Genomic DNA, 72,089 nt, shown 5'->3' on the forward strand with positions numbered 1-72,089 from the left:
ACGTATCAACTCCCCCATGCTTAAACCTTTGCTTGTCCTCAAGCAATTCAGTTGATAAACTGAAAGTGATAAAGAAAAACTTTTACAAACTTTGTGTGCTCTTGTTGTTGCAAATATGTAAAGCCAGCATTCAAGTTTTCAGCAAAGATTATGAACTAACCATATTCACAATAACATTTAGATCTCATGTTTACTCATGTCAATGGCATAATCAACTAGCGAGCAATAATAATAAATCTCGGATGACAACACTTTCTCAAAACAATCATGATATGATATAACAAAGTGGTATCTCGCCAGCCCTTTCTGAGACCGCAAAACATAAATGCAGAGCACCTTTAAAGATCAGGGACTGACTAGACATTGTAATTCATGGTAAAAGAGATTCAGTCAAGTCATACTCAATGTAAACTGATCATTAATGAATGCAAATGACAGAGGTGCTCTCTCCAGCTAGTGCTTTTTAATAAGAGGAGGATGACTCAACATAAAAGTAAATAGATAGGCCCTTCGCAGAGGGAAGTAGGGATTTGTAGAGGTGCCAGAGCTCGGTTTTGAAATAGAGATAAATAATATTTTAAGCGGTATACTTTCATTGTCAACATAACAACCAAGAGATGGCGATATCTTCCATACTACACACATTATAGGCAGTTCCCAAATAGAATGGTAAAGTTTATATTCCCCCTCCACCAACAAGCATCAATCCATGCCTTGCTCAAAACAACGAGTGCCTCCAACTAACAACAGTCCCAGGGGAGTTTTGTTTGCAATTAATTTGATTTTATTTGCATAAAGCATGGGACTGGGCATCCCGGTGACCAGCCATTTTCTCATGAGTGAGGAGCGGAGTCCACTCCTCTTGAGAATAACCCGCCTAGCATGGAAGATACAGACAGCCCTGGTTGATACATGAGCTATTCGAGCATACAAAATAGAATGTTTATTTGAAGGTTTAGAGTTTGGCACATACAAATTTACTTGGAACGACAGGTAGATACCGTGTATAGGTAGGTATGGTGGAGTCATATGGAATAACTTTGGGGTTTATGGAATTGGATGCACAAGCAGTATTCCCGGTTAGTATAGGTGAAGGCTAGAAAAAGACTGGGAAGCGACCAGCTAGAGAGCGACAATAGTCGTGAACATGCATTAAAATCAATGAACATTGAGTGCAAGCATCAGTAGGATATAATCCACCATGAACATAAATATCGTGAAGGCTATGTTGATTTTGTTTCAACTACATGTGTGAACATGTGCCAAGTCAAGTCACTCGAATCATTCAAAAGAGGATACCACCCTATCATACCACATCATAACCATTTTAATAGCATGTTGGCACCCAAGGTAAACCATTATAAGCTCCTACCTAATTAAGCATGGCATAAGCAACTATAATCTCTAATTGTCATCGCAAACATGTTTATTCATAATAGGCTAAATCAGGAACGATGAACTAATCATATTTACAAAAACAAAAGAGGTCGAGTTCATACCAGATTTTCTCATCTCAATAAGTTCATCATACATCGTCATTCTTGGCTTTCACTTGCACGACCGAATAGTGTGATAATAATAATAATAGTGCACGTGCATTGGACTAAGCTGGAATCTGCAAGCATTCAATTCAAGAGAGAAGACAAGGTAATATGGGCTCCTTGTTAGATCATCAATAATGCATATTAGAGCCACTTTAACATATTAATTATGGTCTTCTCCTCTCGACCCCCAAGGAACAGAAAAGAAATAAAACTATTTACACGGGCAAGCTCCCAACAAACAAAAGAAGAACGAGAAATCTTTTTGGGTTTTCTTTTTAATTATTACTACTACAACATGAAAAGTAAACTAACTAAAAGCTACAACTAATTTTTTTGGTTTTTCTTAAGGTTTATCAAACACACAAGAAGAAAGCATAAAAAAGAAATAAACTAGCATGGATATTACAATGACAAAGTATGAGCACCGATAACTAGCAATGAGTGTGTGAACATGAATGTAATGTCGGTGAGAAATACGTATTCCCCCAAGCTTAGGCTTTTGGCCTAAGTTGGTCTATGGCCACGGCTGGCCTGGCGGATATCCAAAGTTATAGCTGGGGTCGTACTGTGATGCAGCAACTATTGCCTCATGATCTGTCGCTTGGAGACGGGTCGTCTCCGTCCTCCTCTTATACTCGTCCGCCTCCTTCCTGGTTATAAAATATCTCCCTTTTGCCTGGGAGTCAAAGAAAGCAGTAGCAGGGAGAGCGACGTGATAGGTGCGTCATCTATCAAAGATTAGTCGGTACTGGAGGAACTGACCGTTCCTCTCAACAAACTGATGATGAACCATAGCCTCATAATCTAAATAAACAGGAGGCAACTCAATATCATACCTATGTATGGGTATATCAAGAAAATTAGCTAGACGGGTTGCATAAATTCCACCAAAGAAATCTCCATTAAATCTATTATTATGCAACCTACATGCAACAATGGCTCCCAAATTATAATGTTTATCTCCTAAGACAGCACTCCTGAGAACACTGAGGTCAGGGACACACATGTGGCATGCTTCATCCTTACCATTTATGCACCTACCTATGAAGAGAGGAAAATAATGTATAGCAGGAAAATGAATGCTCCCTATGGTACTTGTGTTATATCTCTAGATTCCCCCACAGTTATACTAGCAAGAAAATCTCTAAATTCAGATTTGCAAGGTTCACTAGGACTACCCCATTGTGGAAGTTTGCAAGCAGTGCTAAAATCCTCTAAGTCCATAGTATAAGAATTTTCGTAAAGATCAAACAGGACAGTCTGAGAATTACGTGATAATGAAAATTCAAACCTTCTCACAAAAGAATCAGTGAGATAGTGGTATTGGCGTCACTTATTGCTACCTCTTGAGCACTGCATTGGATTTCCCCAAAGAGGAAAGGATGATGCAGCAAAGTAGCGTAAGTATTTCCCTCAGTTTTTGAGAACCAAGGTATCAATCCAGTAGGAGGCTACGCGCGAGTTCCTCGTACCTGCACAAAGCAAATAACTCCTCACAACCAACATGATAAGGGGTTGCCAATCCCTTCATAGTCACTTACGAGAGTGAGATCTGATAGATATGATAAGATAATATTTTTGGTATTTTTATGACAAAGATGCAAAGTAAAATAAAAGCAAAGTAAATAACTAAGTATTGGAAGATTAATATGATGAAGATGGACCTAGGGGCCATAGGTTTCACTAGTGGCTTCTCTCAAGAGCATAAGTATTTTATGGTGGGTGAACGAATTACTGTTGAGCAATTGACAGAATTGGGCATAGTTATGAGAATATCTAGGTATGATCATGTATATAGGAATCACGTCCAAGACAAGTAGACCGACTCCTGCCTGCATCTACTACTATTACTCCACTCATCGACTACTATCGAGCATGCATCTGGAGTATTAAGTTCATGAAAACAGAGTAACGCCTTAAGCAAGATGACATGATGTAGAGGGATAAACTCATGCAATATGATGAAAACCCCATCTTGTTATCCTCGATGGCAACAATACAATACGTGCCTTGCTGCCCCTACTGTCACTGGGAAAGGACACTGCAAGATTGAACCCAAAGCTAAGCACTTCTCCCATTGCAAGAAAGATCAATCTAGTAGGCCAAACCAAATTGATAATTCAAAGGGACTTGCAAAGATAACCAATCATACATAAAAGAATTCAGAGAAGATTCAAATATTGTTCATAGATAGACTTGATCATAAACCCACAATTCATCGGTCTCAATAGACACACCGCAAAAAGAAGATTACATCGAATAGATCTCCACAAGAGAGGGGGAGAACATTGTATTGAGATCCAAAAAGAGAGAAGAAGCCATCTAGCTAATAACTATGGACCCGTAGGTCTGAGGTGAACTACTCACACTTCATCGGAGGGGCTATGGTGTTGATGTAGAAGCCCTCCGTGATGGATACCCCCTCTGGCGAAGCTCCAGAACAGGCCCCAAGATGGGATCTCGTGGATACAAAAAGTTGCGGCGGTGGAATTAGGGTTTTGGCTCTGTATCTGATGGTTTGGGGGTACGTAGGTATATATAGGAGGAAGGAGTACGTCGGTGGAGCAACAGGGGGCCCACGAGGGTGGAGGGTGCGCCTAGGGGGTAGGCGCGCCCCCCTACCTCGCGTCATCCTCCTTTGTTTCTTGACATTGGGTCCAAGTCTCCTGGATCATGTTCGGTGAGAAAATCACGTTCCCGAAGGTTTCATTCCGTTTGGACTCCGTTTGATATTCATTTTCTTCGAAACCCTAAAATAGGCAAAAAAACAGCAATTCTGGGTTGGGCCTCCGGTTAATAGGTTAGTCCCAAAAATAATATAAAAGTGGATAATAAAGCCCAATAATGTCCAAAACAGTAGATAATATAGCATGGAGCAATCAAAAATTATAGATACGTTGGAGACGTATCAAGCATCGCCATGCTTAATTCCTGCTCGTCCTCGAGTAGGTAAATGATAAAAACAGAATTTTTGATGTGGAGTGTTACTTGGCATAATTTTAATGTAATTCTTCTTAATGGTGGTATGAATATTCAGATCTGAAAGATTCAAGATAAAAGTTCATATTGACATAAAAATAATAATACTTCAAGCATACTAACTAAGCAATTATGTCTTCTCAAAATAACATGGCCAAAGAAAGTTCATCCCTACAAAATCATATAGTTTAGTCATGCTCCATTTTCGTCACACAAGAATGCTCTCATCATGCACAACCCCGATGACAAGCCAAGCAATTGTTTCATACTTTAGTAATCTCAAACCTATAAACTTTCACGCAATATATGAGCGCGAGCCATGGATATAGCACTATGGGTGGAATAGAATATAATGAGGGGGTTATGTGGATAAGACAAAAAAGAATAAAGTCTCACATCAATGAGGCTAGTCAATGGGTTACGGAGACGCCCACCGACTAATGTTAATGCAAGGAGTAGGGGTTGCCATGCAACTGATGCACTAGAGCTATAAATGTATGAAAGCTCAACAAAAGAAACTAAGTGGGTGTGCATACAACTTGCTTGCTCATGAAGACCTAGGGCACTTGAGGAGGCCCATTGTTGGAATATACAAGCCAAGTTCTATAATGAAAATTCCCACTAGTATATGAAAGTGACAAAACAAAAGACTCTCTATCATGAAGATTATGGTGCTACTTTGAAGCACACGTGTGGCAAAGGATAGTAGCATTGTCCATTTTTTCTTTTTTTAGGACAATGCTCTATGAATGATGGTCATCACACTTCTATTTACTTACAACTCAAGAATTACAACTCGATACTTAGAACAAGATATGACTCTATATGAATGCCTCCGGCGGTGTGCCGGGATATGCAATGAACCAAGAGTGACATGTATGAAAGAATTATGAATGGTGGCTTTGCCACAAATACTATGTCAACTACATGATCATGCTAAGCAATATGACAATGATGAATGTGTCATGATAAACGGAATGGTGGAAAGTGTCATGGCAATATATCTCGGGATGGCTATGGAAATGACATAATAGGTAGGTGTGGTGGCTGTTTTGAGGAAGATATAAGGAGGTTTATGTGTGAAAGAGCGTATCATATCATGGGGTTTGGATGCACCGGCGAAGTTTGCACCAACTCTCAATGTGAGAAAGGGCAATGCACGGTACCGAAGAGGCTAGCAATGATGGAAGGATGAGAGTGCGTATAATCCATGGACTCAGCATTAGTCATAAAGAACTCACATACTTATTGCAAAAATCTACAAGTCATCAAAAACCAAGCACTACACGCATGCTCCTAGGGGGATAGATTGGTAGGAAAAGACCATCGCTCGTCCCCGACCACCACTCATAAGGAGGACAATCAAATAACACCTCATGTTTCAAATTTGTTACATAAAATTTACCATACGTGCATGCTACAGGACTTGTAACTTCAACACAAGCATTTCTCAAATTCACAACTACTCAACTAGCACGACTTTGATATTATTACCTCCATATCTCAAAACAATCATCAAGCATCAAACTTCTCTTAGTACTCAAAACACTCATAAGAATTTTTTTACTAATCTTGAATACCTAGCATATTAGGATTATTTAATCAAATTACCATGTTATTTAAGTCTCTCAAAATAATCTAAGTGAAGCATGAGAGATCAATAGTTTCTATAAAACAAATCCACCATCGTGCTCTAAAAGATATAAGTGAAGTACTAGAGCAAAACTATATTACTCAAAAAGATATTAGTGAAGTACATAGAATATTCTAACAAATTCCAAATCATGTATGGCTCTATAAAAAGGTGTGTACAGCAAGGATGATTGTGGTAAACTAAAAAGCAAAGAATCAAATCATACAGGACGCTCCAAGAAAAACACATATCATGTGGTGAATAAAAATATAGCTCCAAGTAAAGTTACCGATAGAAGTAGACGAAAAGAGGGGATGCCTTCCGGGGCATCCCCAAGCTTTGGATTTTAGGTGTCCTTAAATTATCTTGGGGGTGCCATGGGAATCCCCAAGCTTAGGCTCTTGCCACTCCTTATTCCATAATCCATCAAATCTTTATCCAAAACTTGAAAACTTCACAACACAAAACTTAAAGTAGAAAATCTCGTGAGCTCCGTTAGCGAAAGAAAACAAAAGACCACTTCAAGGTACTGTAATGAACTCATTCTTTATTTATATTGGTGTTAAAACTACTGTATTCCAACTACTCTATGGTTTATAAACTATTGTACTAGCCATAGATTCATCAAAATAAGCAAACAACACACGAAAAACAGAATCTGTCAAAAACAGAACAGTCTGTAGTAATCTGTAGCTAGCGCAATATATGGAACCCCCAAAACTCTAAAATAAATTGCTGGACGTGACTAATTTATCTATTAATCATATGAAAAAATAATTAACTAAATATCACTTTCCAAATAAAAATGGCAGCAGTTCTCGTGAGTGCTAAAGTTTCTGTTTTTACAGCAAGATATCAAGACTTTCCCCAAGTCTTCCCAACGGTTCTACTTGGCGCAAACACTAATTAAACACAAAAACACAACCTAAACAGAGGCTAGATAAATTATTTATTACTGAACAGGAGCAAAAAGCAAGTAATAAAAATAAAATTGGGTTGCCTCCCAACAAGCGATATCGTTTAACGCCCCTAGCTAGGCATAAAAAGCAAGGATAGATCTAGGCATTGCCATCTTTGGTAGGAAATCCATAAGTGGCTATCATAATAGATTCATAAGGTAATTTAGTTTTCTTTCTAGGAAAGTGTCCCGTGCCTTTCCTTAACGGAAATTGGAATCTAATATTTTCTTCCTTCATATCAATAATTGCACCAATCGTTCTAAGGAAAGGTCTACTAAGAATAATAGGACATGAAGGATTGCAATCTATGTCAAGAACAATAAAATCTACGGGCACATAATTCCTATTTGCAACAATAAGAACATCATTCATTCTTCCCATAGGTTTCTTAATAGTGGAATCCGCAAGGTGCAAGTTTACAGAGCAATCATCAAAATCACGGAAACCTAACAAATCACACAAAGTCTTTGGAATCGTGGAAACACTAGCACCCAAATCACATAAAGCATAGAACTCATGATATTTAATCTTAATTTTAATAGTTGGTTCCCACTCATCATAAAGTTTTCTAGGGATAGAAACTTCTAACTCAAGTTTTTCTTCATAAGATTGCATCAAGGCATCAACGATATGTTTAGTAAACGCTTTATTTTGACTAGAAGCGTGAGGAGAATTTAGCACTGATTGCAGCAAGGAAATACAATCAATCAAAGAGCAATTTTCGTAATTAAATTCCTAGAAATCCAAAATAGTGGGTTTATCAACATCTAGGGTTTTAATTTCTTCAATCCCACTTTTATCAAATTTAGCATCGAGATCTAAAAACTCTGAATCCTTGGAACGCCTTCTAGGTAAAGGTGAATCATATTCAGTCCCATCATTATTAAGATTCATATTGCAAAACAAAGATTTAATAGGGGACACATCAATAACTTTTAGATCTTCATCTTTATTTTCATATGAACTAGAATAACATGCCCTTATAAAGGCATCTTTCTTAGCACGCATCCTAGCGGTTCTTTCTTTGCACTCATCAATGGAAATTCTCATGGATATGAGAGACTCATTGATATCATGCTTAGGTGGAATAGATCTAAGTTTCAAAGAATCAACATCAAGAGAAATTCTATCAACGTTCCTAGCCAACTCATCAATCTTAAGAAATTTTTCTTCAATCAAAGCATTGAAATTCTTTTGTGAAGTAATAAATTCTTTAATATTAGATTCAAAATCAGAGGGCATCTTATTATAATTTCCATAAGAATTGTTGTAGGAATTACCATAATTATTAGAGGGGTTACTAGGATAAGGCCTAGGATTGAAATTTCCTCTATACGCGTTGTTACCAAAATTGTTCCTACCAACAAAATTCACATCCATAGATTCATTATTATTCTCAATCAAAGTAGACAAGGGCATATCATTAGGATCAGAAGAAACACTTTTACTTGCAAATGAAATTCATAAGTTTGTCCATCTTTCCACTCAAAACATTAATTTCTTCTATCGCATGCACCTTTTTATTAGTAGATCTTTCAGTATGCCATTGAGAATAATTAACCATAATATTATCTAGGAGTTTAGTAGCTTCTTCTAAAGTGATTTCCATAAAAGTGCCTCCCGAGGCTGAATCTAAAAGATTTCTAGAAGAAAAATTCAATTCGGCATAAATTTTTTGTATAATCATCCACAAATTCAAACCATGAGTAGGGCAATTACGTATCATTAATTTCATCCTCTCCCAAGCTTGTGCAACATGTTCATGATCAAGTTGCTTAAAATTCATAATATCGTTTCTAAGGGAGATGATCTTAGCGGGAGGAAAATACTTATAGATAAAAGCATCCTTGCACTTATTCCAAGAATCAATACTATTTTTAGGCAAAGACGAAAACCAAGCTTTACCATGATCTCTAAGCGAAAAAGGAAATAGCTTTAATTTAACAATATCGTTATCCACATCTTTCTTCTTTTGCATATCACACAAATCAACGAAGCTATTTAGATGGGTAGCGGCATCTTCACTAGGAAGGCTGGAAAACGGATCTTTCATGACAAGATTCAGCAAAGCGGCATTAATTTCACAAGATTCAGCATCGGTAAGAGGAGCAATCGAAGTGCTAATAAAATAATTGTTGTTGGTATTGGTAAAGTCACACAATTTAGTGTTATCTTGAGCCATCGTGACAAGCAAGCAATCCAACACACAAGCAAACAAAAAAACAAGCGGGCAAAAAGAGGCAAATAGAGAAAGAGAGGGAGGATAGAGAGAGAGGGCGAATAAAACGGCAAGAGTGAAGTGGGGGAGAGGAAAACAAGAGGAAAATGGGAAATAATGTAATGCGGGAGATAAGGATTGTGATGGGTACTTGGTATATTGACTTTTGCGTAGACTCCCCAGCAACGGCGCCAGAAATTCTTCTTGCTACCTCTTGAGCACTGCGTTGGATTTCCCCGAAGAGGAAAGGATGATGCAGCAAAGTAGGTAAGTATTTCCCTCAGTTTTTGAGAACCAAGGTATAAATCCAGTAGGAGGCTACGCGCGAGTCTCTCGTACCTGCACAAAGCAAATAACTCCTCGCAACCAACGCGATAAGGGGTTGTCAATCCCTTCACGGTCACTTACGAGAGTGAGATCTGATAGATATGATAAGATAAGATTTTTGGTATTTTTATGACAAAGATGCAAAGTAAAATAAAAGCAAAGTAAATAACTAAGTATTGGAAGATTAATATGATGAAGATGGACCTAGGGGCCATAGGTTTCACTAGTGGCTTCTCTCAAGAGCATAAGCATTTTATGGTGGGTGAATGAATTACTGTTGAGCAATTGACAGAATTGAGCATAGTTATGAGAATATCTAGGTATGATCATGTATATAGGCATCACGTCCAAGAAAAGTAGACCGACTCCTGCCTGCATCTACTACTATTACTCCACTCATCGACCGCTATCGAGCATGCATCTAGAGTATTAAGTTCATGAAAACAGAGTAACGCCTTAAGCAAGATGACATGATGTAGAGGGATAAACTCATGCAATATGATGAAAACCCCATCTTGTTATCCTCGATGACAACAATACAATACGTGCCTTGCTGCCCCTACTGTCACTGGGAAAGGACACCGCAAGATTGAACCCAAAGCTAAGCACTTCTCCCATTGCAAGAAAGATCAATCTAGTAGGCCAAACCAAATTGATAATTCGAAGGGACTTGCAAAGATAACCAATCATACATAAAAGAATTCAGAGAAGATTCAAATATTGTTCATAGATAGACTTGATCATAAACCCACAATTCATTGGTCTCAACAAACACACCGCAAAAAGAAGATTACATTGAATAGATCTCCACAAGAGAGGGGGGGAACATTGTATTGAGATCCAAAAAGAGAGAAGAAGCCATCTAGCTAATAACTATGGACCCGTAGGTCTGAGGTGAACTACTCACACTTCATCGAAGGGGCTATGGTGTTGAGGTAGAAGCCCTCCGTGATGGATACCCCCTCTGGCGGAGCTCCAGAACAGGCCCCAAGATGGGATCTCGTGGATACAGAAAGTTGCGGCGGTGGAATCAGGGTTTTGGCTCTGTATCTGATGGTTTGGGGGTACGTAGGTATATATAGGAGGAAGGAGTACGTCGGTAGAGCAACAGGGGGCCCACGAGGGTGGAGGGCGCGCCTAGGGGGTAGGCGCGCCCCCCTACCTCGTGTCATCCTCCTTTGTTTCTTGACATTGGGTCCAAGTCTCCTGGATCATGTTCGGTGAGAAAATCACGTTCCCGAAGGTTTCATTCCGCTTGGACTCCGTTTGATATTCATTTTCTTCGAAACCCTAAAATAGGCAAAAAAAACAGCAATTCTGGGTTGGGCCTCCGGTTAATAGGTTAGTCCCAAAAATAATATAAAAGTGGATAATAAAGCCCAATAATGTCCAAAGCAGTAGATAATATAGCATGGAGCAATCAAAAATTATAGATACGTTGGAGACGTATCACTTATCTGCCTTGAAGCTCTCAAGATCGGCATTACGCACATACGCGTTAAATTCTTCCTTGATTCCTGCTCGATCCATAAAGTCCTCTGAAGGCCATTCACAAGCCTGCACTTGAGTGTCCCTTGGTGGTTCATCGTCGGCATCAGGCATTGCGAGCCTGGGTCCTTGCTTCCTTGAAGGACCACCTTGGTACATTTTCCTAAACATAATTCTTCCTTTGAAAAATTTCTGAAAATTTTAGTAACTTCAAATAAAAGTGAACCAAACTCAAAAAAATTGATAGCAACTACTCCTACAAATGCCTAGAGGATATATCATGCATTAGAACTACTTTTGACCATATAAATTTGACATGCAAGCTCAAGAACAGGGTCACCTAAGCAGCAAAAATGTGCAATGAGTAAAGCACTAGAACAAAAACTAATTGGACCATTGGAGGAGTCACATACCAAGGAACAATCCCCCAAAGCAGTTTTGTGAGAGGTGCTTTGAGCAAGGAGATCGAAAATCGCAGCAAAATGAGCTAGAACTCGTGCTTGAGCTGGCTGGTGATTTTTTGGGAGGAAGAAGGAGTGTGTGGTGGGGAGCCACCGTGGGCCCACTAGGCAGGGGGCGCCCAGGGGGGTGGGTGCACCCTCCACCCTCATGGCCAGGTGCTTGCCCCCTGCTGTGTTCTCAGTGCCAGATATTCTCAAATATTCCAGAAAAAATCATATTAAATTTTCAGGGCATTTGGAGAACTTTTATTTTTGGGGTATTTTTTGTTGCATGGATAATTCAGAAAATAGACAGAATATACTATTTTTGCTTTATTAATATAAATAAAAGAAAGTAAAAAGAGGGTACAGAGAGTTGTGCTTTCTAACTTCATCCATCTTATGCTCATCAAAAAGGAATCCACTAACAAGGTTGATCAAGTCTTGTTAACAAACTTATTCCGAATAACATGGAACCGGAGAAATTTCGAATAACACTACGTTACCTCAATGGGGATATGCACGTCCCCAATAATAAGTATATCATATTTCTTCTTGACAGTAGGAAGAGGAAATTCAAAACCTCCAAAAATAATTGATGGAATTTTTCCAATTGAGTTTATACTATGAACTTGAGGTTGTTTCCTCAGAAAGTGTACCATATGCTCATTGCCATTAACATGAAAAGTGACATTGCCTTTGTTGCAATCAATAACAACCCCTGCAGTATTCAAAAAGGGTCTTCCAAGAATAATAGACATACTATCGTCCTCGGGAATATCAAGAATAACAAAGTCTGTTAAAATAGTAACATTTGCAACCACAACAGGCACATCCTCACAAATACCGATAGGTATAGCAGTTGATTTATCAGCCATTTGCAAGGATATTTCAGTAGGTGTCAACTTATTCAAATCAAGTCTACGATATAAAGAGAGAGGCATAACATTAACACCGGCTCCAAGATCACATAAAGCAGTTTTAACATAGTTTCTTTTAATGGAGCATGGTATAGTTGGTACTCCTAGATCTCCAAGTTTCTTTGGTATTCCACCCTTAAAAGTATAATTAGCAAGCATGGTAGAAATTTCAGCTTTAGGTATCTTTCTTTTATTAGTAACAATATCTTTCATATACTTAGCATAAGGATTCATTTTAAGCATATTAGTGAAACACATACGCAAAAAGATAGGTCTAATCATTTCAGCAAAGCGCTCAAAATCCTCATCATCCTTTTTCTTGGATGGTTTAGGAGGAAAGGGCATGGGTTTTTGAACCCATGGCTCTCTTTCTTTACCGTGCTTCCTAGCAACAAAATCTCTCTTATCATAACCTTGATTCTTTGATTATGGGTTAGCAAGATCAACAGCAGGTTCAATCTCTACATCACTGTCATTACTAGGTTGAGCATCAACATGAACATCATTATTAACATTATAACTAGGTTCATGTTCATTACCATATTGTGTTTCAGCATCAGTAATAGAAATGTCATTGGAATTCTCAGGTGTGTCAATAACAGGTTCACTAGAAGCATGCAAAGTCCTATCATTTTTCTTTTTCTTCCTCTTAGAAGGACTAGGTGCATCAATATTAGTTCTCTGAGAATCTTGCTCAATTCTCTTAGGATGGCCCTTAGGATACAAAGGTTCCTGAGTCATTTTACCACCTCCAGTCACAACTCTAACAACATTATCATTCTTATTATTTAATTCATTGAGCAAATCATTTTGAGCATTAAGTACTTGTTCTACTTGAGTTGTAACCATAGAAGCATGTTTACTAATAAGTTTAAGTTCACCTTTAACATTAGCCATATAATCACTCCAGTGTTCAGTCATATAAGCATTGTGTTTTAATTCTCTACCAAAATAAGTATTGAAGTTTTCTTGCTTAACAATAAAGTTATCAAACTCATCTAAGCATTGGCTAGCAAACTTAGTAGGAGGGATTTCAGCTTTATCATATCTATAGAGAGAGTTTACCTTTACTACCTGTGTCGGGTTATCAAGACCTTGTGTTTCTTCAACATGCGGTAAATTAAGACCATGTATTTCTTCAATAGGAGGTAAATTATTAACATCTTCAGCTTTAATACCTTTTTCTTTCATAGATTTCTTTGCCTCTTGCATATCTTCAGGACTGAGAAATAGAAGACCACTTTTCTTCGGAGTTGGCTTAGGAGTTGGTTCAGAAATTGGATCAGGAATTGGATCAGGAAGTGTTCAATTATTTTCATTAGTCAACATATTATTCAATAGAATTTCAGCTTCATCCACAATTCTTTCCCTAAAAACACAACCAGAACAACTATCCAGGTGGTTTCTGGAAGCATCGGTTAGTCCATTATAAAAGATGTCAAGTATTTCATTTTTCTTGAAAGGATGATCAGGCAAAGCATTAAGCAATTGGAGAAGCCTCCCCCAAGCTTGTGGGAGACTCTCTTCTTCAATTTGCACAAAATTATATATTTCCCTTAAAGCAGCTTGTGTCTTATGAGCAGGGAAATATTTAGCAGAGAAGTAATAAATCATATCCTAGGGACTATGCACACAACCAGGATCAAGAGAATTAAATCATATCTTAGCATCACCCTTTATTGAGAACGGAAATAATTTAAGGATATAAAAGTAGCAAGTTCTCTCATCATTAGTGAATAGGGTGGCTATATCATTTAATTTAGTAAGATGTGCCATAACAGTTTCAGATTCATAGCCATATAAAGGATCAGATTCAACCAAAGTAATTATACCAGGGTCAACAGAGAATTCATAATCCTTATAAGTAAAAAAGATAGGTGAAGTAGCATAAGCAGGATCATACTTCATTCTAGCATTCAGAGTTTTTTGTTTCAGCTTAGCTAATAATTTCTTAAGATCACTCCTATCATTGCAAGAAAGAAAATCTCTAGCAGTTTCTTCATCCATAACATAGCCTTCAGGCACAACAGGTAATTCATGTCTAGGGGGAGAATCTTCATCATCACTTTCATTGATATTATCAGTTTCAATAATTTCATTCTCTCTAGCCCTAGCAAGTTGTTCATCAAGAAATTCACTAAGTGGCATAGTAGTATCAAGCATAGAAGTAGTTTCATCATAAGTATCATGCATAGCAGAAGTGGCATCATCAATAACATGTGACATATCAGAATTAATAGCAGAAGCAGGTTTAGGTGTCGCAAGCTTACTCAAAATAGAAGGGGAATCAAGTGCAGAGCTAGATGGCAGTTCCTTACCTCCCCTCGTAGTTGAGGGATAAATCTTGGTTTTTGGATCTCTCAAGTTCTTCATAATGATAAGCAGATATAAATCCCAAGTGACTCAAAGAATAGAGCTATGCTCCCTAGCAACGGCGCCAGAAAATAGTCTTGATAACCCACAAGTATAGGGGATCGCAACAGTTTTCGAGGGTAGAGTATTCAACCCAAATTTATTGATTCGACACAAGGGGACACAAAGAATATTCTCAAGTATTAGCAACTGAGTTATCAATTCAACCACACCTAGAAACTTCATATCTGCAACAAGGTATTTAGTAGCAAAGTAATATGATAGTAGTGGTAATGGTAGCAGAAGTAACGGTAGCGACAGTAATATTTTGGTGTTTTATAGTGATGATAACAATAGCAACGGAAAAGTAAATAAGCAAAGAACAATATATGGAAAGCTCGTAGGCAATGGATCGGTGATAGAGAATTATGCTGGATGCTATCGATCATGTATCAGTCATAACCTAGGATGGCACAGAACTAGCTCCAGTTCATCAATGTAATGTAGGCATGTATTCTGAATATAGTCATACATGCTTATGGAAAAGAACTTGCATGACATCTTCTGTCCTACCCTCCCGTGGCAGCGGGGTCCTAGCGGAAACTAAGGGATATTAAGGCCTCCTTTTAATAGAGTGCTGGACCAAAGCATTAACACATAGTGAATACATGAACTCCTCAAACTACGGTCATCACTGGGAGTGGTCCCGATTATTGTCACTTCGGGGTTGCCGAATCATAACACATAGTAGGTGACTATAGACTTGCAAGATAGGATCAAGAACTCTTATATATTGATGAAAACATAATAGGTTCAGATCTGAAATCATGGCACTCGGGCCCTAGTGACAAGCACTAAGCATAGCAAAGTCATAGCAACATCAATCTCGGAACATAGTGGATACTAGGGACAAAACCCTAGCAAAACCAACTCGATTACATGATAAATCTCATCCAACCCATCACCGTCCAGCAAGCCTACGATGGAATTACTCACGCACAGTGGTGAGCATCATGAAATCGGTGATGGAGGATGGTTGATGATGACGATGGCAATGGATTCCCCTCTCCGGAGCCCCGAACGGACTCCAGATCAGCCCTCCCGAGAGAGTTTAGGGCTTGGCGGCTCCGTATCGTAAAATGTGATGAATCCTTCTCTTTGATTTGTTTCTCCTCGAACGTGAATATATGGAGTTGGAGTTGAGGTCGGTGGAGCTCCAGGGGGGCCACGAGGCAGGGGGGCGCGCCCCCACCCTCGTGGAAAGGGTGTGGGCCCCCCGGCCTTGATTCTTTCCCCAGTATTTTTTATATTTTCCAAAAATAATCTTCGTGAAGTTTCAGGTCATTCCGAGAACTTTTGTTTCTGCACATAAATAACACCATGGCAATTCTGTCGAAAACAGCGCCAATCCGGGTTAGTTCCATTCAAATCATGCAAGTTAGAGTCCAAAACAAGGGCAAAAGTATTTGGAAAAGTAGATACGTCGGAGATGTATCACCTTGTTACTCTAACGATGAAGTTTATACTTCCTCTAGTACTTGTGTTGAGACTAACCATGTAGAGGAAATCAAAGAGCTCAAGGCCCAAGTCACTTCATTAAAGAAAAACTTGGAAATATGTCATGAAGGGAAGTCCACACTCAACAATATCTTGAGTGTGCAAAAATCCCCCAATGACAAAGGTGGACTTGGATTCAGCTCCAACAAGAAGAATAAGTCCAATATGAACAAGAAGAAGGGCTAAAAGCAAGTCAAGAATTCGGCCAAGATTATTTGCTTCAAGTGCAAGATTGAAGGGCATCATGTTAGATCTTGCCCATTGAAGAAGAAGGCCATTAGTGACAAGCAACAAGGGAAGCAGCCACAAGTTCATTCTCATGCTCAACCTCAAGTTGAAGAAAGGCCTCTTCCCAAGAAAACTCAAGCTAATGCTTCTCAAGTTTAGAAATCAAGTGAGAAGAAAGTGAAGAGTAGACGTTGCTACCTATTTCGTGAGAAAGGTCACCTTGCTTCCTCATGCACTACTGGTAACTTATCCAACCCAATTATTATTGATGATATCTATTCTCTTGGGAAGGATATGGTTGGCAATGTGTTTGCCAAGTTTCTTGGTACTCAAAGTGGTTTCAAGAAACCATTTGGGTTGCCAAGCCTATTATGACTAACCTCTTAGGACCCAACTTGGTTGGGGACCAACAAGCTCAAACTTGATCAATAGGTGTTGTTGGAGGGCATTGGAGACTTGGCTACATTATGAAGAATTAAGGAGACTATATCCAATGCGCCTCAAGTTTCTATACTATATCCAAGTTTATCAAGTTTCTATACTATATCTAAATAGTCTCAAGATTGGCTACATTACAAGATTATCTAGTCGCTATGTGGTATGTCTTCTCATGAGAAATTCAAATTCTAAATAGTCCATTAATTATCTCTTGTTGGATCCTTTTATTGCCTCTTGTTAAGTTTTTATTGGTATCACATTATGGGGGAATAATATGCTATATGCATATTACAAGCCTAGAATATGTGTACATTTGAGATATTGTCACCTAGAATTGATATTGTAAATCATCTTGTTCCTAGGTGGCATGTTAGCTCTACAAGTTGCAATTTGCTTGTGTTTGGTGTGAACATGATGTTGGATATCCTTGCTATCTACCAACGGGGATTATTTCCAAATACTTCTTGTCTTTTGACAATTGGTACTCACTTATGTGTGGTAGAAATTATTGATCATCTTTACATTGGCCTTTGCTTTTATTTGCCTTATCTCTTGCCTAGGATTGTGTCAACTCCCATTGTATTCCATACCACTTGTGGATCTGGTTATTTCCTTGAGCTTATCTAGTGTTTGTATAGATATAGTGAAAGTGGTGATCCCATCTTGTGCTTTTTGTATTCAAATGCAAATTCTCTATAATGCACAATGCTTGGGGGAGCTATCCTATTTTTCTTAGAACGCTCATCTTGTGATCCTTATCAAGTGTGTGTTAGTGGAAGGCAAGACGTTTTCTTTTTTGGTACTTTATGCCATCATGAAACTTTGTAGAGAGATTGGTTTGTTTGGAACCATCCACTCTTTTGGGAGTTTGACATCTTTCTTTTTGCGTGTATCAATGGATATCTCATTCCTTGATGTATCTTTCAGTTGATATCCTCCAAGTGTTGATTTATTCATTTGGTATGTTTTCTTCACTTGGTATTTCTTTGTCAATTGGTATCGGTTCTTGAAAGTCTTGAGCATGCATATTAACTTCATGTAATTTCTTTGGCATGCTTTCTTTCTTTCTTTGACCCAATATATAGGGGAAACTCCACCAAGTCTCAAATTGGATGAGATGTGCATGAAATTCTTTTTCATATCTATATGCACACATTTATGTGGAGTTTGTCATGTATATTGTTGGTTCTCTAACTCTTTGGTCCCAATGAGTTTGGGTACCATTTTGTTTGTGTTGTTGTTCTAGGAACAATTGGAGATGCATTGGATGCTCGGCTCATTCACAAGGAAGGTGTTGTCACCATGTGCTTATTGGAGTCAAGCTAGGATGATAAATGAACTATTATCTACCTTCAATTGGTATCTACTACATCCTTCCAATGTTAACTCGGTAACAAGTATCTTCATATACTTCATGCACACATTTCTTGCATCAACCTTGTGTAGGTTGTATCATGGCATGTTATTCATTCTTTCTTGTGATACCTGTTTCCTTTCTCAAGGCATCCCAACAATGATCTCTTGTTGATAGTTGTGATGTCTTTGATGTTTGTGTGGTTGGGATTCATTTATATACAATAAGACCATATCTATCCATGTGCTATGCTCTCAAGCAAATTTCTTATTGGTATATTTATGACTTCCTTGTGGATATCTTGTTCTTTCCTTTTTGTAACTATTTCGTGTGCGTATCCTTCTTTGTGGATTGGTATCATCATGATTTTCATCTACCTGGGATCTTATACACTTGAGAGAAGTTACATCTGTAGTTGATATCCTTATTCTTTCACGTCCACCTTTCCTTGGTGGTTATGTGAAAGGATTTATCTTGAGCGCGGATCTTATATCGTTGCATCTTGATGCACTGTGTTGTGGTGAAGATATTTTTTTCTCTTGCTTGTCTTGATGAGGTTTTTGCCATTTCGATTGGCATCCCTCCTCTTAAGAAAGCTATCATTTTCTTTCTTCACCCTGGGTTGTCACAAGTGTTGGTTATTCGTTGTGCATATTTAGTGTGCTTGTGAACCCATTTGCTTGGTGTGTGTGGGAAGGACATGTCATGCACCTTGTATCTCCACTATTCAAGACTATGTTGATGCTTAATGCTCACCCTTACATTAGTCTTCTCAAGTGCTTTGCCATGACTCACACACATCATTCTGGTTGAGCGGAGCCTACTCTTAAGTTTCCTCTTTTATATGTTGCTCAACCATTTGTTTGTTGCAAGTGCTAGGCTTTGTTTCCTACATGTCCACTTGCACTTGTTGTGAGTTTCTATTGATTTTCGGGGATCGATGATCCTATTTTTGTGCACTTGGTATCCTAATGCAAATATTCTAAGAGTGCACAAATCATGGGGAGCTTCACTAGTGTCTTTAGAACACTTCGTTGCTCTCTTGCACTTCTCATGAGGTTCTATTGATCTTGGGGGAGTGACGATCCTATTTTGTGCTCGTTGTATCCAATTATAAAACTAAATTATGCACAAATCATGGGGAGCGTCTCTGGTTTCTCTAGAACACTCCTTTTCTCATATCATAATATCTTTTATTCATGTGGCTCGTAGGATCTTTGGTCTAGTTGGTTCAATTGGTATCTTTTGATAGCTTGCTTCAATTGGTATCTTTTGATTGCTTGATTGCTTGTTTCTCTTTTTGATATGTCTTTATGGCATATCATTCTTTTGCAATCTTTAGGCCTTAATATAGTTTTTCTTCCTCCAAGTATTTACCGTTGGATATGTGTATTGCATTCTGCTCTCTTGTGGAGAAATACACAATTTATGGAGAAACACAATTTGTATTGGCCTTCTAAGCTTTTCTCCCATTTTGGCAATCGATGCCAATGGGGGAGAAGTTTCAGAGAGTTTTGTCGAGAAGTTTAGAGAGTCATCTTTCCTTGCTTTGGTTGTGTTCCTAAGCGTTTGCACCTCATATGCATGCATTATTAGTTGTTGCATTGCATGGTGATGCATAATTCCTTGTATAAACTCTCTTGAAAGTGATTGTCATCAATTACCAAAATGGGGGAGATTGAAAGAACATGCGGTGCCCCCATGTTTGGTTTTGGTAATTGATGACAATCTCTATGGACTAATGGTTGCCTTGAGTTACATTTGAAGGTTTTGTCCATAGGCTTTTCTTGGAGTACATGTGTTGGTTTCAAGGAGAGTTTGTGTCGACCAAGGTGCTATTAAGGAATTATCCAAATATTGGTCATGTGAGTGTTGAGCTTATTGCAAGCATGTCTTGAAGAAGAAGAGTGTGTGATCATTCATGTGTACCTTCAAGACATCATCCAAATGAAGAGAGTTGGAAAGATTGAAGGTTGATCAAGACTAAGTCAAGAGTGAATCAAGTTGATCAACACACAAAGCGTACAATATGTACCGAGGGATCAAGTTATCCCATGGTATGATAAGCATTGTCTGTTACGCTTTGTGTACTAACCCATGGTATTCGTGATGGGGTTAGGTTGCGGTGTGCACGTTCAAGTGGAGCATCATGAAGATATCATACTTGAAGCTTGCCGTCCATTGTGGTGTCAATGGACTTGTGAAGATGTGCCAAAGAGCGGCTCACCCATAGTAGAGTATGGGGGGCAAACATCTAGTCTTCATCGAACCAACACAATCAAGAAAGGTGGTCCAACTTGAGGGAGTCAAGATCGTCATCATCTAGCTCAAGTGGACTATGTGCAAGGCAAAGGTTTGCCGTTGATAGGTTCTCTATTTTACCGGTCTCATGGTGGTAGTTTGAAGACCGGGTTATATGATCGATTGACGTACTATCAAGGGGGGCTCTCAAGTGAGTAGTTTGATCGTATCGTTCGTAGAGAGCTCAAACCATTTCATGCTTGCATCGTATCTCTTGGTTCTTGTTTGGTTTTCTCCTTGTGAGATTTGGAGCTTACAGTCATCTTCTTGACAAGCTCGAGTTCATCGAAAACCGAGTTCACATGCTTCTTCTATTGCATTTTCGGTGTTGGAGGTTTTACCAGTCTTATTCGAGGAAGGGTTCTCACCTTTTTCTTATGGGCCTTTTGTTATTTCCTTCTTATTGTTATTTATTTCAAGTTTTTGTTAGCCCTTGTCGCTAGCTTTCCAACAAACTTGGTTTCGTTCAATTCGGAGTCCGTTTGCAGAAGTTGTGTCAGTTTTGGTGTCCTTAAAAAGGCTGCAGCGGTACTACCGCTCATGGGAGCGGTACTACCGCTCGGAGGGGATGCATTTTTTTACTACCGCTCTTGGGAGCGGTACTACCGCGGCTACTTCCGTGGCTACTTCCGCTCTGGACCAAAAAAATCGTCATAAGTCCAGCGATGGTAGGCACGAATGTATTTTTTATTACCGCTCGCAAGCAGTAGTATTGCTACCCTTTGAGGTAGTACCGCTACCCCTAGCGGTAGTACCGTGAGGTTGAGCGGTAGTACCGCTCTATGCGTGTTGTGAGCATAACGGTTGGATTTTTACCCTCCTATAAAAGGGGGTCTTCTTCCTCAATGAACCTTATCCCTTGAGTTCGTGTTCTTCCCCCATTATTGACCGTCTTCGAGCTTGCTATCTCTCAATCCCTCCATGGATTCTTGCTAGTTTTGGGGGGAAAAGAGAAAGAAGATCTAGATCCACATTTCCACCAATCACTTTCTCCTCTATGTGAGGGGAACCCCTTGGATCTAGATCTTGGAGTTCTTGGTGTTCTCATTCTTGTTCTTTCTCTCATTTTCCTCCCTAGCATTAGTTGCTTTGGTGGGATTTGGGAGAGAAGGACTTGGGCACTCTGTGTGCCCTTGCCATTGCATTTGGTGCATCGGTTTGAGTTATCCACGGTGATACGTGGAAGTTACAAGTTGAGAAGCTTATTACTCTTGGGTGCTTGGTACCCTTGAGCTTGTTCCTCTTGGGTGCTTGGGCGGCCTAGATGGTTGGTGGTGTTCGGAGCTCAATCACTGTGGTGTAAAGCTCCGGGCAAGCGTCGGGGTCTCCAATTAGGTTGTGGAGACCGCCCCGAGCAACTTGACGGGTACCGGTGACCACCCCCAAGGGTTGACAAAGTGTATGGGTTCGGTGACCGCCCCAAGTGTTGCCATTTATACGGGTTTGGTGGCCGGCCTCAAGGGTCCCTTAGTGGAATCATGGCATCTTGCATTGTGCGAGGGCGTGAGGAGATTGCGGTGGCCCTAGTGGCTTCTTGGGGAGCATTGTGCCTCCACACCGCTCCAAACGGAGATTAGCATCCGCAAGGGTGTGAACTTCGGTATACATCGTCGTCTCCGCGTGCCTCGGTTATCTCTTACCCGAGCCCTTTACTTATGCACTTTACTTTGTGATAGCCATATTGTTTCTTGTCATATATCTTGCTATCGCATAGTTGTTTATCTTGCTTAGTATAAGTTGTTGGTGCACATAGGTGAGCCTAGTTATTGTAGGTTTTGTGCTTGACAAATTAACCGCTAGGTTTATTCCGCATTTGTTCAAGCCTAAACCGTAATTATTTTAAATCGCCTATTCACCCCTGCCCCCTAGGCGACATCCACGATCTTTCACACACTTTTTCCCCAACATAATGATCGAAATTGGAGACAGATTGGTCAATTAGATGATTCTAGTTCATAGGGCTTGTATAGTGCTTCTTGTTTGACTTGTAGGGCCAACATCATAGATTTTGTTTCTCTATGAAATGCTTTGGCATGCAAAAAAAACTTAAGAGGGAATTTTGCAAGCAATTTAGAAAGAACAAACTTAGCATCATTGAGCCTAACTTCACAATAATTTCCTTTCTATGAAACCCTAAAATATAAACAATATAACTTCACTGAGACAAAGGGGAAGGAAGACTTCGGCACCCTCAATAATTCAGTCAAAATTTTAATCTATACCTACTAGTGAGTTCCACGTGCTTTTCACGTGAGTTGTGAGATATTGTTATAACACAATGTTGACAAACAACTGACACGTACATATTACGTGCATGAAGTTCAAGATACAAATTTGTTACTAATGATACCTAGATCTATTGAAAAGGGAAAACCTTAGCTGCATAGTGCTCCAATACGTATATATAACACATTATGGCATCAATGGTTAAATTTCATGAATATGCAAAGATAGTGTTGCAACATTTGATTGAAATTCTTTGACAAGATATATGGCCTGTGAGAAATGGTTGATCAAACTCTTTAATCTTGAGTAAAAATTCACAAGTAATCTCATAAATGGATACACTTTTATTCAAGAGAAACTCTAATGAAGCACGAGCATGCATGGAAGATCTACACTAAATCATAAATGGACACGCCTTTATTCAAGCAAGAAAATCTATTGGAGCAAGATCATGATTCTAGGATAAGTTTTTAATTATCAGAAACTTCTAAATAGTACACATGGCAAAATCCGATGCAATTGATAGGAAATCAAATGGTCAGTAACGCTTGGATTCGCCATGTCTTGACCATCAGATTGCCCTGATGTTTCTGAAAATTAAACTGCAATCCAATTTTGGTTTTGCAGGAAACCTCCTAATATTTCTCATAATCAACCCGAAAACCAGTTTTAAGTCAGATTTTTCACTTTAGCAGGAAACCACTAATAATTGGGTTAATAAACCCACAATACATATCAAATGCTTTTTAAAATATCCATATCTTTTAAACCTAGCTTCAAATTCAATATGTTATATATGAATTTTGATTAGGAAAATATGTAGAATCTAAATATGATGTTATTTTATTTGTTAATTATTTTTTAAAATGTTACTTATGATGCAACCTTAATGAACAACACGTGGTTCTTCTTCTTTCATACCGATCTGGATTAAAAATGAACACCTCAGTAAAATCAGGATTGGAGACGAAACAAACCATCGGCGAGCGTGTGAAGGGGGATAATTGACAACATAGATGGGATGCCATGTGTTGAAAGAAAGGATGTGTACCTATTAGGGTCTTGAGTCATGATTATGGGTTAGAAGAGTATGATGTTTTTTTTCTCCTGCATCACATACACTCTTTTTGCTTGTTTCTATAGGGGTTCTATGGGTTTGTGCTACTTAAATATGACCTTGGCCTTTCTGCAAAAAAAAAACTCTACAATAAACCATGGCATCCAATTCTTCTCATTTTCCCAACCCTAGGTCTAGATGGAAATCAAACAGGCCCTAACTACCAAACAATCTACCAGTTGTTCTACATGGTTTTGCTGATTCTACATTGTGCTACCAGCAATGCAATTCTTGTCACGTCAAGATACAAAGACGTCATAATGCGAGCTAGAGTGGTACACGATTTAGATCCTAGTGGCTTCCGCTACGATCACGCGAGGTGGATTTAGATCCTACTAGTGGTTTCCGCTACGATCACGCGAGCCCCCGTCGGGCCTCGCCGCCGCCGCCGCCCGCACGGACAGCGACAGCACATTCAGATCCGACCGCTCCGTCCTCATAGCCTTCCCTTGTTCTCGCCGGGCGGCGTGCCTCTCGTCGTCCTCGTCGTGTTCTTGCTCCTCCTCTGCCCCATTTCCCTCATCCCCTCCCCCGTGCCCGTCCTCGCGCGACCTCTTGCTCCCTATCGCGACGCCGAACAGCATCGGCTTCGCGCCTGCGGCGCCGTGCCTCTCGTCCTCCTCCCCCACTTCCTCCCCGCCGTGGTCATACCGCCAGACGAGGTGCCGCACGCCGTCGCAGACGCGGCGCGCGCGCGCGAGCTCCCGCGCCAGCCTCGCGTTCTCGCGCCGCAGCCGCGCGTTCTCCTCCTCCAGCTCGGCCATCGCGCCGGTGGCCACCAGCGCCAGCCCGGGCGGCGGCGACGAGGAGACCGCGGCGTCCCCGCCGGAGCTGGTCGGCGTGGGCGAGATCGGAATCGCCGTCGCAATCGGCGTCGCCATCATGGCGGGCGCCGGCGCCCCGGCGCCAGATCCCTTCCGCCTCTGTATCGCGCCGAGCAGGCGCTTCTCCCCTTTCCTGAAGCACTCGTTGGCGAACTCCCACCTGTCAAGGCCTATCTTCCTGAATCCCTGCACAACAAACGCGGCAGCACCCTTGGTAATCTGGATCTACCGAACCAGCCGGAGAGAGGTGGGCGGGCGGAGACGGAACGCACGTAGGTGTTGAGCTGGCGGACGAAGGAGGCGAAGTTGCTGTGCTTGAAGTTCTTGGGGAGGAGGTCGCGCTCGAACTCGGCGCGGCGCCACACCACGAACGCCGTGCCGGACTCGTTCCAGGAGATGGTGTCGTCGGTCTCCGGGTCGTCCACCATCGCGTACGTCTTGGTGAGGAACGGCGGCGTCCCCGCCCCCAGCGCCGGCGACGCCATTGATGAGTTGGTTGAGGGCGACGGTGCTGGTGGTGCTCTGGCGAGAGGAGACGGGGAGATTTGGTTTGGTTGCGCAGGAAAGGAAGGAATGGTCTAGAAATGGGGATTTTGTGATGGGGGTAGGCTGGGGATGGGGCGAGAAGCATCCAGCGGGTTCTGGAAGGTTCCGATCCTTTCTAGTCGGCCACGTGGCGAGGTTTCTAGAAACGGCGCTGCTGGATCGGGGATTCAAGACGGGCTGAGCTGTAGCTTTGCGGAGGACGGTTTGGGTAGCCAATATTTTGACTATTGTTTGAGGTTTTTTCTTTACGATGTTGTTTGAGTTTTAAGCAAGCCTACAAAGAAAATAATAAATGAAATTGTTTATATGACGCTCTCTCCGTTCACTATTATAAAATTAAAACGAGTAAACAGGCACACTAAAATGTGTATAAAACTGATTGAAAATAAGTAAAACATTTTATAATACTAAACAAAGGGAGTAAGTCTGAAAACTCTTTTAACCGACTGTAAGATAATGGTCGACTCTAATTTTTTTTTAGAAGAAAAGGGCAGTCCCGCCCCAGTTCCATTTTCATAGAAAATGAAACTCACAGAGTACATCATTATTATAGATCGTGGGAGGAGATTGAGTATCTCTCCGGCAACAACTTTTTGCAGAGCAAAACAGAAACAAAGAACCTAGGCAATAAAGTATTAGTCTGGACAAACACGCTAAAACATGGACCGGCTACTGACATTAAGATGAGACATGAGGCCATATCAACTCTTCAGGAAACACGCTCTCCTCCATGCCCATCAAGCCACCCATCTTTTGCAGGGAGTACAGCCGCCAGAGCTCGTTCTTCTTCAACCTGGCTCTGGCCAGAGTAGCAGCGGTGGTTTTCTTGCCGCCTCCCATATAGCCGCACTAAACATCTCCATGCGTTCTATTGCATTTCCTTTGCACAGGATCTTCCAGGAGTTGCAGTACCCTGCAATTCTCCCCAGCACCACCTGCACACCCATCCAATGTGTGTTATTAAAACACATGTCATTTCTGCATCTCCAAATAGCCCAGAGGACAGCTAAAATGACAATATTCTCAGCTTGTAGTTTATTATCTTGCCCCCACATTTCTGCTACCTTACTCAGAATAGGCAAGGGAAGCAGTTTATAATGGAGTGAATAATTCTCCAGATTTCCAGAGCTACAACACATTCAAAGAACAAATGGTTGATATTTTCACCTTCAGAGCAGAACAAGCAAGATAAGTCATCTGAATGTTGTCTCTTACTAAGATTATCCCTCACTAACATCTTATTGTGAGCTACCAACCACAAAAAAATATGGATGTTAGGAGGGACATGAATTTTCCACATATCAGGAATATGGACTTGGCTAATGCCCCTAAAATTGACCATGGCATACATAGATCTAACTGAATAGACATCATTGGACTCTAGTTTCCAGATTAAAGCATCATCATCATCACTAAAAACAGTGGTTTGCATAATGCTTAATAAGTCATACCAAAGAAGAAGCAATCTGTTGTCTACACATCTCCTAAATGTGATTTTCAGGTTAACTCCATCCCAAAGATCAGCCACAGTCTGATTATGCTCATTAGCAATTACATATAAATCCCAAAACTGGATGGCCAGGCTACAAGACTGTAGCGACCAGACCTCAAACAGTCTGATCTCTGTGCTCCGGTGTCATCCCTGGATCAATAATGCTGACACCACACAGTACTCGGAGGATTTATAGCAGAGTAGCAATTACACACTTATTACATCGAGTGTCTCCATAGAAAACTTATTACAATAAATATGGCTTAAGGCCATCTAATAACGATAACAGTGGAAGGCTTGGAAGATAAGTGAGTCCATCAACTCCAACGGCATCACTGAGTATAGAACCACGACCTAAAACTCCTTAATCGTTGTCTGAAAAGTCTGCAACATTAACATTGCAGCCCGAAAACGGGTCAACACATGGAATATGCTGCCAAGGTAACACATAGAGAGTAATGGAATGAAACAGCTATACTATATGCATATTTGGCTGGTGGAAAGCTCTATGGTTACAGTTTTGCGTAAAGCCATTTTTTCCCTACTTCAAAAGAATAAAATTTATTTAACTATCATGGTAGTTGTTAAACATTGAGAATTGTTGACAGCATTCTCAATCCCAATTAAGTATCATCATTAAAACCCAACAATATTAATTTAGAGTAACATGATGAGATTCACATGATAATCCAAGTACTAGATACTCAAGATGTCCATAACCGGGGACACGGCTAATCATGATTAGTTTATCACACTCTGCAGAGGTTTGCGCACTTTTCCCCACAAGACTCGATCGCCTCCGTTTGGTTTCTGGCACTACAGGGTGTTTGAGAAGACAGATGATCGAGACATAGTCTTTCAGAAGCGCTAGCACCTTACGATCGGGTAGACCATACCACCTAAATCCCCTACATCTGCTAGTCTACCACTGTAAGAGTTCGCACAACTTAGTCAACTATGCTAGAGCCCATAATAGCTTGTGGCTGCACACGGAAGTTTCTAGTATGAATAGTCTTATGATCCCTTTGAGCCTGGGTGGCGGTCCAAAAGAAAACAGGCAAGTCCTGGAATACCCAGGTGCCTCAATCCACCCAGATGTGTGTTTAAGTTGCCACCTTAGATAAACCATTAATTAACAATCTCACATCTGTCATGGATTTCACTCACCCAATCCACGTCTACTAGCATAGCATGGCATAATAAGCAAACGTAGAAGTAACTCCCAAAGGTTTGAAAATAAACAGGTAATAGGTACTATCTCATCTACTTCCCATCCCACAATTTAATTAGATCATAATCATGCAATGTGTGAGGATTAATCTAATGCAATAAAACTGGGTAGTAGAAAAGGTATGATCAAAGTGTTACTTGCCTTGCTGATGATCCGGGAAACCTAGCGATTCGAAGTAACAGGCGGCGCACTCCGGATACTCTATTGCAAACAAACAAACGAGCATACAATAAGTACTCATCTAATGCACAGGTAAAACTCAAATAAGAGATCTAACCAGAAGGTTCACCTTAAGAACTCCGGTTGGCAAAAGAATCAAATCGAACGAAGCAACGAAAGTCAAACGGCGAAAGAAAACAACTTCGTTCTAGTAATCTGGATCTAGGGCAAATTTTACAGTAGCAAAATCTTGTTTAAGTTGGTTAAACGGATAGAGGGTTTCGAGATGAAACTCTAGGCGCTTGAATCACCTGATTCCGATAAACGAGCGAAAAGTTAAACTAAAATGAAAATCGGATCAGGAATCGCGATCAGATAAATCGCGGATTTAATCTGAGAAAAAGAAAACTGACGAACAGTTAATCGAACGGACGTTCGTTAACAGAAACTAACCGGTGAACACGTTCGCTAAAATGAACGGATCAGTGAACGTTCACTAATTAAATAAACCAGAGAAAGAAAAAAACAAACCGATCTAGGGTTTCAAAAAAAACCAAGGCGGTTTTTAAAAAAAACGGCGAACAGCGGCGGCTATACCTCCGGCAAGGCACTGCGGCGGGCGGGGCGGAGCTCCGGCGGGTCGGCGGGGGTGCGGCGGGGTGCGGCGCGGCGATGGGAGGCGGCGCGCGGCTCGGGCGGCGGCGGCACGGGCGGCGGGGCGGCTCGGCGGGCTGGGGTGAGGTGAGGGGCGGCGGGGGGGTCCGGTATTTAAGGAGGGGGGTGTGCTGCCTTGGGAAAGGGGGCACGGCGGGGCGGCTCCGAGCCGGACTCGGGCGGCGGCGGCGGCTCTAGTCTCCTGGAGGGAGACGGCAGGCGGCGGGGTGCACCGTCGGCTGGGCCTTGGCCCAGGCGGCGCGCGACGCGTTTTTTTTAATATTTCGCTCGGAAGAAAAAAATAAAAAGAAATACTAAACGGACTCCAAAATTTCCGAAATAAATTTTCACGGGCTTCTAAAATCAAGCCTCACTAGGTGAACATTTATTTGGGACCTAAATGCAATTTTGAAAAACGCACATTTTTCCTAAATTCAAATAAAACACCGAAAAACTCCGGAATAAAATCCTATTTGATTTTATTATTAAATCCTCAATATTTCTTTATTTTGGGGAAGTCATTTTATTCCCTCTCTCGTAGTTTTGTAATAGAAATAATTGATGATAAAATTAATAAAATCAAATGATCCTATTCTCAAAATTTGAGAAAACTCAAATATGAAAATAACGAAATCCCCAACTCTCTCCGTGGGTCATTGAGTTGCGTTGAATTTCTAGGATCAACCAGAATGCAAATGAAATATGATACGCATTGATGATCTAATGTATAACATTCCAAATTGAAAATTTGGGATGTTACAAACCTACCCCCCTTAAGATGAATCTCGCCCTCGAGATTTGAATTGGCTAGAAAATAGGTGAGGGTGATCCTTGAACAAATCTTCCTCTCGCTCCCAGGTGGCTTCATCCTCTGAGTGGTGGCTCCACTGAACTTTGCAAAACTTGATAACCTTGCTGCGAGTAACTCGGTTGGCAAATTCGAAAATCTTGACTGGCTTCTCCTCATAGGTCAAATCGTTATCCAACTGAATAGTTTCCAAAGGCACTGTATCTCTCAACGGTATGCCAGCCATCTCCGCGTGACACTTCTTCAGCTGAGAAACGTGGAACACATCATGAACTCCTGACAATCCTTCGGGCAATTCCAACTTGTAGGCCACTTCTCCCATACGCTCCAAAACTCGATATGGTCCTACAAATCGTGGCGCTAACTTCCCTTTAACTCCAAAACGCTTTATTCCTCGAAGTGGAGATACTCGAAGATAAGCTCTATCTCCAACTTCGTAAACTGTCTCCTTGCGTTTAGAATCTGCATAACTTTTCTGTCTGGACTGGGCTACGTTGAGCCTATCGCGAATCAACTTCACCTTCCATTCAGACTCTTTAATCAAGTCAGGTCCAAACAACTGACGGTCTCCAACTTCGTCCCATGACAACAGTGTCCTACACCTCCTTCCGTACAAGGCTTCGAAAGGGGCCATCTTTAAACTGGTTTGGTAACTATTGTTGTAAGAGAACTCTACATATGGCAAATTGTCGTCCCAACTAGATCCATAATCTAGCGCACAAGCTCTCAGCATATCCTCCAAAATCTGATTTACTCTCTCGGTCTGTCCATCTGTCTGTGGATGAAAAGTTGTACTGAACTCTAGCCTGGTACCCAAAGTTTCGTGCAACTGCTTCCAAAACTTTGAGGTAAACTGGGTTCCTCTATCTGATACGATACTCCTTGGAACTCCATGTAGGCATACGATCCTGGTCATGTATATCTTTGCCAACTTAGCACTGGTGTAAGTGGTCTTTACTGGGATGAAATGAGCTACTTTCGTCAATCAATCAACTACAACCCAAATTGAGTCATAGCCTGAATGAGTCCTGGGCAATCCCGTGATAAAATCCATGCCTAGTTTATCCCACTTCCATTCGGGTATCGGCAATGGTTGTAACAGTCCTGCTGGCTTCTGATGCTCTGCCTTTACTCTTTGACATACATCACAAACTGCTACATACTCCGCTATATCCTTCTTCATTCCGGTCCACCAGAAAATATCCTTCAAATCCAGATATATCTTGGTATTTCCTGGATGAATCGAATACGGTGAGTCGTGTGCCTCTTGCAAAATCAACTTCCTGATCTCCGGGTCATTGGGCACGTAGACACGGTCTTCAAACCATAGGGTGTCGTGCTCATCCTCACGAAATCCTTTAGCTTTTCCTTTGCTCAATTTATCCTTTATAGCGGCAATCTCTTTGTCAGCTTTCTGAGCTTCTCTGATTCTATCCATCAAGGTTGACTGAATCTCCAATGCTGCTACATGGCCTCTCGGAACTATTTCCAAACATAGTTTACGAAGATTTTCTGCTAACTCCTTGGGTATTTCTCCCATCATTAACGTATTGACATGGCTCTTACGGCTTAATGCGTCAGCTACTGCATTAGCCTTTCCGGGGTGATAATGCAATTTCATATCATAATCCTTGATAAGCTCCAACCATCACCTTTGTCTGAGATTTAACTCCTTCTGTGTGAAAATGTACTTCAAACTCTTATGATCCATGTACACCTCACAATGATTTCCAATGAGAAAATGTCTCCATGTTTTCAAAGCATGCACTATGGCTGCTAACTCCAAATCATGCGTAGCATAATTTAACTCATGAGGTTTCAGTTGTCTTGAGGCATATGAAACAACTCTCCCTTCCTGCATAAGCACTGCTCCAAGTCCTCGACGTGAAGCGTCACAATACACCTCATAATCCTTGGTCTGCTCTGGCAAAATCAACACTGGTGAGGTAACTAAGCGTTTCTTCAATTCCTGGAAACTAGCCTCACACTCCTCTATCCATATGAACTTGGTATCCTTCTTTAATAACTCAGTCATAGGCTTCGCAATCTTTGAGAAATTCTCAATAAATCTCCGGTAGTATCCTGCGAGTCCAAGAAAACTCCGGATCTCTCCAACTGTTGTTAGGGCTTCCCACTTGGTCACGGTTTCAACTTTAGCGGGATCTACTGCTATACCTTCACCAGATATAACATGTCCGAGGAATCCTACTTCCTTCAACCAAAACTCACATTTGCTGAACTTGGCATATAATTGATGTTCTCTGAGTTTTCCAAGTACCAAACGCAAATGCTCCTTATGCTCCTCTTCATTCTTCGAGTAAACCAGGATATCATCAATGAACACTACGACGAACTTATCCAAAAACTCCATAAACACTTTGTTCATCATGTTCATAAAATAGGCAGGTGCGTTAGTCAGACCAAATGACATAACAGTGTACTCATATAGCCCATATCTGGTAGTAAAAGCTGTCTTCGGAATATCCTGTTCTCGAATCTTCAACTGGTGGTATCCTGATGGCAGATCGATCTTGGAAAATACCTTAGCTCCTTGCAATCGATCAAACAGATTATTGATCATTGGTAGTGGGTACTTGTTCTTGATCGTTACTTCATTCAATCCTCGATAATCAACAACCATCCTTCTTCTCCACTAGAAGTACTGGCGATCCCCAAGGTGAAGAACTTGGGCAAATATATCCCTTATCCAGTAACTCCTTAATCTGCTTCGTAATTTCCACCAAATCCTTTGCTGGCATCCTATATGGTCTCTTTGATATTGGCCCTGTGCCTGGCAATAGCTCAATCAAAAACTCAATATCTCTATCCGGTGGCATGCCTGGCAACTCTTCTGGAAATACATCAGGGAAATCTCTTACCACTGGCACTTCCTCCTGCACAACTCCTGTTAGGCAATTTACTTGAGTCCTATTTGGCACATGCCGGGGTACATACTTGATCCTTCTCCCTTCTGGGGTAGTAAGCAAAATTGACTTACTAGAACACTCAATATTCCCTTCATACTTTGATAACCAATCCATGCCTAATATCACATCCAATCCTTGAGATTCCAATACTATTAGGTCTGAGGGAAAAACATAGTTACCAATCCTTAATGGTAACCGATCACACCATAGACTAGCCACATACTCTGCTCCGGGCGAGGTTACTAACATGGGTGACCTAAGGGCTTGGGTTGGTAGGTTATACTTATCCACAAATCCCCTTGAGATGTATGAATGCGATGCACCAGTATCAAAAAGAACGAGTGCAGTAAATGACTTAACCAAAAACTTACCTATTACTGCATCGGGCTGAGCTTCAACCTCCTCCACGCTAACATGGTTCACCTGTCCCCTGTTGAAAGGGTTCGGCTTCTTCCCAGAACTTCCATTGCTAATCCCATTTTGTAACTCAGGACATTCATTGGCATAATGTCCTATCTTCGAACACTTAAAACAAATGACTTGACTTAGGTCCTTCTTGGCTGGGGTTGAGGGGTTGGTGCGGTTCTGGCCGTTGCTTCCTCCATTGCTATTACCATTCTTGGTGCCATTGTGATTGTGTGAGCTACCTCCTCCATGGGTATGCTGAAAATGTCCTCCCGTCTAGGGGTAAAACGTGGCTTCTGCTGAGCTCCTGAATTGTACTTTCCTTGTCCATATTTCCTCTTGCAATTCTCAATTTGCTGTTGCTTCCCTTCAATCATAAGAGCACGATCTACCAACTCCTGGTAGTTGTTGAAGGTGGCTACCATCAACTGCATGCTCAACTCATCATTCAGTCCTTCCAGAAACTTCTCTTGCTTAGCTGCATCCATAGCGACGTCATCTGGGGCATAACATGCTAACTTACTAAATTCCTCCACATACTGGCCAACTGTCCATCCTCCTTGGCGCAAGTTATGAAACTCACGCTTCTTCATGGCCATAGCTCCTACTGAAACATGTGCAGTACGAAAAGCCTGCTGAAACTGGTCCCATGTGACAGTGTCGACTGGGAAAGTGGCTGTGAAATTCTCCCACCATGATGTTGTGGGTCCTTCTAGCTAATGTGCGGCAAACTTCACCTTCTCCGCATCTGTGCATCCTGCTGTGGTCAACTCCCTAGCTATCTTGCGGAGCCAATCATCTGCTACTATCGGCTCGGTGCCACTGGAAAACACCGGCGGATTCAGCCTAAGAAAACGGGCTAAGTGGTCAACAGGTGGTGGTGGTGGTGGGTTGTTGTTGTTGTTCCCCTGATCCTGATTCTGGACTAGCAACTGCATTAATGTGTTCTGCTGCTGGATCAACTGGGTGAGCTCCGGTGGGAAGGCAAATCTGGGGTCACGTCTCGGAGGCATCTGAGGGTTTAGAAAGGATGAGATATAAGAATAGAGGGGGTCTAAAGAGAAAATACTACCCATATGCACATGAGGCAAAAGCAAACAATTCACTTCAATCAATCAAACAAGGGCATACAATCGATCTAACTATCGCAAAAGTGCTCGGACTACTATATTTACATGGTGGACTACTACTACTAATGAGGTGGTCTACTAGAAATATTCTACGGTCGTTGACTCCATAATATCTGCTCCAGCTTCATCAACATAATCATCATCGCTACTATCTGCTTCCGAGTCAGTGCCGTCGATGATGATGTAGTCTTCCGGGCTAATCTCCTGGGGTTCTTCGTCTTCATCTACTGGCGTAGGGTCTCCCATAAATATTCCAATCTTCTTGATCAGGTCGTCATTCTTCTCCACCAATACTTCAATTTCCTCTTCATAATTTTCACGTGTAGCCTTTAGTTCTTCCTCCAGTTCCTTGATTCTTGTCTTATCCTTCTTCAGATCTATCATGTCGGCACACATCTGGTTCTCCTGTCGTCGAATGTGCTGATTTAACTCCTGGATAAAAGTTGCAACTGATCTATCCTTCCTGGTGCTGATCATCTCCCAGTGTTCATCTCGGCGCCCACAAATCTGGTAGATAGTATCTTTGAGATCCTTGCGGTAGACTTCTCCAATGCGATGTGAGTTGCCATGCTCTTTCCTAGATTCCAAGTTGGTGCATCAAAAGAAAACTCTATGGGCTCAGTGACTGGCATGAACGTCCTTCCTGGAACTTGAACTTGAATCGTCCAGCGCTCTTCTTCAGGTAAAGTGGCGTTGTAGGTTCCCGTGAAGCTTGGTACTCCTATGTTCAGGTATCTAGTGACTTCCTTCAAGTGTCGTCCAAAGGGTGTATCTTCATCCGGTTGTATGAACTTGTTCCTTGCATCCGCCATCCTAAAGAGTAGAAAAGATGAGGAGTCAGAGAAGAAGAGAGTGAATAGTGATCTAGGTCTTTTAGCTTAGTGGTCGTGTCCTACAGTCAGCGTGTGCTCTGATACCATCTCTGTAGCAACCAGACCTCAAACAGTCTGATCTCTGTGCTCCGGTGTCATCCCTGGATCAGTAATGCTGACACCACACAGTACTCGGAGGATTTATAGCACAGTAGCAATCACACACTTATTACATCGAGTGTCTCCATAGAAAACTTATTACAATAAATATGGCTTAAGACCATCTAATAACGATAACAGCGGAAGGCTTGGAAGATAAGTGAGTCCATCAACTCCAACGGCATCATTGAGTATAGAACCACGACCTAAAACTCCTTAATCGTCGTCTGAAAAGTCTGCAACATTAACGTTGCAGCCCGAAAACGGGTCAGCACATGGAATATGCTGGCAAGGTAACACATAGAGAGTAATGGAATGAAACAGCTATACTATATGCATATTTGGCTGGTGGAAAGCTCTATGGTTACAGTTTTGCGTAAAGCCAAATTTTCCCTACTTCAAAGGAATAAAATTTATTTAACTATCATGGTAGTTGTTAAACATTGAGAATGGTTGACAGCATTCTCAATCCCAATTTAGTATCATCATTAAAACCCAACAATATTAATTTAGAGTAACATGATGAGATTCACATGATAATCCAAGTACTAGATACTCAAGATGTCCATAACCGGGGACACGGCTAATCATGATTAGTTTATTACACTCTGCAGAGGTTTGTGCACTTTTCCCCACAAGACTCGATCGCCTCCGTTTGGTTTCTCGCACTACAGGGTGTTTGAGAAGACGGATGAGCGAGACATAATCTTTCAGAAGCGCTAGCACCTTACGATCGGGTAGACCGTACCACCTACATCCCCTACATCTGCTAGTCTACCACTGTAAGAGTTCGCACAACTTAGTCAACTATGCTAGATCCCATAATAGCTTGTGGCTGCACACGGAAGTTTCTAGTATGAATAGTCTTATGATCCCTTTGAGCCTGGGTGGCGGTCCAAAAGAAAACAGGCAAGTCCTGGAATACCCAGGTGCCTCAATCCACCCAGATGTGTGTTTAAGTTGCCACCTTAGATAAACCATTAATTAACAATCTCACATCTGTCATGGATTTCACTCACCCAATCCAAGTCTACTAGCATAGCATGGCATAATAAGCAAACGTAGAAGTAACTCCCAAAGGTTTGAAAATAAACAGGTAATAGGTACTATCTCATCTACTTCCCATCCCACAATTTAATTAGATCCTAATCATGCAATGTGTGAGGATTGATCTAATGCAATAAAACTGGGTAGTAGAAAAGGTATGATCAAAGTGTTACTTGCCTTGCTGATGATCCGGGAAACCTAGCGATTCGAAGTAACAGGCGGCGCACTCCGGATACTCTATCGCAAACAAACAAACAAGCATACAATAAGTACTCATCTAATGCACAGGTAAAACTCAAATAAGAGATCTAACCAGAAGGTTCAACTTAAGAACTCTGGTTGGCAAAAGAATCAAATCGAACGAAGCAACGAAAGTCAAACGACGAAAGAAAACAACTTCGTTCTAGTAATCTGGATCTAGGGCAAATTTTACAGTAGCAAAATCTTGTTTAAGTTGGTTAAACGGATAGAGGGTTTCGAGACGAAACTCTAGGCGCTTGAATCACCTGATTCCGATAAACGAGCGAAAAGTTAAGCTAAAACGAAAATCGGATCAGGAATCGCGATCAGATAAATCGCGGATTTAATCCGAGAAAAAGAAAACTGACGAATAGTTAATCGAACGGACGTTTGTTAACAGAAACTAACCGGTGAACACGTTCTCTAAAACGAACGGGTCGGTGAACGTTCACTAATTAAATAAACCAGAGAAAGAAAGAAAAATAAACCGATCTAGGGTTTCGAAAAAAATAATAAACCGAGGCGGTTTTTAAAAAAACGAACGACGAACGGCGGCTTCTATACCTCCGGTGAGGCACTCCGGCGGGCGGGGCGGGGCTCCGGCGGGTCGGCGGGGGTGCGGCGGGGTGCGGCGTGGCGACGGGAGGCGGCGCGCGGCTCGGGCGGCGGCGGCACGGGCGGCGGGGCGGCTGCGGCGTCGGGCGGCGGCGCGGCTCGGCGGGATGGGGTGAGGTGAGGGGCGGCGGGGGGGGGGGGTCCGGTATTTAAGGAGGGGGTGCTGCCTTGGGGAAGGGGGCACGGCGGGGCGGCTCCGAGCCGGACTCGGGCGGCGGCGGCGGCTCCAGTCTCCTGGAGGGAGACGGCAGGCGGCGGGGTGGGCCATCGGCTAGGCCTTGGCCCAGTCGGCGCGTGGCGTGTTTTCTTTTAAATATTCCGCTCGGAATAAAGAAATAAAAATAAATACTAAACGGACTCCAAAATTTTCGAAATAAATTTTCAGGGACTTCTAAAATCAAGCCTCACAAGGTGAACATTTATTTGGGACCTAAGTGCAATTTTGAAAAACGCATATTTTTCCTAAATTCAAATAAAACACCGAAAAACTCCGGAATAAAATCCTATTTGATTTTATTATTAAATCCTTAATATTTCTTTATTTTGGGAAAGTCATTTTATTCCCTCTCTCATAGTTTTGTAATAGAAATAATTGATGATAAAATAAATAAAATCAAATGATCCTATTCTCAAAATTTGAGAAAACTCAAATATGAAAATAACGAAATCCCCAACTCTCTTCGTGGGTCATTGAGTTGCGTAGAATTTCTAGGATCAACCAGAATGCAAATGAAATATGATATGCATTGATGATCTAATGTATAACATTCCAAATTGAAAATTTGGGATGTTACAAAGACCCAAACCAGTGATCCTCCCAAAATTTAACTATCTTCCCATTGCCCACTTTCCATTGATATCCATGCTTAGCTGCTTTAGCAGCCCATAAGACCCCTTTCCAAAAGGGGGATGTGTTAATATCAGGGCAAGAGAAAATGTTAGGATTATTAGCTCTATACTTGGAGTCAATAATCTGTTTCCAAATCTTATAACCATTAGCATGAAACTTATAAACCCAGGATGCTAGTAAGCTCATATTCATCTCAGCAATATTTGGAACCCCCAGGCCCCCATACTGCCTTTTCTGAGTTACCAACCCCCAGGCCCCCAAGAGAAAATTGGTCGACTCTAATCGATTTAGTAGATCCGAATCAATGGTTTTGTTTCTTCAACTTTTAGCCACTCACACCTTCAAGACATCTGTGTCTCTATCCGTTAAATCCTTTGTATAGTGTCCTCAGTTCTATCATCATCCCTCAGTTATCTCTTCAATCATAGGGGCATGGTTTTCTTCTCATTAATCTCAGGCTAACCCCTACACCACGGCCAAAAACCTTCATCATCACCTATGTTTCGCATCATTGCCGCCTCCAGGCCAATCTAGACCGTCTTCGCTCATGTCATTTCACGCTTAATGAGCATCAATCACACAAGAAACGCATTTATTTAAAAATTGAGTGCAGAATCAGAAAGTTTCAATCGCAAGCCTAGCAAAACCACCAGACTTTTAAGTATCCAATTTTTTCATCATGTATTAGTTGGCATGTTATCTTAGAAAGGAAAATGAAGTACAGCTGCTTGGTCATTATGGACAAGCCAAAATTTTAGTAACAATTAAAGAGCCAATGTTTTGACCATTGTTACAAACTGGTAGGGTTTTTGCTGTCATCAGCCAAACGTGCCCATATAGCCTTGGAGCAAGTCACATATGTATGGAGAAACTGGCTACTAAATGGTCACTGTGTCCGGTTTAGCATGAGACCACTAGAGCGACATCGAGTAATATGGGTGAGTGACGTTAGAGGAGTGCTAGAGGAGTTGTAGGGGGGATGGGTGGAAGAGGCATAAGGAAGATGCGACGAGGACAAAGAACGATGTCGCAATTGACCTCAATGGTAGTAGTCATGACAAGGCTAAGGTCGATAGACACTTCTAGAGGCTAAAAGCAAAAGCCAGCACATAAAAGGACACTCTTATTCCCTTTCTTTCTTTGCTTGAAGGAAAGTATTATAGAGAGGCTAAAACACTGCCTTGACACGGTAGAGGGCTAGAGGCAGTGTTGACGATAAAAGATAGAGTCTGTCAAGAAAGAGGGTAGAACAAGGGCAGAGGGCGAGGGGGCAAGAATGACACACACCAAGGTACATGACTCTGAAAATGGAAGAGATGTGGGCACTAGAGGGTGAAATAATAAATAAGTAAATGAAACGGCAGTACACCAACTTGTGCAGCATTCTCACTTCAGTCCCATGAAAAACTGATTTTTTTTTCCTGGTCCATGAAACTTGCACTAACGGTTCACTTTGGGGTCATTTACATCTATTATCATCAACTATGCGTACATGGAACGCAAGTTGAGGTACCAGCCCCACCCGTAGTGGACAAGAGCGGTTGACTGCCATGCCCACGAAAATCTTTTCTGAAGACCACCTGGATCTATTTCAAATTGCACATAGATGCCCTCAAATAGTCGAATCATCTAGCAGCCTGTGCATACTTGTGCATAGGTCCCTGTATATCCGTCATATCCATTTGATTGCTCGCACCTTTTTTGTGTCCCTTTCTTCACACACACTCTCTCTCCTCGATTCTCCATAGGTGGCAATGGTGTGGCACAAGATGACAATAATTTTCATCTTGAAATATGGACAAAACCTCGACGACGACGACCCGGTGAAGAAGCCCCCCCCAGCACAACGAGTTCTCATCGTCCAAGCTCTTATTCTCCCGCTCCTCTCGGGCACAATTTTGGTTAGGATTTTGTGGGTATCTTATTGATGACCCACAAGTATAGGGGATCTATCATAGTCCTTTCGATAAGTAAGAGTGTCGAACCCAACAAGGAGCAGAAGGAAATGATAAGCGGTTTCCAGTAAGGTATTCTCTACAAGCACTGAAATTGTAGGTGACAGATAGTTTTGTGATAAGATAATTGGTAACGAGCAACAAGTAACAAAAGTAAATAAAGTGCAGCAATGTGGCCCAATCTTTTTTGTAGCAAAGGACAAGCCTGGACAAACTCTTATATAGAGAAAGCGCTCCTGAGGACACATGGGAATTATCATCAAGCTAGGTTTCATCACGATCATATGATTCGCGTTCAGTACTTTGATAATTTGGTATGTGGGTGGATCGGTGCTTGGGTACTACCCTTACTTGGACAAGCATCCCACTTATGATTAACCTCTATTGCAAGCATCCGCAATTACAACAAAAGTATTAAGGTAAACCTAACCATAGCATGAAACATATGGATCGAAATCAGCCCCTTACGAAGCAACGCATAAACTAGGGTTTAAGCTTCTGTCACTCTAGCCATCCATCATCTACTTATTACTTCCCAATGCCTTCCTCTAGGCCCAAATAATGGTGAAGTGTCATGTAGTCGACGTTCACATAACACCACTAGAGGATAGACAACATACATCTCATCAAAATATCGAACGAATACCAAATTCACATGACTACTAATAGCAAGACTTCTCCCATGTCCTCAGGAACAAACGTAACTACTCACAAAGCATATTCATGTTCATAATCAGAGGAGTATTAATATGCATAAAGGATCTGAACATATGATCTTCCACCAAATAAACCAACTAGCATCAACTACAAGGAGTAATCAACACTACTAGCAACCCACATGTACCAATCCCAGACTTAGAGACAAGAATTGGATACAAGAGATGAACTAGGGTTTGAGGGGAGATGGTGCCGGTGAAGATGTTGATGGAGATTGACCCCCTCCCGATGAGAGGATCATTGGTGATGACGACGGTGATGATTTCCCCCTCCCGGAGGGAAGTGTCCCCGGCAGAACAGCTCTGTCGGAGCCCTAGATTGGATCCGCCAAGGTTCCGCCTCGTGGCGGTGGAGTCTCGTTCGAGAAGATGGCTTGTGATTTTTTTCCTCATCGAAAAACTCCATATAGCAGAAGATGGGCATCGGAGGGCCACCAGGGGGCCCACGAGGTAGGGGGGCGCGCCCAGGGGTAGGGCGCGCCCCCCACCCTCGTGGGCAGGGTGTGGCCCCCTGGTGAACTTCTTGCGTTCAGTATTTTTTATATATTCTAAAAATGACTTCCGTGAAGTTTCAGGAATTTTGGAGCCATGCAGAATATGTCTCTAATATTTGCTCCTTTTCAAGCCCAGAATCCCAGCTGCCGGCATTCTCCCTCTTTATGTAAACCTTGTAAAATAAGATAGAATAGGCATAAGTATTGTGACATAATGTGTAATAACAGCCCATAATGCAATAAATATCGATATAAAAGCATGATGCAAAATGGACGTATCACTTATCGACATGGTTCACTTTTGTGTTGATTTTGTCCTCTAATAATGGTTGAGGATACAGATAGGGTGTCGTCCCCCCTTGGATTTGTTCTCCTCCCGATTCATTCTAGGATTTAGTTGGGCTTCTGAAGGTGGCAGATTTGGTCACAACTAGTGTCTAATATGTGGCCCATTTGGTTATAGAGACGCTGTGGCAATGTTGGGGATATCGCTTATCGGGAACTTATTGATTGACCCATGATAAGGGGTAAATCGGCTAATTTATCGACATATTGACTGATTTATTGCCATATCGGCTGATTTATCAGCCGATTTATCTTCTCGGTCAGACAACAACAAGTGATAAATCAGCCGATTTATCGGAATATCGGAAGATATCTTGAAAAGTGTGTCGTGGAATGATATGTCTCCAACGTATCTATAATTTTTGATTGCTCCATGCTATATTATCTATTGTTTTGGGCATTATTGGGCTTTAGTATCCACTTTTATATTACTTTTGGGACTAACCTATTAACCGGAGGCCCAGCCCAGATTTGTTGTTTTATGCCTATTTCAGTGTTTTGAAGAAAAGGAATATCAGACGGAGTCGAAACGGAATGAAATCAACTAGAGAAGTTATTTTTGGAAGGAAAGTAACCCACGGAACTTGGAGTGCATGTCAGGGGAGACACGGGCTGCCCACGAGGGTGGGGGCCGCGCCCACCCCCTAGGGCGCGCCCCCTACCTCGTGGGGGCCCCGTGGCTCCTCCGACATACTTCCTGCACCCATATATATCGCCGTACCCTAAAACTTCCAGAATGGAGAATAGATCGGGAGTTCCGCCGCCAGAAGCCTCCGTAGCAACCGAAAGCCAATCTAGACCCGTTCCGGCACCCTGCCGGAGGGGGAATCCTTCTCCAGTGACCATCTTCATCATCCCGGTGCTCTCCATGACGAGGAGGGAGTAGTTCTCCCTCGGGGCTGAGGGTATGTACCAGTAGCTATGTGTTTGATCTCTCTCTCTTGTGTTCTTGATTTGGCACGATCTTGATGTATCGCGAGCTTTGCTATTATAGTTGGATCTTATGTTTTTCCTCCCCCTCTTCTCTCCTGTAATGAATTGAGTTTCCCCTTTGAAGTTATCTTATCGGATTGAGTCTTTAAAGATTTGAGAACACTTGATGTATGTCTTGCGTGGGATACCCGTGGTGACAATGGGGTATTCTATTGATCCACTTGATGTATGTTTTGGTGATCAACTTGCGGGTTCCGCCCATGAACCTATGCATAGGGGTTGGCACACGTTTTCGTCGTGATTCTCCGGTAGAACTTTGGGGCACTCTTTGAGGTCCTTTGTGTTGGTTGAATAGATGAATCTGAGATTGTGTGACGCATATCGTATAATCATACCCACGGATACTTGAGGTGACAATGGAGTATCTAGGTGACATTAGGGTTTTGGTTGATTTGTGTCTTAAGGTGTTATTCTAGTATGAACTCTAGGGCTGTTTGTGACACTTATAGGAATAGCCCAACGGATTGATTGGAAAGAATAACTTTGAGGTGGTTTCGTACCCTACCATAATCTCTTCATTCGTTCTCCGCTATTAGTGACTTTGGAGGGACGCTTTGTTGCATGTTGAGGGATAGTTATGTGATCCAATTATGTTAGTATTGTTGAGGGAACTTACACTAGCGAAAGTATGAACCCTAGGCCTTATTTCCTATCATTGCAATACCGTTTACGCTCACTTTTATCACTTGCTACCTTGCTGTTTTTATTATTTCAGATTACAAATACCTTTATCTACTATCCATATACCACTTGTTTCACTATCTCTTCGCCGAACTAGTGCACCTATACAATTTACCATTGTATTGGGTGTGTTGGGGACACAAGAGACTCTTTGTTATTTGGTTGCAGGGTTGCTTGAGAGAGACCATCTTCATCCTATGCCTCCTACGGATTGATAAACCTTAGGTCATCCACTTGAGGGAAATTTGCTACTGTCCTACAAACCTCTGCACTTGGAGGCCCAACAACATCTACAAGAAGAAGGTTGTGTAGTAGACATCAAACTCTTTTCTGGCGCCATTGCCAGGGAGGCTAGGTAAGCGGCACTCACACCCCGTCAACTAAGCTCTTTTCTGGCGCCGTTGCCGGGGAGGTGAGTGCTTGAAGGTATATCTTTAGATCTTGCAATCGAGTCTTTTAGTTTCTTGTTTTATCACTAGTTTAGTTTATAAAAGAAAATTACAAAAAATTGGAATTGAGTTTGTCTCATACGCTTCATCTTTTTAATATCTTTCGTGAGTATGATGGAAAGGATAATTGCTCAAGTGCTAGAGGAAGAAGTCTATAAAATGTTTGGCACTAAATCTTTGAATGATGAGCATGATTGCAATATTGTTAGTATGAATTCCTTGAATATCCATGATGCTAATGATATGCAAAGCCACAAGCTTGGGGAAGCTATGTTTGATGAAGATGATACTTTTTGTCCCCCAAGTTTTGATGAGCAAATTTATTATGATGAAAGCATGCCTTCTATTTATGATGATTATATTGATGAAAGTGGATTTGGAGAGGTCGGGACTTTATTTTGTGATGAATTCACTATTCCGGAAGAGGTTCCAATTGATTATGAGAACAAAGTTGCTATCTATGATGATTATTGTGATGACTTGTATGCTATTAAGAATAATGATATCCATGAAACTTGTCATCATGATTTTAGTTTTCAATTGGATTATGCCTCACATAATAGTTATTTTGTTGAGTTTTCTCCCACTACTATTCATGAGAAGAAATTTGCTTATGTGGAGAGTAATAAAAATTCTATGCTTGTGCATCATGAAAATAATGCTTTAGGTGCTGGTTATATTGTTGAATTCATTCATGATGCTACTGAAAATTATTATGATGGAGGAATATATGCTTGTAGGAATTGCAATAATATCAAGTTTCCTCTCTATGTGCTTAAAATTTGAATTTATGCTTGATGGAGGAATATATGCTTGTAGGAATTGCAATAATATCAAGTTTCCTCTCTATGTGCTTAAATTTTTGAATTTATGCTTGTTTTACCTTCCTATGCAAGTTGATTCTTGTTCCCATAAGTTGTTTGCTCACAAAATCCCTATGCATAGGAAGTGGGTTAGAATTAAATGTGCTAGTCATATTCTTCATGATTCTCTCTTTATGTTATAATTCTTATCCTTCATGTGAGCATCATTGAAATCATCATGCCTAGCTAGGGGCGTTAAACGATAGCGCTTGTTGGGAGGCAACCCAATTTTATTCTTGTTCTTTACTTTTTGTTCTAGTTTAGTAATAAATAATTCATATAGCCCCTGTTTAGATGTGGTTTTATGCTTTTAATTAGTGTTTGTTCCAAGTAGAACCTTTGGGAAGACTTGGGGAAAGTCTTGTTGATCATGCTGTCAAAAACAGAAACTTTAGCGCTCACGCGAATTGCTGCCATTTTTATTTGGAGAGTGCTATTTAGTTAATTCTTTTTGCAGATGATTAATAGATAAATTCCTAAGGTCCATCAATTTATTTTAGAATTTTTGGGGTTCCAGAAATATACGTTTGATCCAGATTACTACAGACTGTTCTGTTTTTGACAGATTCTGTTTTCTATGTGTTGTTTGCTTATTTTGATGAATCTATGAGTAGTATCGGAGGGTATGAACCATATATAAGTTGGAATATAGTAGTTTTAACACCAATATAAATTAAGAATGAGTTCATTACAGTACCTTGAAGTAGTGTTTTGTTTTCTTTCGCTAACGGAGCTTACGAGTTTTCTGTTAAGTTTTGTGTTGTGAAGTTTTCAAGTTTTGGGTAAGGATTCGATGGACTATGGAATAAGGAGTGGCAAGAGCCTAAGATTGGGGATGCCCAAGTCACCCCAAGGTAATATTCAAGGATATCCAAGAGCCTAAGCTTGGGGATGCCCCGAAAGGCATCCCCTCTTTCGTCTTCGTTCATCGATAACTTTACTTGGAGCTATATTTTTATTCGCCACATGATATGTGTTTTGCTTGGAGCGTCATTTTATTTTCTTTAGTTTTGCTTGCTGTTTGAATAAAGTACCAAGATCTGAAATTATTAAATGGGAGAGTCTTCACATAGTTGCATAATTATTCGACTACTCATTGATCTTCACTTATATCCTTCGGAGTAGTTTGTTGTTTGCTCTAAGTGCTTCACTTATATCTTTTAGAGCATGGCGGTAGTTTTATTTTGAAGAAATAGATGAACTCTCATGTTTCACTTATATTATTTTGAGAGTCTTAAATAGCATGGTAATTTTCTTAAAATCCTAATATGCTAAGCATAAAAGATTTGTAAGAATTCTTATGAGTGTGTTGAATACTAAGAGAAGTTTGATGATTGATGATTGTTTTGAGATATGGAGGTAGTGATATCAAAGTTGTGCTAGTTGAGTAGTTGTGAATTTGAGAAATTCTTGTGTTGAAGTTTGCAAGTCCCATAGCATGCACGTATGGTAAACGTTGTGTAACAAATTTGAAACATGAGGTGTTATTTGATTGTCCTCCTTATGAGTGGCGGTCGGGGACGAGCGATGGTCTTTCCTTACCAATCTATCCCCCTAGGAGCATGCGCGTAGTGCCGAGGTTTTTGATGACTTGTAGATTTTTGCAATAAGTATGTGAGTTCTTTATGACTAATGTTGAGTCCATGGATTATACGCACTCTTACCCTTCCATCCTTGCTAGCCTCTTCGGTACCGTGCATTGCCCTTTCTCACATCGAGAGTTGGTGCAAACTTCGCCGGTGCATCCTAACCCCGTGATATGATACGCTCTTTCACACATAAACCTCCTTATATCTTCCTCAGAACAGCCACCATACCTACCTATTATGGCATTTCCATAGCCATTCCGAGATATATTGCCATGCAACTTTCCACCGTTCCGTTTATTATGACACACTTGATCATTGTCTTATTGCCTTGCATGATCATGTAGTTGACATCGTATTTGTGACAAGGCCACCGTGCATAATTTATCATACATGTCACTCTTGATTCATTGCCCATCTCGGTACACTGCCGGAGGCATTCATATAGAGTCATACTTTTCTCTAGTATCGAGTTGTAATCTTTGAGTTGTAAATAAGTAGAAGTGTGATGATCATCATGAATAGAGCATTGCCCCCCCCCCAAAAAAAGATAGAAAGGACAAATAAAAAAGAAAGGCCAAATAAAAAAGGAAATAAAAAGGGGCAATGATACTATTCTTTTTCCACACTTGTGCTTAAAAGTAGCACCATGATCATTATGATAGAGAGTCTCTTGTTTTGTCACTTTTATATACTAGTGGGGATTTTCCATTTTAGAACTTGGCTTGTACGTTCCAACAATGGGCCTCCTCAAGTGCCCTAGGTCTTCGTGAGCAAGAAAGTTGGATGCACACCCACTTAGTTTCTTTTGTTGAGCTTTCATACATTTATAGCTCTAGTGCATCCATTGCATGGCAATCCCTACTCCTTGCATTGACATCAATTGATGGGCATCTTCCTAGCCCATTGATTAGCCGCGTTGATGTGAGACTTTCTCCTTTTTGTCTTCTCCACATAACCCCCTCATTATATTCTATTCCACCCATAGTGCTATATCCATGGCGCACGCTCATGTATTGCGTGAAAGTTGAAAAAAGTTTGAGATTACTAAAGTATGAAACAATTGCTTGGCTTGTCTCGGGGTTGTGCATGATGAGAGCATTCTTGTGTGACGAAAATGGAGCATGACCAAAGTATATGATTTTGTAGGGATGGACTTTCTTTGGCCATGTTATTTTAAGAAGACATGATTGCTTAGTTAGTATGCTTGAAGTATTATTATTTTTACGTCAATATGAACTTTTGTTTTGAATCTTTCGGATCTGAATATTCATGCCACAATTAAGAAGAATTACATTGAAATTATGCCAAGTAGCACTCCGCATCAAAAATTATCTTTTTTATCATTTACCTACTCGAGGACGAGCAAGAATTAAGCTTGGGGATGCTTGTGAAGGAAATATGCCCTAGAGGCAATAATAAAGTTATTATTTATTTCCTTATATCATGATAAATGTTTATTATTCATGCTAGAATTTTATTAACCGGAAACATAATACATGTGTGAATACATAGACAAACATAGTGTCACTAGTATGTCTCTACTTGACTAGCTCGTTGATCGAAGATGGTTAAGTTTCCTAGCCATAGACATGAGTTGTCATTTGCTTAACGAGATCACATCATTAGGAGAATAATGTGATTGACTTGACCCATTTCTTTAGCTTAGCACTTGATCGTTTAGTTTGATGCTATTGCTTTCTTCATGACTTATACATGTTCCTATGACTATGAGATTATGCAACTCCCGTTTACCGGAGGAACACTTTGTGTGCTACCAAACGTCACAACTTAACTGGGTGATTATAAAGGTGCTCTATAGGTGTCTCTGAAGGTACTTGTTGGGTTGGCGTATTTCGAGATTAGGATTTGTCACTCCGATTGTCGGACATGAATCTCTGGGCCCTCTCGGTAATGCACATCACATAAGCCTTGCAAGCATTGCAACTAATAAGTAAGCTGCGGGATGATGTATTACGAAACGATTAAAGAGACTTGCTGGTAACGAGATTGAACTAGGTATTGAGATACCGACGATCAAATCTCGGGCAAGTAACATACCAATGACAAAGGGAACAACGTATGTTGTTATGCGGTCTGACCGATAAAAGATCTTCGTAGAATATGTAGGAGCCAGTATGAGCATCAAGGTTCTGCTATTGGTTATTGACCGGAGACGTGTCTCGGTCATGTCTACATTATTCTCGAACCCGTAGGGTCCGTGCGCTTAACATTACGATGATAGTTTCATTATGAGTTTATATATTTTGATGTACCGAAGATTGTTCGGAGTCTCAGATATGATCACGGACATGACGAGGAGTCTTGAAATGGTCGAGACATAAAGATCGATATATTGGACGGCTATATTCGGACACCGGAAGTGTTTCGGGTGATTTCGGAGAAAATCGAAGTGCCGGAAGGGTTACCGGAACCCCCCGGGGAAGTATTGGGCCTTAGTGGGCCTGAGGGGAGAGAGAGGGCAGCAGCCCAGGAGGTGGCGCGCCCCCTCCCATGGGGAGTCCGAATTGGACTAGGGGAGGGGGCGCGGCCCCTCTTTCCCTCTCCCTCTCCCTCTCTTTCCTTCCCCCTTCTCTCTTCCTAGTTGGACTAGGAAAGGGGAGTCCTACTCCTACTAGGAGGAGGACTCCCCCCTCCTTGGCGTGCCCCAAGGGCCGGCCGGCCACTCCCCCTTGCTCCTTTATATACAGGGGCAGGGGGGCACCTCTAGACACACAAGTTGATCTTCGTGATCGTTCTCTTAGCCGTGTGCGGTGCCCCCCTCCACTATAATCCTCGATTATATTGTAGCGGTGCTTAGGCGAAGCCCTACGACGGTAGAACCATCAAGATCGTCACCACACCGTCGTGCTGATGGAACTCTTCCCCGACACTTTGCTGGATCGAAGTCCGGGGATCGTCATCGAGCTGAACGTGTGCTAGAACTCGGAGGTGCCGTAGTTTCGGTGCTTGATCGGTCGGGCCGTGAAGACGTACGACTACATCAACCGTGTTGTGCTAACGCTTCCGCTTCCGGTCTACGAGGGTACGTAGACAACACTCTCCCCTCTCGTTGCTATGCATCACCATGATCTTGCGTGTGCGTAGGAATTTTTTTGAAATTACTATGTTCCCCAACAGTGGCATCCGAGCCAGGTTTTATGCGTTGATGTTATGCACGAGTAGAACACAAGTGAGTTGTGGGCGATATAAGTCATACTGCTTACTAGCATGTCATACTTTGGTTCGGCGGTATTGTTGGATGAAGCGGCTCGGACCGACATTACGCGTACGCTTACGCGAGATTGGTTCTACCGATGTGCTTTGCACACAGGTGGCTGGCAGGTGTCAGTTTCTCCAACTTTAGTTGAACCGAGTGTGGCTACGCCCGGTCCTTGCAAAGGTTAAAACAGCACCAACTTGACAAACTATCGTTGTGGTTTTTGAGGCGTAGGTAAGAACGGTTCTTGCTAAAGCCCGTAGCAGCCACGTAAAACTTGCAACAACAAAGTAGAGGACGTCTAACTTGTTTTTGCAGGGCATGTTGTGATGTGATATGGTCAAGACATGATGCTAAATTTTATTGTATGAGATGATCATGTTTTGTAACCAAGTTATCGGCAACTGGCAGGAGCCATATGGTTGTCGCTTTATTGTATGCAATGCAATTGCGCTGTAATGCTTTACTTTATCACTAAGCGGTAGCGATAGTCGTGGAAGCATAAGTTTTGGCAAGACGACAACGATGCTACGATGGTGATCAAGGTGTTGCGCCGGTGACGATGGTGATCATGACGGTGCTTCGAAGATGGAGATCACAAGCACAAGATGATGATGGCCATATCATATCACTTATATTGATTGCATGTGATGTTTATCTTTTATGCATCTTATCTTGCTTTGATTGACGGTAGCATTATAAGATGATCCCTCACTAAATTATCAAACTATAAGTGTTCTCCCTGAGTATGCACCGTTGCGAAAGTTCTTCGTGCTGAGACACCACGTGATGATCGGGTGTGATAGGCTCTATGTTCAAATACAACGGGTGCAAAACAGTTGCACACGCGGAATACTCAGGTTTAACTTGACGAGCCTAGCATATAACAGATATGGCCTCGGAACACGGAGACCAAAAGGTCGAGCGTGAATCATATAGTAGATATGATCAACATATTGATGTTCACCATTGATACTACTCCATCTCACGTGATGATCAGACATGGTTTAGTTGATTTGGATCACGTGATCACTTAGAGGATTAGAGGGATATCTTTCTAAGTGGGAGTTCTTAAGTAATATGATTAATTGGACTTAAATTTATCATGAACTTAGTTCCTGATAGTATCTTGCTTGTCTATGTTTGATTGTAGATAGATGGCTCGTGTTGTTGTTCCGTTGAATTTTAATGTGTTCCTTGAGAAAGCAAAGTTGAAAGATGATGGTAGCAATTACACGGATTGGGTCCGTAACTTGAGGATTATCCTCATTGCTGCATAGAAGAATTACGTCCTGGAAGCACCGCTAAGTGCCAAGCCTGCTGCAGGAGCAACACCAGATGTTATGAACGTCTGGCAGAGCAAAGCTGATGACTACTCGATAGTTCAGTGTGCCATGCTTTACGGCTTAGAACCGGGTCTTCAACGATGTTTTGAACGTCATGGAGCATATGAGATGTTCCAGGAGTTGAAGTTAATATTTCAAGCAAATGCCCAGATTGAGAGATATGAAGTCTCCAATAAGTTCTATAGCTGCAAGATAGAGGAGAATAGTTCTGTCAGTGAACATATACTCAAAATGTCTGGGTATCATAATCACTTGACTCAACTAGGGGTTAATCTTCCTATTGATAGTGTTATTGACAGAGTTCTTCAATCACTACCACCAAGCTACAAAAGCTTCGTGATGGACTATAATATGCAAGGGATGAATAAGACTATTCCTGAGCTCTTCACAATGCTAAAAGCCGCGGAGGTAGAAATCAAGAAGGAGCATCAAGTGTTGATGGTCAATAAGACCACCAGTTTCAAGAAAAAGGGCAAAGGAAAGAAGAAAGGGAACTTCAAGAAGAACAGCAAACAAGTTGCTGCTCAGGAGAAGAAACCCAAGTCTGGACCTAAGCCTGAAACTGAGTGCTTCTACTGCAAGCAGACTGGTCACTGGAAGCGGAACTGCCCCAAGTATTTGACGGATAAGAAGGATGGCAAAGTGAACAAAGGTATATGTGATATACATGTTATTGATGTGTACCTTACTAATGCTCGCAGTAGCACCTGGGTATTTGATACTGGTTCTGTTGCTAACATTTGCAACTCGAAACAGTGGCTACGGATCAAGCGAAGATTGGCTAAGGACGAGGTGACGATGCGCGTGGGAAATGGCTCCAAAGTCGATGTGATCACGGTCGGCACGCTACCTCTACATCTACCTTCGGGATTAGTATTAAACCTAAATAATTGTTATTTGGTGCCAGGGTTGAGCATGAACATTATATCTGGATCTTGTTTGATGTGAGACGGTTATTCATTTAAATCAGAGAATAATGGTTGTTCTATTTATATGAGTAATATCTTTTACGGTCATGCACCCTTGAAGAGTGGTCTATTTTTGATGAATCTCGATAGTAGTGATACACATATTCATAATGTTGAAATCAAAAGATGCAGAGTTGATAATGATAGTGCAACTTATTTGTGGCACTGCCGTTTAGGTCATATCGGTGTAAAGCACATGAAGAAACTCCATACTGATGGACTTTTGGAACCACTTGATTATGAATCACTTGGTACTTGCGAACCGTGCCTCATGGGTAAGATGACTAAAACGTCGTTCTCCGGTACTATGGAGAGAGTAACGGGTTTGTTGGAAATCATACATACAGATGTATGTGGTCCAATGAATGTTGAGGCTCGTGGCGGATATCGTTATTTTCTCACCTTCACAGATGATTTAAGCAGATATCGGTATATCTACTTAATGAAACATAAGTCTGGAACATTTGGAAAGTTTAAAGAATTTCAGAGTGAAGTTGAAAATCATCGTAACAAGAAAATAAAGTTTCTATGATCTGATCGTGGAGGAGAATATTTGAGTTACGAGTTTTGTCTACATTTGAAACAATGCGGAATAGTTTCGCAACTCACGCCACCCGGAACACCACAGCGTAATGGTGTGTCCGAACGTTGTAATCATACTTTATTAGATATGGTGCGATCTATGATGTCTCTTACAGATTTACCGTTATCGTTTTGGGGTTATGCTTTAGAGACGGCTGCATTCACGTTAAATAGGACATCATCGAAATCCGTTGAGACGACGCCTTATGAACTATGGTTTGGGAAGAAACCAAAGTTGTCGTTTCTAAAAGTTTGGGGCTGCGATGCTTATGTGAAAAAGCTTCAACCTGATTAGCTCGAACCCAATTCGGAGAAATGTGTCTTCATAGGATACCCAAAGGAGACTGTTGGGTACGCCTTCTATCACAGATCCGAAGGCAAGACTTTTGTTGCTAAATTCAGAGTTTTTCTAGAGAAGGAGTTTCTCTCGAAAGAAGTGAGTGGGAGAAAAGTAGAACTTGATGAGGTAACTATACCTGCTCCCTTATTGGAAAGTAGTACATCACAGAAACCGGTTTCTGTGACACTTACACCAATTAGTGAGGAAGCTAATGATTATGATCATAAAACTTCAGATCAAGTTACTACCGAACCTCGTAGATCAACCAGAGTAAGATCCACACCAGAGTGGTACGGTAATCCTGTTCTGGAAGTCATGCTACTAGATCATGATGAACCTACAAACTATGAAGCAGCGATGGTGAGCCCAGATTCCGCAAAATGGCTAGAAGCCATGAAATCTAAGATGGGATCCATGTATGAGAACAAAGTGTGGACTTTGGTTGACTTGCCCATTGACCGGCAAGCAATTGAGAATAAATGGATCTTCAAGAAGAAGACTGACGCTGACAGTAATGTTACTGTCTATAAAGCTCGACTTGTTGCAAAAGGTTTTCGACAAGTTCAAGGGATTGACTACGATGAGACCTTCTCACCTATAGCGATGCTTAAGTCTGTCCGAATCATGTTAGCAATTGCCGCATTTTATGATTATGAAATTTGGCAAATGGATGTCAAAAATGCATTCCTGAATGGATTTCTGGAAGAAGAGTTGTATATGATGCAACCAGAAGGTTTTGTCGATCCAAAGGGAGCTAACAAAGTGTGCAAGCTCCAGCGATCCATTTATGGACTGGTGCAAGACTCTCAGAGTTGGAATAAACGCTTTGATAGTGTGATCAAAGCATTTGGTTTTATACAGACTTTTGGAGAAGCCTGTATTTACAAGAAAGTGAGTGGGAGCTCTGTAGCATTTATGATATTATATGTGGATGACATATTATTGATTGGAAATAATATAGAATTTCTGGATAGCATAAAGGGATACTTGAATAAGAGTTTTTCATTGAAAGACCTCGGTGAAGCTGCTTACATATTGGGCATTAAGATCTATAGAGATAGATCAAGACGCTTAATTGGACTTTCACAAAGCACATACCTTGACAAGGTTTTGAAGAAGTTCAAAATGGATCAAGCAAAGAAAGGGTTCTTGCCTGTGTTACAAGGTGTGAAGTTGAGTAAGACTCAATGTCCAACCACCGCAGAAGATAGAGAGAAAATGAAAGATGTTCCCTATGCTTCAGCCATAGGCTCTATCATGTATGCAATGCTGTGTACAAGACCTGATGTGTGCCTTGCTATAAGTCTAGCAGGGAGGTACCAAAGTAAGCCAGGAGTGGATCACTGGACAACGATCAAGAACATCCTGAAATACCTGAAAAGGACTAAGGATATGTTTCTCGTATATGGAGGTGACAAAGAGCTCATCGTAAATGGTTACGTTGATGCAAGCTTTGACACTGATCCGGACGATTCTAAATCACAAACCGGATACGTATTTTTACTAAACGGAGGAGCTGTCAGTTGGTGCAGTTCAAAACAAAGCGTCGTGGCGGGATCTACATGTGAAGCAGAGTACATAGCTGCTTCGGAAGCATCAAATGAAGGAGTCTGGATGAAGGAGTTCATATCCGATCTAGGTGTCATACCTAGTGCATCAGGTCCAATGAAAATCTTTTGTGACAATACTGGTGAAATTGCCTTGGCAAAGGAATCCAGATATCACAAGAGAACCAAGCACATCAAGAGACGCTTCAATTCCATTCGGGATTTAGTCCAAGTGGGAGACATAGAAATTTGCAAGATACATACAGATCTGAATGTTGCAGACCCGATGACTAAGCCTCTTCCACGAGCAAAACATGATCAGCACCAAGGCTCCATGGGTGTTAGAATCATTACTGTGTAATCTAGATTATCGACTCTAGTGCAAGTGGGAGACTGAAGGAAATATGCCCTAGAGGCAATAATAAAGTTATTATTTATTTCCTTATACCATGATAAATGTTTATTATTCATGCTAGAATTGTATTAACCGGAAACATAATACATGTGTGAATACATAGACAAACATAGTGTCACTAGTATGCCTCTACTTGACTAGCTCGTTGATCGAAGATGGTTAAGTTTCCTAGCCATAGACATGAGTTGTCATTTGATCAACGGGATCACATCATTAGGAGAATAATCTGATTGACTTGACCCATTTCGTTAGCTTAGCACTTGATCGTTTAGTTTGATGTTATTGCTTTCTTCATGACTTATACATGTTCCTATGACTATGAGATTATGCAACTCCCGTTTATCGGAGGAACACTTTGTGTGCTACCAAACATCACAACGTAACTGGGTGATTATAAAGGTGCTCTACAAGTGTCTCCGAAGGTACATGTTGGGTTGGCGTATTTCGAGATTAGGATTTGTCACTCCGATTGTTGGAGAGGCATCTCTGGGCCCTCTCGGTAATGCACATCACATAAGCCTTGCAAGCATTGCAACTAATAAGTTAGCCGCGGGATGATGTATTATGGAACGAGTAAAGAGACTTGCTGGTAACGAGATTGAACTAGGTATTGAGATACCGACGATCAAATCTCGGGCAAGTAACATACCGACGACAAAGGGAACAACGTATGTTGTTATGCGGTCTGACCGATAAAAGATCTTCGTAGAATATGTAGGAGCCAATATGAGCATCCAGGTTCCGCTATTGGTTATTGACCGGAGACGTGTCTCGGTCATGTCTACATTATTCTCGAACCCGTAGGGTCCGCACGCTTAATGTTGCGATGACAGTTTCATTATGAGTTTATATATTTTGATGTACCGAAGATTGTTCGGAGTCTCGGATATGATCACGGACATGACGAGGAGTCTCAAAATGGTCGAGACATAAAGATCGATATATTGGACGGCTATATTCGGACACCGGAAGTGTTTCGGGTGATTTCGGAGAAAACCGGAGTGCTGGAAGGGTTACCGGAACCCCCCGGGGAAGTATTGGGCCTTAGTGGGCCTGAGGGGAGAGAGAGGGCAGCAGCCCAGGAGGTGGCGTGCCCCCTCCCATGGGGAGTCCGAATTGGACTAGGGGAGGGGGCGCGGCCCCTCTTTCCCTCTCCCTCTCTTTCCTTCCCCCTTCTCTCTTCCTAGTTGGACTAGGAAAGGGGAGTCCTACTCCTACTAGGAGGAGGACTCCCCCCTCCTTGGCGTGCCCCAAAGGCCGGCCGGCCTCTCCCCCTTGCTCCTTTATATACAGGGGCAGGGGGCACCTCTAGACACACAAGTTGATCTTCGTGATCGTTCTCTTAGCCGTGTGCGGTGCCCCCCTCCACTATAATCCTCGATAATATTGTAGCGGTGTTGGGGAACGTTGCAGAAAACAAAAAATTTCCTACGGTTTCACCAAGATCCATCTATGAGTTCATCTAGCAATGAGTGATCGGATTGCATCTACATACCTTTGTAGATCACGCGCGGAAGCGTTCAAAGAACGGGGATGAGGAAGTCGTACTCGACATGATCCAAATCACCGGAGATCCTAGCGCCGAACGGACGGCACCTCCGCGTTCAACACACATACGGTCAGCGTGACGTCTCCTCCTTCTTGATCCAGCAAGGGGGAAGGAGAGGTTGATGAAGATCCAGCAGCACGACGGCGTGGTGGTGGATGCAGTAGTCACCGTAGCAGGGCTTCGCCGTTCTCAACGGAGGAGGAGGAGGTCTTGGAGGGGAGAGGGAGGCGCCAGGGGCATGGGTGTGTGGCTTCCCTCCCTCCCCCCCTCTATATATAGGGTCCCCAGGGGGGCGCCGGCCCTGGAGGTCCAATCTCCCAAGGGGCGGCGGCCAAGGGGGGTGGAGTGCCCCCCAAGGCAAGTGGGGCGCCCCCCACCCTAGGGTTCCCAACCCTAGGTGCAGGGGGAAGGCCCAAGGGGGGCATACCAGCCCACTAGGGGCTGGTTCCCCTCCCACTTCAGCCCATGGGGCCCTCCGGGATAGGTGGCCCCACCCGGTGGACCCCGGGGACCCTTTCGGTGGTCCCGGTACAATACCTGTGACCCCGAAACTTGTCCCGATGGCCGAAATAGCACTTCCTATATATAATTCTTTACCTCCGGACCATTCTGGAAGTCCTCGTGACGTCCGAGATCTCATCCGGGAATCCGAACAACTTTCGCGTTACTGCATATACATATCTCTACAACCCTAACGTCACCGAACCTTAAGTGTGTAGACCCTACGGGTTCGGGAGACATGTAGACATGACCAAGATGGCTCTCCGGTCAATAACCAACAGCGGGATCTGGATACCCATGTTGGCTCCCACATGCTCCTCGATGATCTCATCGGATGAACCACAATGTCGAGGATTCAAGCAACCCCGTATACAATTCCCTTTGTCAATCGGTACGTTACTTGCCCGAGATTCGATCGTCAGTATCCCAATACCTCGTTCAATCTCGTTACCGGCAAGTCACTTTACTCGTACCGTAATGCATGATCCCGTGACCAGACACTTGGTCACTTTGAGCTCATTGTGATGATGCATTACCGAGTGGGCCAGAGATACCTCTTCGTCATACGGAGTGACAAATCCCAGTCTTGATCCGTGTCAACCCAACAGACACTTTCGGAGATACCCGTAGTATACCTTTATAGTCACCTAGTTACGTTGTGACGTTTGGTACACCCAGAGCACTCATACGGTATCCGGGAGTTACACGATCTCATGGTCTAAGGAAAAGATACTTGACATTGGAAAAACTCTAGCAAACGAACTATACGATCTTGTGCTATGTTTGGGTCTTGTCCATCACATCATTCTCCTAATGATGTGATCTCGTTATCAATGACATCCAATGTCCATAGTCAGGAAACCATGACTATCTGTTGATCAACGAGCTAGTCAACTAGAGGCTTACTAGGGACATGTTGGTGTCTATGTATTCACACATGTATTACAATTTCCTGATAACACAATTATAGCATGAATAAAAGACAATTATCATGAACAAGGAAATATAATAATAATCCTTTTATTATTGCCTCTAGGGCATATTTCCAACAGTCTCCCACTTGCACTAGAGTCAATAATCTAGTTACATTGTGATGAATCGAACACCCATGGAATTCTGGTGTTGATCATGTTTTGCTCTAGGGAGAGGTTTAGTCAACGGATCTGCTACATTCAGGTCCGTATGTACTTTACAAATCTCTATGTCTCCATTTTGAACACTTTCACAAATGGAGTTGAAGCGACGCTTGATATGCCTGGTCTTCCTGTGAAACCTGGGCTCCTTGGCTAGGGCAATAGCTCTAGTGTTGTCACAGAAGAGAGTCATCGGGCCCGACGCATTGGGTATGACTCCTAGGTCGGTAATGAACTCCTTCACCCAGACTGCTTCGTGTGCTGCCTCCGAGGCCGCCATGTACTCCGCTTCACATGTAGATCCCGCCACAACGCTTTGCTTGCAACTGCACCAGCTTACTGCCCCACCATTCAAAATATACACGTATCCGGTTTGTGACTTAGAGTCATCCAGATCTGTGTCGAAGCTAGCGTCGACGTAACCCTTTACGACGAGCTCTTCGTCACCTCCATAAACGAGAAACATTTCCTTAGTCCTTTTCAGGTACTTCAGGATATTCTTGACCGTTGTCCAGTGTTCCTTGCCGGGATTACTTTGGTACCTACCTACCAAACTTATGGCAAGGTTTACATCAGATCTGGTACACAGCATGGCATACATAATAGAACCTATGGCTGAGGCATAGGGGATGACACTCATCTCTTCTATATCTTCTGCCAAGGGCGGACATTGAGCTGAGCTCAATTTCATACCTTGCAACACAGGCAAGAACCCCTTCTTAGACTCATCCATATTGAACTTCTTCAATATCTTATCAAGGTATGTGCTTTGCGAAAGACCTATGAGGCGTCTTGATCTATCTCTATAGATCTTGATGCCTAATATATAAGCAGCTTCTCCAAGGTCCTTCATTGAAAAACTCTTATTCAAGTAGGCCTTAATGCTGTCCAAAAGTTCTATATCATTTCCCATCAAAAGTATGTCATCTACATATAATATGAGAAATGCTACAGAGCTCCCACTCACTTTCTTGTAAACGCAGGCTTCTCCATAAGTCTGCATAAACCCAAACGCTTTGATCATCTCATCAAAGCGAATGTTCCAACTCCGAGATGCTTGCACCAGCCCATAAATGGATCGCTGGAGCTTGCATACCTTGTTAGCATTCTTAGGGTCGACAAAACCTTCCGGCTGCATCATATACAGTTCTTCCTTAAGATAATCGTTAAGGAATGTCGTTTTGACGTCCATTTGCCATATCTCGTAATCATAGTATGCGGCAATTTCTAACATGATTCAGACGGACTTCAGCTTCGCTACGGGAGAGAAAGTCTCATCGTAGTCAACCCCTTGAACTTGTCGATAACCCTTAGCGACAAGTCGAGCTTTATAGATGGTAACATTACCATCCGCGTCCGTCTTCTTCTTAAAGATCCATTTGTTTTCTATCGCTCACCGATCATCGGGCAAGTCTGTCAAAGTCCACACTTTGTTTTCATACATGGATCCTATCTCGGATTGCATGGCTTCAAGCCATTTGTTGGAATCGGGGCCTGCCATCGCTTCTTCATAGTTCGAAGGTTCACCGTTGTCCAACAACATGATTTCTAAGACAGGGTTGCCGTACCACTCTGGTGCAGAACGTGTCCTAGTGGACCTATGAAGTTCAATAGCAACTTGATCTGAAGTTTCATGATCATCATCATTAACTTTCTCTCTAGTCGGTGCAGGCACCTCAGGAACATTTTCTTGAGCTGCGCTACTTACCGGTTCAAGAGGTAATACTTCATCAAGTTCCACTTTCCTCCCACTTATTTCTTTCGAGAGAAACTCTTTCTCTAGAAAGGATCCATTCTTGGCAACAAAGATCTTGCCTTCGGATCTGAGGTAGAAGGTATACCCAATAGTTTCTTTAGGGTATCCTATGAAGACGCATTTTTCCGACTTGGGTTCGAGCTTTTCAGGTTGAAGTTTCTTGACATAAGCATCGCATCCCCAAACTTTTAGAAACGACAGCTTAGGCTTCTTCCCAAACCATAATTCATACGATGTCGTCTCAACGGATTTCGACGGAGCCCTATTTAAAGTGAATGCGGCAGTCTCTAAAGCATAGCCCCAAAATGACAATGGTAATCGGTAAGAGACATCATAGATCGCACCATATCCAATAGAGTGCGATTACGACGTTCGGACACACCATTATGCTGAGGTGTTCCAGGCGGCTTGAGTTGTGAAACTATTCCACATTTTCTTAAGTGTGTGCCAAATTCGTGACTCAAGTATTCTCCTCCACGATCTGATCGCAAAAACTTGATTTTTCTATCACGTTGATTCTCAACCTCACTCTGAAATTCCTTGAACTTTTCAAAGGTTTCAGACTTGTGTTTCATTAAGTAGACATACCCATATCTACTCAAGTCATCAGTGAGGGTGAGAACATAACGATAACCACCGCGAGCCTCAACACTCATTGGACCGCACACATCAGTATGTATGATTTCCAACAAGTTGGTTGCTCGCTCCATTGTTCCTGAGAACGGAGTCTTGGTCATTTTACCCATGAGGCATGGTTCGCACGTGTCAAATGATTCGTAATCAAGAGACTCTAAAAGTCCATCTGCATGGAGCTTCTTCATGCGTTTGACACCTATGTGACCAGGGCGGCAGTGCCACAAGTATGTGGGACTATCATTATCAACCTTACATCTTTTGGTATTTACACTATGAATATGTGTAGCATTACGCTCGAGATTCATTAAGAATAAACCATTCACCATCGGAGCATGACCATAAAACATATCTCTCGTATAAATAGAACAACCATTATTCTCGGATTTAAATGAGTAGCCATCTCGAATTAAACGAGATCCTGATACAATGTTCATGCTCAAACACGGCACTAAATAACAATTATTGAGGTTCAAAACTAATCCCGTAGGTAAATGTAGAGGTAGCGTGCCGACGGCGATCACATCAACCTTGGAACCATTCCCGACGCGCATCGTCACCTCGTTCTTCGCCAGTCTCCGTTTATTCTGCAGCTCCTGCTTTGAGTTACAAATGTGAGCAACCGCACCGGTATCAAATACCCAGGAGCTACTACGAATACTGGTAAGGTACACATCAATTACATGTATATCACATATACCTTTTGTGTTGCCGGCCTTCTTGTCCGCTAAGTATTTGGGGCAGTTCCACTTCCAGTGACCACTTCCCTTGCAATAAAAGCACTCAGTCTCGGGCTTGGGTCCATTCTTTGGCTTCTTCCCGGCAGCTTGCTTACCGGGCGCGGCAACTCCCTTGCTGTCCTTCTTGAAGTTCTTTTTACCCTTGCCTTTCTTGAACTTGGTGGTTTTATTGACCATCAACACTTGATGTTCCTTTTTGACTTCTACCTCTGCTGATTTCAGCATTGAAAATACCTCAGGAATGGTCTTTTCCATCCCCTGCATATTGAAGTTCATCACAAAGCTCTTGTAGCTCGGTGGAAGCGACTGAAGGATTCTGTCAATGACCGCGTCATCCGGGAGATTAACTCCCAGCTGAGTTAAGCGGTTATGTAATCCAGACATAGTGAGTATGTGCTCACTGACAGAACTATTTTCCTCCATCTTACAGCTGAAGAACTTGTCGGAGACTTCATATCTCTCGACCCGGGCATGAGCTTGAAAAACCATTTTCAGCTCTTCAAACATCTCATATGCTCCGTGTCTCTCAAAACGCTTTTGGAGCCCCGGTTCTAAGCTGTAAAGCATGCCGCACTGAACGAGGGAGTAGTCATCAGCACGTGTCTGCCAAGCGTTCATAACGTCTTAGTTCTGTGGGATGGGTGCGTCACCTAGCGGTGCTTCTAGGACATAATCTTTCTTGGCGGCTATGAGGATGATCCTCAGGTTCCGGACCCAGTCCGTATAATTGCTGCCATTGTCTTTCAGCTTGGTTTTCTCTAGGAACGCGTTGAAGTTGAAGACAACATGGGCCATTTGATCTACAAGACATATTGTAAAGATTTTAGACTAAGTTCATGATAATTAAGTTCATCTATTCAAATTATATAATGAACTCCCACTTAGATAGACATCCCTCCAGTCATCTAAGTATAACATGATCCGAGTTAACTAGGCCGTGTCCGATCATCACGTGAGATGGACTAGTCAACATCGGTGAACATCTTCATGTTGATCGTATCTTCTATACGACTCATGCTCGACCTTTCGGTCTTCTGTGTTCCAAGGCCATGTCTGTACATGCTAGGCTTGTCAAGTCAACCTAAGTGTTTGCATGTGTAAATCTGTCTTACACCCGTTGTATGTGAATGCTGGAATCTATCACACCCGATCATCACGTGGTGCTTCGAAACAACGAACTGTCGCAACGGTGCACAGTTATGGGAAACACTTTCTTGAAATTATTATGAGGGATCATCTTATTTACTACCGTCGTTCTAAGTAAACAAGATGCAAAAACATGATAAACATCACATGCAATCAAATAATAATAGTGATATGATATGGCCAATGTCACATAGCTCCTTTGATCTCCATCTTGGGGCTCCATGATCATCTTGTCACCGGCATGACACCATGATCTCCATCATCATGATCTCCATCATCGTGTCTCCATGAAGTTGCTCGCCAACTATTACTTCTACTACTATGGCTAACACGTTTAGCAATAAAGTAAAGTAATTTACATGGTGTTTCTCAATGACACGCAAGTCATACAAAAAATAAAGACAACTCCTATGGCTCCTGCCGGTTGTCGTACTCATCGACATGCAAGTCGTGATTCCTATTACAAGAACATGATCTCATACATCACATATATATCATTCATCATTCATCACAACTTTGGCCATATCACATCACAAAGCACCTGCTGCAAAAACAAGTTAGACGTCCTCTAATTGTTGTTGCAAGTTTTACGTGGCTGCAAGAGGGTTCTAGCAAGAACGTTTTCTTACCTACGTAAAAGCCACAACGTGATTTGTCAACTTCTATTTACCCTTCATAAGGACCCTTTTCATCGAATCTGCTTCAACTAAAGTGGGAGAGACAGACACCCGCTAGCCACCTTATGCAACTAGTGCATGTCAGTCGGTGGAACCAGTCTCACGTAAGCATACGTGTAAGGTCGGTCCAGGCCGCTTCATCCCACAATACCGCTGAAGCAAAATAAGACTAGTAGCGGCAAGAAAGTTGACAACATCTACGCCCACAACAAATTGTGTTCTACTCGTGCAAAGAGAACTACGCATAGACCTAGCTCATGATGCCATTGTTGGGGAACGTTGCAGAAAACAAAAAAAATTCTACGGTTTCACCAAGATCCATCTATGAGTTCATCTAGCAACGAGTGATCGGATTGCATCTACATACCTTTGTAGATCACGAGCGGAAGCGTTCAAAGAACGGGGATGAGGAAGTCGTACTCGATGTGATCCAAATCACCGGAGATCCTAGCGCCGAACGGACGGCACCTCCGTGTTCAACACACGTACGGTCAGCGTGACGTCTCCTCCTTCTTGATCCAGCAAGGGGAAAGGAGAGGTTGATGAAGATCCAGCAACACGACGGCGTGGTGGTGGATGCAGTAGTCACCGCAGCAGGGCTTCGCTGTTCTCTACGAAGGAGGGGGAGGTCTTGGAGGGGAGAGGGAGGCGCCAGGGGCATGGGGGTGCGGCTGACCTCCCTCTCCCCCTCTATATATAGGGTCCCCAGGGGGGCGCCGGCCCTGGAGATCCAATCTCCCAAGGGGCGGCGGCCAAGGGGGGTGGAGTGCCCCCCAAGGCAAGTGGGGCGCCCCCCACCCTAGGGTTCCCAACCCTAGGCGCGGGAGGAAGGCCCAAGGGGGGGCGCACCAGCCCACTAGGGGCTGGTTCCCCTCCCACTTCAGCCCATGGGGCCCTCCGGGATAGGTGGCCCCACCCGGTGGACCCCTCGGACCCTTCCGGTGGTCCCGGTACAATACTGGTGACCCCAAAACTTGTCCCAATGGCCGAAATAGCACTTCCTATATATAATTCTTTACCTCTAGACCATTCCGGAACCCCTCATGACGTCCGGGATCTCATCCGGGACTCCGAACAACTTTTGGGTTACTGCATATACATATCTCTACAACCCCAGCGTCACCGAACCTTAAGTGTGTAGACTCTATGGGTTCGGGAGACATGTAGACATGACCAAGATGGCTCTCCGGTCAATAACCAACAGCGGGATCTGGATACCCATGTTGGATCCCACATGCTCCTCGATGATCTCATCGGATGAACCATGATGTCGAGGATTCAAGCAACCCCGTATACAATTCCCTTTGTCAATCTGTACGTTACTTGCCCGAGATTCGATCTTCGGTATCCCAATACCTCGTTCAATCTCGTTACCGGCAAGTCACTTTACTCGTACCGAAATGCATGATCTCGTGACCAGACACTTGGTCACTTAGAGCACATTGTGATGATGCATTACCGAGTGGGCCCAGAGATACCTCTCCGTCATACGGAGTGACAAATCCCAGTCTTGATCCGTGTCAACCCAACAGACACTTTTGGAGATACCCGTAGTATACCTTTATAGTCACCCAGTTACGTTGTGACATTTGGTACACCCAGAGCACTCATACGGTATCCGGGAGTTACACGATCTCATGGTCTAAGGAAAAGATACTTGACATTGGAAAAACTCTAGCAAACAAACTATACGATCTTGTGCTATGTTTAGGATTGGGTCTTGTCCATCACATCATTCTCCTAATGATGTGATCTCGTTATCAATGACATCCAATGTCCATAGTCAGGAAACCATGACTATCTGTTGATCAACGAGCTAGTCAACTAGAGGCTTACTAGGGACATGTTGGTGTCTATGTATTCACACATGTATTACGATTTCCGGATAACACAATTATAGCATGAATAAAAGACAATTATCATGAACAAGGAAATATAATAATAATCCTTTTATTATTGCCTCTAGGGCATATTTCCAACAAGCGGTGCTTAGGCGAAGCCCTGCGACGGTAGAACATCAAGATCGTCACCACACCATCGTGCTGACGGAACTCTTCCTCGACACTTTGCTGGATCGGAGTCCGGGGATCGTCATCGAGCTGAACGTGTGCTAGAACTCGGAGGTGCCGTAGTTTCGGTGCTTGATCGGTCAGGCCGTGAAGACGTACGACTACATCAACCAAGTTAACGCTTCCGTTGTCGATCTACAAGGGTGCTTGATCGGTCGGGCCATGAAGACGTACGACTACATCAACCGCGTTGTGCTAACGCTTCCGCTTCCGGGCTACGAGGGTACATAGACAACACTCTCCCCTCTCGTTGCTATGCATCACCATGATCTTGCGTGTGCATAGGAAATTTTTTGAAATTACTACGTTCCCCAACAGCTTGATACGTCTCCAACGTATCTATAATTTTTGATTGCTCCATGCTATATTATCTACTGTTTTGGTCATTATTGGGCTTTATTATCCACTTTTATATTACTTTTGGGACTAACTATTAACCGGAGGCCCAACCCAGATTTGTTGTTTTATGCCTATTTCAGTGTTTTGAAGAAAAGGAATATCAGATGGAGTCAAAACGGAACGAAATCAACTAGAGAAGTTATTTTTGGAAGGAAAGCAACCCAGGGAACTTGGAGTGCATGTCAGGGGAGACACGGGCTGCCCATGAGGGTGGGGGGCGCGCCCACCCCCCTAGGGCGCGCCCCCTGCCTCGTGGGGCCCCCGTGGCTCCTTCGACATACTTCCTGCACCCATATATATCGTCATACCCTAAAACTTCCAGAATGGAGAATAGATCGGGAGTTCCGCCGCCAGAAGGCTCTGTAGCCACCGAAAGCCAATCTAGACCCGTTCCGGCACCCTGCCGGAGGGGGAATCCTTCTCCGGTGGCCATCTTCATCATCCCGGTGCTCTCCATGACGAGGAGGGAGTAGTTCTCCCTCGGGGCTGAGGGTATGTACCAGTAGCTATGTGTTTGATCTCTCTCTCGGGTTCTTGATTTGGCACGATCTTGATGTATCGCGAGTGAAAGTGCGTTATATCGACTAGAGGGGGGTGAATAGGCGATTTTTATGAAAGTCTTCAAAACGTGGAAGTTATGAAGACAAACAGTAGAGATAAGCCTATCACTATGCAGCGGAAGTTAGATTACACTAGGCAAGCCATGGTCAAGTATTCAATAGAGTGAAAGCACAATGACAAGTAGCTGTAGTGTAATAAGGATCAGGTAGGAAGAAGTTATGAAGCCAAACAAATCATACAGTTACGTTGTGAAGACAAAAGGCATAGCAAGCATGCACTGGCTTCACAATGAGTAACAGTAAGTAAAAGGAAGTGAAGATGAAACCAGTGACTCGTTGAAGACAATGATGTGTTGGACCAGTTCTAGTTGCTGTGACAACTGTACGTCTGGTTAGAGCGGCTAGGTATTTAAACCTTAGGACACACAGTCCCGGACACCCAGTCCTGAACACGCAGCTTAGGACACCAAGTCCTCACCGTATTCTCCTTGAGCTAAGGTCACTTAGTCCTCGCCCAATCACTCTGGTAAGTCTTCAAGGTAGACTCCCAAACCTTCACAGACTTCGTTCACTGGCAATCCACAATGTCTCTTGGATGCTTTGAATGCGACGCCTAACCGTCTGGGGATGCACAGTCCTCAAGTGTAATAAGTCTTCAGATCACACAGACAAGAAGACTTAAGTGATGCCCAATGTTCTTTGGCTCTGGGTGGTTAGGGCTTTTCTCCTCGCTAGGAATTTTCTCTCAAAGGCTTCGAGGTGGGTTGCTCTCAAACGACAAAAGTCGTGCACTAAAATCTGAGCAGCCAACCATTTATGGTTGTAGGGGGTGGGCTATTTATAGCCACTTGGCAACCCGACCTGATTTGTCCGAAATGACCCTGGGTCACTAAGGAACTGACACGTGTCTCAACGGTCAGATTTAAAACTCTCTTGGCAACTTTACTTGGGCTACAAGCAAAGCTGACTTGTCCGGCTCTGGACAAGATTCGCTCTCATTGTCTTCACTCGAAGACATAGGTTTTTGGTTTAGGCATCACTTCAGTCATTCTGACTGGTTCTCCTAGACCCCACTTAACAGTACGGTGGTTCCTATGACTCAACACAAAAGAAAAAGAACTAAGAAAGATCTAAGTCTTCGAGCTCCATAGGCTTCATATCGTGTCTTCTTTTGTCATAGTCTTCAATGTGAGTATCTTCATATACCACCTTTGACTTCAATGTCTTCATACAATTTTTAGGGCTCATCTCTGGTAGTAAAACCAAATCAATGAGGGACTTCTACCTGTGTTATCCTGCAATTCTCACAAACACATTAGTCCCTCAACTAGGTTTGTCGTCAATACTCCAAAACCAACTAGGGGTGGCACTAGATTCACTTACAATCTCCCCCTTTTTGGTGATTGATGACAAACTAGTTGAAGTTTTCAACGGGGAATATTGTCTGTGAAATTGTAAAGGATAAGGAATTGTCTTCATAAGTTGCAAGGGCTCCCCCTGAAGATGTGCATACAAGTTAATTTGCTTTTGGAATGCAAATGCACATGGTAGGTTGTACTTGTGGAGATCCACTTCAGCTTATGATGACAATCCACTATGCATGTGAAGATATATGAAGATAATGACATGCATAATGGAAAATGGACGTCTGCAGAATGAGATAAGTGCGGAATTTATCGTCGCACATGCGGAATTTATCTTCGCAAAACAGGGTGGCAAACAAGTAGCAGACGACCATCTGGTTTAAGTGCTACAACTCATAAGAACCAAATGTAAAACAAGAGTTGTAAGCACAAAGCAAAATATAACAAAACATAAAGCACCCGCCCATATGGACCCGCTTGAAGACTATCAACCCATATGCTTCTCCCCCTTTTGTCAGCAAGGACCAAAAAGGTTTGAAGACATAGAGTGTCTACTCGTTCCCAGGAGCAGCAGGGTCGTTGGAGGTGTTTGGCGGTGCAGAAGAGCTTGGAGGTGCTGAAGCAGGTGGCGGTGAGGTAGCATCGTCTTCTTCATCAATGATTCTGGCAGTGACTGTGGCAGCAGATGAAGAAAACTCAAGAGTCTTCAAGTGATGGTGTGCTTCGCATCACAGCCCTTCTAGGAGGTGTGGTGTCAAACTTGAATCGCTCAGTGAAGCCATCCTCTTCAAGTTCAGCTTCAGTACACATCATTGATAGCCCTTTCCATGTACGACGACAGGTTTCATGAGTAACGAAAGCATTCTTGGTGGCAAGATTTCGAAGACGATTAACATCCACCAAGAGGCTTTTCATCTGACGCTTTAGCCAGTCATGATGCCTATCTTGTTTTTGATGAAGGGCCACAAGAAGCTCTTGGTTATTGAGAACACGAGCGTGCTTCTTGGGTCTTGAAGCAGTTGCATTGTCAGTGGCTTCAGTTGAAGCAGGGTGTGGTGCACGTGTAGTGCTAGCCAAAGGATACACCCTGGAGATGGCTTCAACACCTTCATCGTTCTGAGTGAAGCTCTGGTGTTCTGCATTCTGAAGACTCAAAGGTTGCTTGGCAGGCTCAGGATATATAGCTTCAGCAGAGGTATCCACATCTGGCAAGAAGATCCGATGGTTGCGGGCTGAGGGCTGATATGAGATCGCAGAGTGAAGCTTGATCAGTCTCATTACCCAAGGAGCATAGTACTTTAAACCAAACAGATCCGAGCCTGATGCAACTAGTTGGCGTATGAAGAAATCCTGTGCGTTGAAGCATTTGCCATGAAGGATACAGAATATCAGAGTCTTCATTGCACCCTCGATCTTGGCATTTGGAGAGTGCCCTTTAATAGGCCAGAGAGTCCGCCAGATAATGTGATAGATGGTCCTGGGCAGGTACTCAAAGTCTTCAACGAAGAACTCTGTTGGATAAGGAGCATCGTGGGGCAATGGCTTCATCATGGAGAGCATCTGACTCATATTTGGTTCAGGCCTCTGGAATATGCTCTCAAGAGCTTCAGTGTGCAGTGGGCAGCCTTCCTCGGAGAATTCGCCAGGAGTGGGCAGGCCGGTGAGCTCAATGATATCAAATGCATTGGCTTCGTGATGGACATTGCCGGTCATCCACTCCAGGGCCCAAGTCTTCGGATCTCTGTTGTATCCTTTAATGTGGAGGGTGGCATAGAATTGCAGCAGAAGCTCTTCATTCCAGTGCTCTTCATCAGTTATAAACTGCAGCAGACCCACTTGCTTGAAGCAATCCAACCCTTCCTCTAAACAGGGCAGACCAGCAATGGCTTCAACATCAAGGCGCTTGTGCGGGAAGATGCGACCTTGGTTGTATAGGATGCATGAATAGTAGCTGCGCCGAGGATAGCTCCGGAACATATCTGATGAGATCCTTTCCCTTGAATAGGGGTTCTTGGAGCTGTTGAAGAACGTATTATCTGCCTTGAAGCTATTGATGTCAAAGGAGCCAGGTGCTGATGCAGGACCTGGGAACCTTGGTAGCCTTGGGACTGGCTTCTGGACATGAGGCCTATGCTCAACATGGTAATCAAATTGAGGACCTGCAGCAGACTCAGGAACATAAGTGTCTGGATCAGTAGCTTCGCTATCTTCTGAAGCTTTTGGTGGGGAGGGCTCCACATTGGCTTCAGTGTTGGTTATGGCAGCCTCAACATTTTCAGCCTCCGCTTGACTAGCTGGAGGGTCGGTTACAAGCACGTTCTCCTGGAGAACTGCTTCTTGGTGGAGCGGGGGAGTAGGATCTTGTGGTACTTCTTCATTTTCTTCGGCTGATGCAGCCGGAATGTCTTCAGCATAGACTTGAGGCCTTGGACCTTTGCGAAGCCTGCGGAGCGCAGACAACGCCTGTGGGGTTGGAGTGGGCTGGGCATCAAAGTCTTCTTCCTCTTGAGGGCGATCCGCCCATGACGCATCTTGTGTAATTGGCGTCAGAGGACGACCAATGCTGATGAGTTCACTGTGTTCATACTGAGGAAGGGCTGCATCATCTTGTACATTGTCCTGATGACCAATGTCTTCAGCAGCAATGGGGTCGGCTGCTGGTATGTCTTCAGCTTCAGGAGCCTCTGTGGAAGCAGACTCATGAATTGTCAGTTGTCGTTCTGTGTTGGGGTGAACCATAGAAATAGGTTCAACTATCAAGGGCTCTGTGGGACCAGCCCGAGATTTCTTGATCTTTCGCTTCTTCTTGCTAGGGGCAGTAGGAGAGGCTTCAGAGCTTTTCCTTTTCCTGGCTTCAGCCTCAGCAGTTCTTGTCTTCTTGAGCTCTGAAGCTGTTGACCGGCTCTTTGGCTTCGAGCCAGTCATTGCAGTTGGGAAGACAATTGGAACTGCTTCTTGCCTAGGTGCTTCTGGTTCAGCCATAGCAGGCTTCTTCTTCTTCTTCGCGGCCATCTTGGGGTCGATGCCAGGACGCCCAAGTGCCTTGCGCTTCTCAGCCTCATTGTAGGCTTGTACACATCTTTCAGCCAGAGACTTCATCCGCTCATGTGAACCCTGAGCTTCTGCATGCTTCTTCAGAAAATTTTCCTTTAGCTCATGCAACATGGTCTTGAAGCTCTTCACTTCTTGCACGTTGAGCTTGGCCATATTCTTCTTGAACTGAGCCTTTTCATGATCAATTTTCTGCTTCAGTTCAACAATGCGCTGGGCAATTGCAAGTTCTGAAGCAATAGCGCCTTGGAAGGCGACACTGAGGCCAACGGGCAGCTGCAGATCTTTGAAGCTGATGTTTGGTGTGGCAAACCATTCGTCGATGAAGTTGTGGATGATGGCGACATCAAAGAGAGGCAAATTGTTGAAGATTTCAGCTTCTTCTTTGCTCTTGATGAGCTGCTCTAGAGCGTCATCTCCAAGATCTTCATCACTTGACAGATCAATGGCTTCGCTATGCAGAATGGCAGCAGCTGTGAGCTCTTTGCCGGTGTATGGCTGAGGCACCTTGGCCTTTTGGGGCTTGGAGACGCGGGATACATCTTCAGACTGCACACTGTCTTCAGGAGGTGCAGTTGCCAATGGCTTCGCCCTTGAGATTTTTGATGAAGGGGCCGGCTTTGTAGCTTTTGGCTTCTTCGACTGCTTTGGCTTCGGTACAGCAGGAGCTTCATCAGACTCAGAGTCAGCTGGAGGGTCATTCACGACAGTCCCTTGGACTAAGATGCGGGTGATGAGGCCCTCAAGGTTGGCATATGGACCGATGATATTGGGTTCTGCGTCGCGAGTGCCATCTGCCCTTGGTGCGGAGGGACCAGGGTTCAAGTCTAACCCCAACTTCTTCTTGTTCTGCTTCGCTGATTGTTGGGCAAACTGGAAGTTGCGCTTGAATAGATTGTCGTCACGACACCAGAGTAGTGATGACGGATGTGCATCATTAGGCTGTGGCCCACGAACCATGCATGGATAGAAGCTTTGGGCAATAGCTTCATCTCTGGACCTGGGTACAAGGTTCTTGTATAGGATGTCTCCCCACGGTCTTTTGATGGCACTTTTCTCAGCATACTCTTGGGTTGTGAAGCGGTATTTGAACCATTGTTCAGCCCAATAGCGTCGAATCCATTGGATTCGGGTCTTGCGCTGCCCATAATTCTCTTCAGGATCTGTTTTATACATTTCTGCCAGGTCTTCAGGCAGATCTTTGGAAGTTCCTTCACGTCGCTGTCTGCCCCCCTTCCTTGCTGCTACTTCTGAAGCCATAAACTTTAACTTGAAAGGCTTCAAAGGCTTTCTTTTGCTGGACCAACAGGAACTGGCTTCAGGAGAATTTATGTGATGCTGTAGGAATTCTGCAAATGAATGCAGACTATGAGAACCGAAGGATTCTCCCACGGACATGTACCTCTGACAGCATTAAGGTGCGAGGGAAGGGGAAGAGGTCATATGCATTCTCAGAAGATTTTGAAGATAAATCAATTTAGAAGACATTGACCTCATCATGCGAAGACATTCACTCATAGATAAGAAGTTGGTTCCAGATTTGTACGAACCCACAGATCGGTACAAGTGAGGAATCTAACTACTTCATGAAGCACAAGTGAATATACTAGGCATGTTATGAGATGCAGATTGAGAGATCTAACTTGTGTGAAGAGAAACTTCTTATGGTAGAAAGTGACAGAACTATAAGATCAAATGGGGCTGTAAAAAGAAGTTTTATTTACCACACTTGGAACTGCTAGACGGAGTGGGAGATGATGCCGAGCAGTTCAATCCTCCGTGCCCTAACTTGGCGACGGAAGACACCTACGGCGACGGCGGAGAGGACGATGTCCGCGATCGGCATGAAGACGGCGTCGGAGAGGTTGCGGCAGCGAAGCGCTCCGTCGCCGACGTCGTCGAGAGCTAGCTGTGGCGCTAGGGTTCGTGCGAGGGTGGAAGAAGGAGATAATGACCGCGGTAAGTGTGAATTTATAGTCGCAGGGGCGGCACTGCGCTATTACTTAGGTGCCCCTGGCGATTCGCATCTGA

The 72,089-nt window shown here is 42.8% G+C and overlaps 1 protein-coding gene across 1 annotated transcript; it reads right to left on the reverse strand.

Annotated features, from left to right (window-relative positions):
• Positions 1 to 24,167: 24,167 nt before the first annotated feature.
• Positions 24,168 to 25,719, reverse strand: LOC123185822 (heat stress transcription factor B-2a). The gene is made up of 2 exons (XM_044597649.1): positions 25,178 to 25,719; positions 24,168 to 25,091 (listed from the first exon to the last, which is right to left on the reverse strand). Exons 1-2 carry the CDS (start codon positions 25,388 to 25,390, stop codon positions 24,417 to 24,419), a joined length of 888 nt encoding a protein of 295 aa, XP_044453584.1. The 5' UTR covers positions 25,391 to 25,719; the 3' UTR covers positions 24,168 to 24,416.
• Positions 25,720 to 72,089: the final 46,370 nt, after the last annotated feature.

This window comes from Triticum aestivum, chromosome 2A (assembly GCF_018294505.1).
Source record: "Triticum aestivum cultivar Chinese Spring chromosome 2A, IWGSC CS RefSeq v2.1, whole genome shotgun sequence".
Classification (NCBI taxonomy): domain Eukaryota; kingdom Viridiplantae; phylum Streptophyta; class Magnoliopsida; order Poales; family Poaceae; genus Triticum; species Triticum aestivum.

What these genes read in the sequence shown, in the direction of transcription:
- LOC123185822 (XM_044597649.1), bottom strand. Translation starts at nt 25,390, where the DNA reads ATGGCGTCGCCGGCGCTGGGGGCGGGGACGCCGCCGTTCCTCACCAAG. An exon ending in TCCGCCAGCTCAACACCTAC is followed by an intron (nt 25,092 to 25,177) that starts GTGCGTTCCGTC and finishes TTTGTTGTGCAG; the next exon opens with GGATTCAGGAAGATAGGCCT.